This window comes from Lissotriton helveticus, chromosome 11 (assembly GCF_964261635.1).
Source record: "Lissotriton helveticus chromosome 11, aLisHel1.1, whole genome shotgun sequence".
Taxonomy (NCBI): Eukaryota; Metazoa; Chordata; class Amphibia; order Caudata; family Salamandridae; genus Lissotriton; species Lissotriton helveticus.
This window is the reverse complement of record NC_136072.1, coordinates 633,496,386-633,568,474: the sequence shown is the minus strand read 5'-3', so window position 1 is coordinate 633,568,474 and position 72,089 is coordinate 633,496,386.

The window sequence follows — 72,089 nt, the reverse complement described above, 5'->3', positions numbered from 1 at the left end:
CGCAGTCACGTTCAGAACGGGCTGTGATCAGTAGATCATCGACATACTGGAGCAGGGCAGTGTCAGTTGGCATGTGAATATTATCTAGTTGTCTCTTAAGTGCTTGACTGTAAATACTAGGACTCTCTGTGAAACCTTGAGGAGCTCGTGTAAACATATAGCTCCTTCCATTTAAACAAAATCCGAAAAGAAACTGGCTGTCTGGATGGATGGGAACACTAAAAAATGCGTTCTTGAGGTCTATGACAGTGAAGAACGTGGCTTCGGAATCAATGGCTGTCAATAGGGAAGAGATATCTGGGACAACTGGGTACTGAGGAATAATACATTTGTTAAGTTCCCGTAAATCAATCACTAATCGATATACTGGGGGTGCATTTGGATCAGTACGTTTCATAACTGGAATGATCGGAGAATTACATACATTGGAGTCAGTTTCTACAACTACTCCTTGAGCCATGAGCTCATCTATAATTTTGGATAAGGCTGCTACAGCCTCAGGTGGCAATCTATACTGCCTGATTCGTGGTAACACTACACCTGGTTTGAGAGTCACACGATGGGGTGTGATTTGCATGTAACCTACATCAGTTGGACCTTGCGCCCATAAATGCTGCGGAACCTTAGACAGTCTTGAATCAAAATCTCGTAATACATAGTGACCCTTAAAGTCACGTAGGAACAGACGTATTCCCTCTGGGGAACAACATATAACTGCACCTAACTCTTTCAATGTCTTAATGCCTAATAGGTTTTCCGGACATGACTTAGTAAGTAACAGATCAGTAGTGCGGGACAATGGACCTACTTCTAGAGTGACTGGCTTTGAAATCTCATTAACGATAGGCTTTCCTGAAAATCCAAGGGAAACATTTCTTGAGCCTGAGAGCGGAGCCCCTGGAACTTCGGCATGACTAATTGTGGTCCTACTTGCCCCTGTATCAATCAAAAACTTTCTGTCTTTCCCTAATACTTGACTGTGAACATAGGGACCTTCTTGATCTACAGGTATCTCGATGAGAGGCAAGCCTACCTCCCTCTCTAGGCTGTTTCATGAATATGGCTGGTACTCCGGATACTCAGACTGTGCATACTGGTACATCTGCGATGTAACATGCTGGGTTGCAGCAATAGGCTGCGGTGCTGTAACTGTCTGTGGTGCATTCTGTGACGGAGGAGTCTGTGAAACTTGTTCTTGTCTAGGCGGACGTGGTCTTTCTTTAGTCTTACCAGTAGCTATGTTATGTTTCAGAACTGCACACTCATTTATAAAATGACCTGGCTGTTTACAATAATTGCAGTTCCCTTTAACGGGAGCTGCAGGATGACTGGCTTGATTCTGACCCCTCTTCTGACTGTCTTGAGGAACAGATTGTGCAACTAGTACTTTCATTTTCGTGTCTTTCATACGTTTTCTCTCGTGTTCTTGCTCTTCCCTGATTCTATTCTGGTGATACTGGAGCATCTGGAGCATCTGGGACGGAGTATTTGCTTGCCAGGTGCTTTCGACTTTCAGAACTCGGTTTTTAATTGGTGGACTTGAATTCTCGACTAATTTGGTAACGAAAAGGTGAGGGTATGACTCACTACTTGTCTTGAGGCCACTGTTGATACTAAAGCATTTTTCAAACCTAGAATAAAAATCACTAATATCTTCATCTTGTTTCTGTTTACAGGCTGAGATTGCATCCCAGTCTTCTTTTCTAGTTGTTAATAATCTGGGTAGAACTTGAATTAATAATTCTGGTAATTCTTTACATTTATCTCCAAGACCAGTACCTGGTACACGTATCTTATCTTCTGCTTCTAGGACTGCCCAATCTATCTTTTTCTCTCCCACCTCCCATTCTTTTTCCTTTAGCTTTTCATACACCCCTGCGGGTAGCAGAACCTTTAACATTTTAATGATATCTGGGTAAGTGTATTCTCCCATACGGAGCATGTCTTTTAATTCTCTATGGAACCCTGCTGGATCTTTGTCATGACAGGGAATTAATTTCTTCATTTCGAGGAGTTCCATCTTTGTGATCGGAGTGTATACAAACACTCGCTGCATTTCGCCACCCGCTCCTCTGACTGGGTGGACTTCTCGTAACGGATTCTGTCTGTCTATGTAGAATGATTTACTTTCTGGGGGTGAGACATGAACAAAATGCGGGTTCAAGAATGTTCTATATTTGTGGCGTTGTTCTAGAATGACACTAATTAAATCGGTACCTAGACCTCTCCATTTGTACTGGAGTAACTCGTTCAAGATATCATGTAACGGGCCTGGATCAGAATGTTGACCCTCATACAGAGTAATGAGGTGCTGAATCATATACATACCCACCAGTCGCTGTTCGGCTGGGGGCATTTTCAGAAACATTTGTGCCACTATTTCGTCTGGAAAAGTGGTAGAATCAGTAATCCATCGGACTGCTGACCGAACTATTTCTTGTTCATGCATAGTACTTAACTCACTATAACCGATTCGTGATTTCAGAATGTGATCGGTAGCTTGAAATACTTGTTCTAGGGAACCTTGTTCTGGTGCTGGATGATGGAAAATTGGCTTGTGTTTTAGACGTAAATGGCGATCTGGAAATCTGGGTTTTCCTACATACGCTATTCTGGCGGTATTCCCATCGTCTTCCTCTTCAGGATCAGAGGTACTTTCTTTCTCGCTTACTTGTGCTGCTTTACGCTGTTCATGTATCTTTATTATCTCTCTACGGATTTTCTTGTACATACTTTCCATGGCACCAATGGTATTGTGCTTTCCTTCGGCTATATTATCACTCCATTTTGTTAGAGTTTTCATTTCTTCCGGGTCTTTAGACGGGTAATCTTGTTCTCTTATTAGACAGTTAATTAAGAACTTTAATATCATGCGCTGAATCTCGGCTTTCCTTTGAGACATGGCATCACTAATACTTTGTGGGTCATCCCCTGTACGGATGAAACGATATATCCTGTCTAGATCTTCTTTCATATTCGGCAGGGTGACTAGATACTCGGTCACTCTCCTTACGCGTACGGAATATAAAACCATATTAAACTCGCCTGGAACTGGGTCATAGACACATTCGCCAAGGGTTTGCCTGATCTCTGCAACAGACTTATTACTTTTAGGAGTACGCTGTGATGCTTGAGCATGTAATTCGAGTGCTGATAAACGCTTGTATGGCGGCGGAGTTTGAGGAAGACCTCCTCCTGCGGCCCCTAAACTAGAATCATCAACTGATGCTTTCCGTCCTGGCAGGGTCGGTAATTGTAACGTGGGCTGGACTTGTATGGCGGGCTGACCCGGGGGGGCTGTTAAGGGCACCCCGGTGTCTGGAGGAGCAGGAATTACCTGATTTACAGGGACTGGCGGAGCGCGAACAGGATTTGCATATTCTGGGACTGTGTCGTCCAGATAGGACGAAATAAAAATATCAGCTGCGGTCGGTTTGTGACATAGCTTGGTCGGAACTAACGGTGGCGGGAAATTACTGGATGCCTCCGGGGTCGCTTTTGGCAAGCCCTCAGCAAGAAGAGGATACATACCCTTAATGAGGGCATTCCTCTGTCTGTCCGATTGCTCAGTTCTAACTCGTTCACCTATCTCGATTAATTCTCTTTCTTGGGCTCGTTCTTGGGATTCTCTACTTAGTTCTGACTTTCTGATTTCTTTTTCGGTTCTTTTATGAGCTTCTTTGCGCCACAACTCGATGGCGTCTTTCTGTGATTGTCTGGCTTTCTTTTTCCATAATGCTTCTTCTACTCGCATGATGCATTCGGCATCCCATGTACCCGATACGGGCCATCTATACTTTTCTTCTAACTGTTTGGTATATTCTACCCATAAATCTAGATACAATATGGCACTTATGCCATGTTTCTGATACATAAAGTGACCTGGACTGTCCCTAGGCGGGACGGGAACTGCTGCTTCCAGCAGACCCTTTCTAGTCTTTAACTGACGTAACTTGGAAAATATAGGCATGACTGAACTGTAATCTAGACACAATACAATACACAATAAACACGATACTTATTTCCCATTCATACCACGACATTAGAATACATGAAAAACATTTAAAATAACAGTTCGGACAGAATACTACCTGGAAATACTTGAAATTTCTCGAGAACAGAACTGACTAGAACAGAAACTAGATGCACTGCTGAAACAGCACGAAACTTACCGGTCTCTTTAAAGAGACACGTCAGGACCCGTATCCACCGGAGTGAACACTTCGTTTGTGGGACTGTGTACCACCAACCCACAGACCAGAGTCAATGAAATTGACCCTGTCTAGATACCACCCCAGTAACGGTACTCACCGGGCAGCAAGAACGGAAGGCCTCGGACTGGACTGGACTGCTACGACGATGACGACGAACTTCAGTTACGGGTGGACCTCCGGATACCTCGGACCTTGGACTCTTGGCTTGGGCTCTGGTCGGGACTCGCCGCGTTCCTCCACCGTCTCGTCTGGATGCTGGACCGCCTCCTCCGTCTCCTCCGTGGGCCTGAGGGATACTTGAGCAGAAATATCTGCCACTGCGCAGAAGAGTTCCGTCACGACTGCAGAGGGTCAGGGGGTCGGCATGGCTTCACCGACGCGTGGGGAAAGGGCAAGTCCCTATTCGGGCGCCATTATGTGGTAAATAAATAAATAATACCCTATTTTTGACTAGACATATATCATAACAGATAGCTCAATAAATAAGAGTCAAGATTCGAGGTAGTAGGAGTTTTGCAGGTTTAATACAGCATAAGGACAGGAACAGGACAACCTGCATAGGAATAGGATGACAGGGCCCAGCAGCTGCTGGGGCTGGGATGAGCGCGCTGACTTTTAATAACAATACATGAGCATATATACATAGCGCAAACACATAGCATTACATTGCAGTAGGCGTAGCAGTGGGTGGAGCAGAAGGCGTGACGCGTAGCAGTCGCGAAAGATAAGAGTAAAAAGAAGGTGTAACTCAGACATGTGATGCAAACGTAACAGAATATGTCATGAATGGGCGGAAACATAGGAGGGGGCTACCTAAGGAGCCGGGACCTCTAACCTGGTGGTGCGCGCAAACTGGTAATGACGTGTTACGAGGAGAAGCTGGGGGCTATGAACTCTGTGCTAGGAGCAGAGACTAAAGTCTGGAGGGTCGGAGCGACATGTACCTAAACCCTATCTAGTATCTAATGTTTAGGGAACATGTTGATATAAACTAGAAGTTAGGAGGGGAAAAGCTAATTGACTCTAAGACTAGAGCATGCATTTATTCTACATGTAGTGCGTGATGAAGAATATTAAATGACCATTAAATACAGTATTTCTCTTAACATGGAGCCGCATAGGCTAGACAATGACGGAAACTATTGATGCAGTTCAGTAGCTTAGGAATGCAGAGAAGGAGGACTGAACTGATAACTGGAATCATAACATATTCTTGGCAGACTCAGAGGCAGAGCCAAGCTGCACCGGGCACTGCGAGGTAGGAAGTAAGTGAAGGGTCGAGGATACAGGTGGGGGCTGAATCGCTCCTCAGCAAGGGTTCAGGAGACAGGAGCTGAATCTGATGTCCGGGCCCTGTTGAGGCCTGGAAACGGGGACTTTATAATGAAATAACGTGCACACTGAGAAACGTGGCAACGTAGCTTTACATAGGCCTGATATTCGTAGTATTCACGAGGACTGGAAACTGGCATACTAGAGGAGGACACAACTATAATTGCGTCTTGAATCGGACATGGGGAATAACATATGCATATTGGTCATGCACACATAACATATGATGGATGACACGTAGTGACATAGAACATGACAAAATTTACTTTTCCACAGGAGGATGGGGTACATTTGTCCAGATATGGGATGGAGCTTTATGTCGTACAGTTGAAGGAAGCGTTGGACCGGGCGATAGGGGTGAAAAGGTATCCGAAGGTGCAGAGGGCCTAGGGGGGGGGTCGAAAGCGGTAAGGGCTTTCGAGTGGCGCTTTTCCCTAATTATAATGGGGGGGGGGTAGGATAGGAGGAAGGAGCTTTACTGGTTGAAGGGGAGGGAGTGTACATATGGCAGATGTTAAAACAGTTGAGGCAGGCGTTTGGGTAACTGATAAGGATGTTTATGATGTTGTCGGGGAACGGTTTAGGGGTGGGGGTGGGGGGATTGGCAGGTATGTGTATATTTAGTTAGGCCTAGTTTTGTACGGCAAAGGCCAAGGCTGGAGTATGTTTTCAGGATGCACCTGTTTCCAATAAAAGCGGCCTTTATCACACCTTATACCTGTGTCCGGTCGGTTCTTCCCTTCCCCGTCTCCCGATGGGCCCCAAGACTCCGAGCGGCAATTGACGAAGCAATTGACGAAGTGTATGCTCTCTAGTGCACGGGTCGAGGCGGAGCAGAGTGTTTCCCCTGGAGGTGGGGGCTGTGAGGAGACCGACAGATTCCAGGTACAGTGCAGTGTTGGGGGGGATTGAGGTTGATGGAAAGCGAGTCCCAATTACCAGCGGTACAACTACAGCTACAGCCACAGCCATACCAAGAGGTTAGCGAGAGTGGTGGAGACTGCTGGGCTAGGGGGAGTGTGGAAGTGAGGTCAGTCCTCCCCCAACTACACTCGTAATTGAGCCGGGAACCGTAGCAACTACAGAGGTGGGAGCTGAAAATACGGCTAACAACAAGACTGAAAATTTAATAAAGAGTCGATACCAGCTTCGATCGCTTCCGGAGTGCAAGAGTAAATGAAAGGGAGGTAAAGGAGGAGGTAGTAGGGCGCTGTTGGATGGTGCAGAGACTGTAGTATTTTCCCCCAAAAAGAAGACGCCAAAGTCAGGAGGAAAGCCTAGACATTGTGTGCCTGTCAAACCTGCACCCTCTTTGAGATCGTACTTTAAAATTATGGAGCATGTTGAAAGTTCACAGGTAAGGGGGAATAAGCCACAAAATAAGCTACATAATAAGCCACAAACTGCTCCACTTCCCCTGGAGAATTGATTTGCTCCGCTGGTAGAGCTTACACAGGGTGCAGAGCCACAAGCTGAAAATTTAAGTCTTGAGACAACCCCCAATTCCAGTTTTGAATCTAGCCCTGTTTGTATTGCTGGGTCATCTGCGCAGGGGGAGAGCTCCAAGTAAAGCAAGAGTACTATACGTGGAAACAGAGGTAACAGATCTAACGGAGGCAATGAAGGTGAATACTTTATCAAGAACATGTTTTTAGCCCTACATCAAGATATTCTCACAAAATTTGAGATATCGGAAATGAATCAAAAAGGGATTCGCAATAAATGCGAGGTTCTGGAGGAGAAGCTTGATGATCTCACGCTGCGCACTGATATACTAGAAAGGGAGGTTAAAGCCTTATCAGCAGTAGTGATGGGTAACTTAAAAGATTTGAGTCCTTAAGAAAACAGAATCAAGCATTGCAAGATGATTTGGAAATGCTCAAAACTCAATACCGACGTAACAACCTAAGATTCCTCAAAATACCTGAGGGGCCGAGAAAGGGGATGTTAAAGCCTTTATTTGTGGTCTCCTGAGGGAAGAGATTTTGAAGGATAGGCCTGATATTGATTGAGAGAAGGAGATCCAGAGGGCCCATAGGGATCCCTTTAGGTTAAACCCGGATCGGAAGGCCCCCAGAAAGATTTTGATACATTTTCTAACTTTTGCTGTAAAAGAGTTAGTAGTGGAGCGGGCTTTGAATGGGGGTCTTTAAATCATGATGGGTTTTCATATCAAATCAGGTCAAATCTTGGTAAGAGGACTGTCCAGAGGCAGTGGGAGCTCGGTACCAGAATCAACGAGTTATGGAGTAAGGACGCTCAGGTCCAGCTAAAATTTCCAGCTATGTTAAAAATTATGTGGTGAAACAAAATGTATAATATAAGTAACCCAGAAGAAGTGTATATATTCTTACCACAGATGTCATGATACGATAGATGATTGAGTTTTTGACCGAGTTTGTGATACTAGGGTTTGAGCCCCATAAGGAATTTCTATTACGGTATTGAAGAATGTTACAGAAAGGTTGTTTTTTCTTATTATTGTTATTGTTTTGTTGAGTCTCTTCTCTCTGGGAGGGATGGGGGCAATTGCAAAGGGCGGAGTGTATCACCCCAGGTTTGGAGAGGTGGTTTCCCGGGGGTGGTGGGATTGGGGGAACTGGGTGTTGGGAGCAGCGAGAGAAAAATACAAAAAATAGTCCTCATTTGCTTATTTATTGAAGGGGAAGAGATAAGCGGAGGTTTGATTATGGGCCGGAACCAAGATTATAGGGTAAGAATTGGCAATTTTGGTTTAGAGAATGGATAAGCTAAAAGTAGTTATTTTTTTAACTTGGAACTTGAATGGGCTAAGATCTAGGAGGAAGGTGTCCAGGATTATTGAAACTCGTAGGGAAGGCACTGCCCAAATTATATTATTACAGGAAACACATCTTGAGAGTATTGACTGTAGACAAAGCTTTGATAAGTGTAGCTGGGTTCAGGAGGTAGTATGTTCTGACCAAAGGGGGGAGTACTAGAGGAGTTGCCGTCATTATTAAAAGTAATAATGGGATACGATTAGTCGAATATGAAACTGACTGTTCAGGCAGATGGTTAGTGGTGACTCTTGTAATTCAAAACAGCCCTCTAGTGTGTGCAGTATATTATGGGCCTAATAATGATAACCCTGAGGCTTTAATCAAGATGGAATCCTGTTTATTAGAGACAACAGCACCTATTGCGATGGGAGGAGATTTTAACTTAGTTATGGATAAAGTACTAGACAGGACCTTAAAAGTAAAGTATATGAATTTGCCAAGATCATTCTCCAGGCTAAAAAGTATGATGAAGGAGCTTAATTTGATTAATATCTGGCGTACTAAGTGGAGAGAGACCAGGGAGTTTACCTTTTATAGTAAAAAAGACAGACATCACTCCTGTATTGATTATTTTTTATTAGATGAAGAGTTGTGTGGAGATGTAATTGAGGTAGTACATGCTCCCGCGATAATGTTGGATCATTCTGCTGTCGTTTTGGCACTGACGATACAACAAAAGGAGGGGCAGAGAAGATGGACTGTTGATAGGACTATTTTTCTAGATGAGGGGGTAGTTGGAGATTTAAGAGAAAAATCAGAGACATATTTCGATGCAAATATAGGCTCGTATGGATACCAAATATCTGGGACGCCTATAAGGCCTACTTAAGGGGTGTTTTAAAATCCATTAAGGTAAGGAAAAAAAAGGAGAAGAAGCGAGAGGTTGAGCATAATCTGGAAGAGATTAAGGCAAAGGAAAGAGAACTACAGAGGGCTTCAATGGAAGATACAGATAAAGTTCAAGCCCTGAGTAAAGAGCTAGAGGGGCTACAGGCAGTATTTCAAGGGAGGATAGATAAGAAAGTATCTGATAAATGGAAAACCTGTAAGCTCCAGCACTTTGCCTATGGAGAAAAGTGTAGCTACCTTCTTTGCTTGGAAGACTAAGCTGGACAGAGCTAGAAATACTATCCAAGAGCTAACCAGTAGAAACTCAGGAGAATTACTGTATACTAATGTCGATATCTGTGGAGAGGCTTGTGGTTTTATGAGAGACTTATATAAGGAGGATATCCAACCTGACCTAGAGGTTTTTACTGAGTGGTTAAGAATAATGACTCTTCCTCAGTTAACTAATGAACAACAGAAAGCCCTAGAAGGAGAAATTATGGAGGGAGAGATCAGCGCCCAGTGCAAGAGAATGGTAAAGGGGATAGCTGCAGGGCCAGATGGCCTTCCAGTGGAGGTCTTTCTATGTATTATTGATACAGTAATTCCAGTTTTAAAAGTTCTCTTCAAAGCAATTTACATTAGTGGGGAAAATTCTCCTGGGTCTTGGTCAGAGGCTATAGTGACTTTGATTTTAAAACCAAATAAAGACCCAAGGAGAGTTGACTCATACAGACCGATTTCCCTATTGAACTCGGATTCCAAGATATTTTCTGGTGGTATAGCAGCTCGGGTAGCTAAAGTAATAAAACAGGTTATCCATATCAATCAAAGAGGTATTATTCCTGGGAAACAACTTAACAATTTAACTTTTCAGCTGGTAGGAGTGGTAGACATAGCGGAGACACGGAAAGTACCTCTTACCATATTAGCGGTCGACGCAGCAAAAGCGTTCGATCAGGTGCATTGGGCATTCCTATAGGAGGGCCTGATTCACAGAACTAACTTAAGACAAAATCCTAAACTTACTACTTTTGGTATTCACAGAAGTTAGGATTTTGTCTTAAGTTTGTCTTAAGACAAACTTAAGACAGACTTAAGACAGATTTAAGACAAACTCCTAACTTAAGTCTGTCTTAAGTCTGTCTTAAGACAAATTTAAGACAAAATCCTAACTTCTGTGAATACCAAAAGTAGTAAGTTTAGGATTTTGTCCTAAGTTAGTTCTGTGAATTGGGCCCGTTGTCTTTATGTAGTTTTGGAATTTCACAGAATATAGTTATGGCAGTGCAAAAGTTGTATCATGGTCTCAAGGCTAGGGTTTTAGTGAACAGTGAGTTGTCTGACTTGTTGGACATTTTTAGGAGGACAAGGCAGGGCTGCCCCCTGTCCCAGCTTCTCTTTAACCTGTATGTAGAGTCTTTGGAGAATTTGATCAGAGCAGATACCACTATCCTTCCTTTTAAATCAAATAATTTTGAAGTCAAATCAGCTCTGTATGCAGACGATTTAATGTTGTATACAAGAAATCCGCAGGATGCAATTCCGAACCTAATGAGGAAGGCAGAGATATTTGGGGCCAGATGTAGGTAGCCTAATACCGGTCAGTAATGGCCGAAATTACCCAATTTCGGCTGTTACCGACCGGTATTAGGCTTGTGAGATGTAAGAGGCCAAATTGAAGGATTTGGTAATTTACCAAATCGATAATTTAAGGAATCGGTAAATTACAGAATCCTTAAGATACCAAATTGGTAATTTACCGAATCCTGAATGTAGGGAGCACTCAAGTGAGTAAATTCCTCATTTAAGGATTTGTTATTTACCACCAACTACAAGTTGTTGGTAAATATCAAAAACCTTAACAAAAAGCAATTTTGTGCTTTTTTAACTGTGCCATCTGGCAGACATACATACCCTTAAGGCATGTATGTGTGCCACATGTGCACACATGCACGATTCAGGGGTGAAACAGGGTATCAAAGTGACACCCTTACCCCTTGAATGTGTTCCCCCTTTTACCGAATCGGTATTTACTGATTCGGTAATTCCTATTCATTCCTATGGGCCTGGAGGCCCATAGGAATGAATGGGAATTACCAAATCAGTAAATACCAATTCGGTATTTACCAAATCTTACCGATTCGGTAAAATTTACCGAATGAATACCTACATCCCATTTACCGATTCTGAAATACCGAATTGGTAAAATTTGGTATTTTAGAATCGGTAAATCTGGATTACCTACATCTGGCCCCTGGTCAGGTATCCGGATACAAAGAAAAAATAGATAAAACCGAGATAATGGAGAGGAATCAGAACCTACACAGCCATTGGGTAAAAGCTCAAATAAGATACTTAGGTATTTTAATTCCACAGAGGATTAAGAACATCACAAAACTTAATTGGAAGAAAAATCAGTCAGAAAGTGGTAGGGCTAATGTCAAAATTGTCACATCTTCCCCTAAATATATATGGCCGGGTGAATCTGATAAAAATGATTATTCTCTCAAAAATCACTTTTCTTTTTAACTCTATCCCATTCATTTTTAAGAAAGAAAGATATAGCCAAACTTCAGGGTAAAATATGTAGCTTTATTTGGGCATCAAAGGGTTCTAGGATATCCTGGGAGAAGTTGAGGAGAAGTTTAAAGGTGGGCGGATTGGCACTTCCAGATTTCCTTGCATATAGTTATGCTTTTCTTTTGAAAAAATGTGCATATGTTGGCAAACAAGATAGACACGTCTTCTATAGGCTCACTTTTTGAGGCTATTCTGGAGGATATCCTGCATGGTCGACGACATCTTCTTTTTAAATTTGGAGAATCTAAGTTTTTTAAGAAAGTAAGATTAAAGGTTTTGAAGGCTGCACTGAATACGTGGATGTATGTGCGAAAAATATTAAAAGTTCCCTATTTTTCAAGCTATGCCCCAATATGGGATTCTCCCGGAACCCCCGAATGTCTGAGGGACCAACTTAGTCAGCCTCTGAAATCAGGAAGCATATATTATTGGGCTGATGTTAAGCAGGGATTAAATATGATAAGTTGGGAAGCCATCAATATGTTGTGTAAGGGAGAGTTAACTAGATTCAAATATTATCAATTAAGTTCTTGTTGGGCTGTTAAAACCTGAGTCGGGTCGGGGACAATCGATATTTGCCCGGCGGTATTGCCTCTGTGACCCTCTAGTTATTTAATCAATGAAGAGGCAGGCGCTGGAGACTGGAAAGCAGGAAACAAGGTTTTTATTCTCTCCGGAGGAGAACACAACGAAACGGACAGAAGGTATCGTTCTGAGGTGCTCTAGATACATTTCTGAGGCTTGGCCTCTTATACACTGGTTTACGACTTTATTGTAGGTTACACATTCATGTTAAAGCTTTGATGTATGGAAAAGACCTTCCCGGAACTCCCCTTTGGGCCCGTTCCCACACACATTTACAGTTGAAGTCCCCACCCTAGTCACAACAGGTGATGAGTATCACGCAGCTGGATATTCCGCCGATTCACGGAATGTGGGGGGTTTGATCGGATCTCATGGAGTGGGGGCTTTGATCAACCCGGGGATCCTTTGATGGGGGAAGCTTTCTATTGTACGGGGAGGGGCAAGGAATGGTATCGGCAGAGCTGGGTGTCGGCCTGGGAACGGGGAAGACAGAACGGGCCCACGGGGAAAAAGGGGGTTTGCATCTAAGGGCCGGAGATCATGAAAGGGAAGCAGGGAGGTGTCGCGCTGGGAACAGGATGAGGGCCTGGGGCAGAGCAGCGCCGAAGAGGGGTTTATGACTCAAGGCAGGTGCAAGCAGGGGGGGGTGGTCAGCGTGCAGGCTTAGTGAAGGCGAAGGGCTATGCCAGGGGCCAGCGGCATGCAAAAGGGTTCGTTCTGATCGGGGCATCTTAAAAATGGCGGGCGCGCATGACAAAAGTGTGGTATCAGGGGAAGAGGCAAGATGGCGCAGATAATGTTCACCAAAACGTACTAATTTTCAACAGTCCTCCCTTTAACATATTCAAGACATCTTGCTGGTTCATTTTCTACTCGGTTCTATTGTGGTGGGCATGAGAAAGAAAATGGTAGGAACCCTAGATGAAAAGAGTTGTAAACAATACATTTTAACATTTCTAGTTTTTAGGAGGTGGGCCTATTTGATAAACTTTGATCAATTTGTTTAGCAGGAAAGTCATAGGAATGCAATACAAAAACGATTCTGTAGCGAGAGCAGCAAGTATAGTTCATACTGGCAGGTTATTACATATATATCAGGTTCGGATTGGAGCATGATCAATACAATGGCGGCTGGGAGAGAAATGAGGTCTAGCAGAAACGGTGATTGGGGATGTCAAATGTTCGAAGTTTAACGAGTTCTCATCATTCTTTGTTGCCTTTCGTTGGCGCTGTTGAGCACCGGCGGTGGAGCTACAAGTCCAGCTCTGTTCTAAGTTCTGCGTTGCAGGGCACGACCCTTTCCTCGCGTTTCTTGTCGGAAAGGTCCTTTTCGCCCTGTGTCCTTTGAGGTGATTGTCAGAAAGTTCAGATGGAAGAAGAGCGTACAAAACAGTCCATAGGGTAGGTCAGAGGAAAAGGGGGATGGAGCAAGGCCAAATTAGGAACAAACTAGGGGAACGAGAGACTTCAAACAGGCGGGCGTGTGACCGAATTCAGAGAGCGGGGACTTGTCGACAGACACTGGACATCGAGCAGGGGCATCAGGTCGACCCTTTCTTCTCATGTTGTCGAAAACAGTGCCTCGTCCTGCAGCTCTTTTCTGTCGTGGTCTCGCCTTGGCTAATGTCGCAGGTGTTCCTTAGTCTGCAGTCAGGCCTCGTGCTCCCACATCCGGTCCTTCTCTCCTCCAACAGCAGTACCCTTAAACAAGTTTGAAAAGACAGTCTTTAGAGAATTTGCAGATGAAGATAATCAAAAAGTCTATTTCTCTCCCAGCTCCAGGCAAAGAATGAAAAATGCCCGTTATATTAGTGTTCACAACTGGCATATGAATGACCGGTGACGGGCCTGTTGGATTTACTATGACTTTCCTTTACAATTATTTATTACAGTCACGACAGTTCATCTGATGGTGACCCACCTTCGTGAGACGGACCTGGCAAAGATATGCCGTTCTCTAGAGTTTTACATTTACAAAGGGTACTGTGAGTCGTCAACATGGTACTACACAGGTATTTTGCTGAGAGACGAACATGGCTAAACATTTCCTTTCTATCGATGCATCCTGCCTTTCAACTACTACGGGGTTCATTTCGATGATTTCTTTACCTTGGACTAGTCTGTTAACCTTGTAAAACATCATTCTGGATCCTACGTAACCTTTTACAGCCCGATTACTTAATTAGGAAGGACAGGGGTTTTATGGGGAACAACCAGGGACATAGGAAACTTGTGGTAAGGGCATAAATCGACCCATCTCTCACAACCGGAAATGAGGGGTAGTTTCATAATTCCAGTTTTTGGGCGGCTGATACAGGGGAGGTAACAGGGGTGATCATTTTTCCGGTTTGGGTATTGCGACAATTCGGGGAGGGGAGGGTCGCGTATTCTGAGGTCCTTGTTTTATACCATAGGAGCCGTTGACAGGTAGTTCCCTTATTTCGGGTCAGATTAGGGAACCTCTGTCGTCTTTACCTGTCCTTTCCCTTACGGCCCAACCTCGGTTCATTGACTTCTAGCGGAAAAGGAGAGGTAATGACGCGGCTTCAGGGTGATTGTATTAAAGACAAGTTTTTGTGCAAATACTGACGGTATTTGAAGCCAATTAGGTGGTGTGCTAGGGGTGGCAATCTGCCAATTTCGGGGCTAATCACTCGGAAGAGTGGGAGTGCAAAAATAGAGGGAGAGAGAGAGAGAGAGAGAGAGAGAGAGAGAGAGAGAAGAGAGAGAGAGAGAGAGAGAGAGAGAGAGAGAGAGAGAGAGAGAGAGAGAGATGAAAAGAGAGAGAGAGAGAGAGAGAGAGAGAGAGAGAGAGAGAGAGTGCAACGGCAGGCTAAATAGTACACGTGCAACAGAGAGGGTGGCGGTGTATTCAAGAAAGGCTATTTAGTGCATTACACAGTAAAGGGCATTCACGGGTCTGCGTCAGAATCTTGTAATCATGCAGTTTGAGCATTAGACAGGGTAGAGGGGACGTGCCTTGAGAAAAAGGAAAGAAGAAAGGAGGTACCATTTTGTCGCACTTCTCGCATTCTCGGTCCTTCGACCAGTTGGGTCGACGCCTCAGTCACACACACACATTCCCTCATAGTTTCGCATCATACGTGACATGGGTTAACTCGTCCGGTCTGGTTTAAGGGTGATCACTTTTTATCAGGTTGTGCTAATTTTCCGGGTTTGTTCGATACGTGAGTAGTTTGCAGGCGTGCTTAGACACCACCTTGCGGCGCTAGTCCGCTTCGTGTATTAGACATGGCAAGGCTTCAGATCTTCGCCACACCTCGGCTGTAATCTCTGATGTAACCTGCAGAGGGAGGAAAAAGGGGGTGAGGGAGACAGCATTCGCGCATATTCAAACACATGGATTCATAAGTCCTTTACTTACCTCTTACTCGTCTTTCCTCCTCGGGGCAGGGTCCCCGGGGATATGGTTTCTGGAGTCGAGGGGGGTAGTGTGTCCATATAGGTCGTGTGCGGGGAAACGTAAAAAGGAAACCAGAGGTGCTTAGTGCGAGGTATCTAGTCAAAGGATGTATCTCACTATCGGGATCCTTAAACCTCTTTCAACGCTGTGGCGTTCTGAGGTTCTTCGGTTCTTGGGTCAGCTCCGTTCCCTGATACTTTGGAACGTTGTACTTTATCATATTTACATTATTTCATTTCACCCTCCTTTTACATTCCCTCATTTACACCGTTCGTTTTACCCATCCTTGGAAGTCAAGGTCTTCCTCTACGCGAGAGTTCATGGGTCAGTCGCGTACGTTGAAGGCGGAGTGTCGTGTTGTCGATCCGATCCGTCCTCCAGGGCTGGGCAACCATCTTCTTTTAACCTTAAAGAGAGAGCAGAGTAGGGTGCACAGAAAAGAACTTTCCCACCGATCCCACATTTTTAAAATAAAGCATGCAATACCCGTCCATAGTTTTGAAAACTTTATTTTGCAAAATCATTTCAGCATGTGGATTATGAGGGTGCGGTCGTATTCGGCCGGTCGTGGTAATGGCTAAAGTGCGTACAGTGGGGGGTGTCGTTTGCAGCAATAAAAACATCGGAAAGTTTTACTCATTCATTTGTAAGAAACTAAAACGTCTATTAATTGGCTGGGGGTTCGGGGGCATTTATTTTCATAATTTAGAAGCATAATCATAATAGTTGTAATCAGATTTCCTATATGCATACCGTACGTGTGTGTCGTAAACGAGGTTTACATCAGTTATAAAAAATATAATACATTGTACATTTGTAATCAACATTTGTAACGGGGATCCTTTCATACTGTTCGTCGAGTGAGTTCTCCTTGTCTTTTCTAGCCAAGTGTACAAAGGATCATATAAAATCTCAGAACATCAAGTTTATATTAGTGCGAAGGAACACCACGAGGTGTTCGTAAGTTCCGATTGATACCAGCGCCATTTTGAGCGGGGCCGGCTCAGTCCGGAAGCAGCATCAGGGGGAAATGTTTCCCATTACTGGCAGTTTGGACCAGAGTCCTTTTCGGCAGTTCTAGAATTCATGCTAACAGAAGGAGTGGCAATGTCATGTTTGTTTCGTGGGCGATCAAGGCAGCCGTCCCTTACCGGAAACCTGCAAAGGCCGAAGGTTCCGCCGGGGACCTTTGTAGGATCTTCAAGGCTGCGGAGATGCTGTCGGAGATGGGGGCTCGTGCTCCAGGGGGCAAATGTTCGAGTTATATTGCTGGTCAAAGTTACTCTAGTGGCCGGGGCCCGCCTTCCAGCGGACCCAGACGCCATTTTGAGGCCCTACAGGGGCCACTCTCGTCGATTTTGCAAGAGTGGGAGAGATCCTTCGGAGTGAAAGGAAGAGGTCCCTGTTGTGTGAAAGCGGGACGTTCAGCTGGGGTGCAGCTGTGATGCCCCCTCCTGGGGGGGGGGGCGAGGGAGACTCGTTCGCATCGTCTCCTTCTCCCGGTGCACTCCATGCCGCTCCTTTTCATCGCCCCGCATGAAGGTCTCTCCACATCCGGTGTTCCCCAAGTCCTGTGCTCAGTGCTGTGGGAGTATGGCCACCTGTGGCGCGCATTCGGCGCGGCACGAGTATCAGTGCAGTCATTGCAGGTTCGGTGTTCCGAAAATATGGCCACCATTGCACGTTCGGTGCTGCGCAAGTACTGGGGTGCCACCATGGTGTGTTCGGTGCTGTGGAAGTATTGGCACCATCGCCTGACTGGGGGTGTTCGGCGTCGGGCCGGGGGCTGGGAGACCTCCTATCGGTGGAGGTGGGAGAGGCTCGTCCGCGTCGCCTCTCCCTCCCAGCCCAACTTGGACAAATTGTTGTGGAGGTACGTGCAGGACATCCCGCCGTCCAGAGCTGCTGCGGCTGTTACGGAAGAGAAAAGGAAGAGGTGCCTCGTTCTTCTCTTGGACATGTGGCGGGACTACTTAAGTCTATCCAGGCCCGTTGCGGCTGGCTGAGGAGACATGTGGCGGGACTACCTACAACTGCCCCGGCTGCTGGCTCCTGCCTCTCCTCCGGCTCCCCCATACGTTAAGATTTCCTGACCAAGAGTTGGCGGCCGGGCCCGCCTTATATGGGTTGCCGTTGGTTGGGCGTAGCCGTAACCCTGCCCTACTTTGGAAGGTTCCAGAATGGGGGGGGGGGCGAATGTTCTGTTTGACTTTCATTTTCTACAGTTTACCGTTATTATTCCTTGTTTGTTGTGCTAAATTAAAAGTTCTAGTTCATTAATGGTCTACGGATTTTGTTTTACCATTTCTTTCTTTCCAGGTTGCTTTCATGCTAAGTTTCTGCTAACAGAGGTTGAGTAACACGGAAACACGTGTAGAGGGATGACGCAGATTTGTACATTACATACACACAAACTCAGACGGGGGACAGTACAAGTACGACATACAAAGACCCAAGACGAATATAAAACAGTTATTGGTCATAATTATCTCTTTCCGTCTGTGAATTTGAAACGAGGCTGGGTTCCCGTCTTGACGTTGCCCGACCTAGGAGAACTTGAGCATGCCGCTGAAATTGTCCTGGCGAAATCTGTGCCATCGGGCATAATCAAACGTGGTGGTTCTGTCTGGTCTGTCTATGTAAGTCGGGTTCTTCTTTGTCTCGCGCTTTTTCTCGTACTGCCGGTCTGTCGTTCTTGTCCGCCCTTTGCCTTTACTCACGCTCAGTAGAGTCGGGCATTGGGCTTTCCAGTGTCCGACATACCTACAAAAAGCGCATTGGTCTGGCCCTAAGTCTGGTCGTCTTTTGCATAGTGTCGGGGGATAAGTTGTGGGTAGCGGTGTCCTGGGGTTGTCCTGTCGGTATATTTCTCTACTTGGTTTGTCCTCGTCTTTTCTCTGTCGTTGCATAGCCTCTCTGCGCCACATACCGAGACTGTCGAGCATAATTGGCGTTGTCTTATTATTTCGAAGGGCTATTTCTAACGTTTCTATTTTATCAAGGTCAAAGGATCCTGCCAGTGGCCACTGTTTGTCTTGACTCTCTTCGGTATACCTGTGCCACAATTTATTATAGGCTATGGTGACTAATCCATAGTTTATGAACATGTCCTTATTAGGGGTGCCTTCTAGTGGAGCTATATGGTCCACCTCTAATACACGGTCCGGGCTAAACAGGCTATTAATCAGTGGGGAGAAGACAGACATGACGGCTCGTAACGAGGGACTAAAAAGTCAGCACTGCCTATCTTATCACTAGGTGCAAAGACTGGACAGAATATTTCTATTCAACGTTGTTTGCAGGCAGTGAATACCTCATGGATCAAAAATAACAAAAAGACCAATAAATAACAATGGGGAGAATGAGTAGGTCCGCAAAGATCTGCGTTACCTACCCTTTTCACTATCTGCAAAAAGGGTGGTCTCTTCCCTGTTTGCAGACAGGGAATCTCCAGGAAACAATAGTTTTGCGAACAACAGTTCAGTTTCAAGTAATTATTGAGTGGGGGAGAAAAAATAAGCACGGCTGCTGCCCTACCTATCCTCCACTGCTTGCAAAGAGAGAGCCCGTTGTTTCTCCGTTTGTAGACAGTGAATCTCCAAATAAATAAAGAGCAATACTAGTATTTTTAAACAATCAAACAATCAAGCAATTATTTCGCAACTTGTCGTGATTACACGACCTTACCCGGACCATGTGGACAGTTTCTTGTCTTCCGAATCCAGCGCCCGATCGTCCTCTTTTTCTCGTATTTCTCACGGCACTCCTGATGGTCCCCAGTCAGGACCGTAGATCACTCGAGAGAGGTCTGTTCGGAACTAGTGAAGTTCGGATGATCGGCTGCCAGACGAGGGTCTATTGAGCAAGAGCTCTCCCGATCGTTGCAGTCGTTCACTCTGTCGTCGGGACCTCTCCCACTGGATCCACGAGTCGCTGATGGGCCCCACGTTGGGCGCCAATTGTTAAAACCTGAGTCGGGTCGGGGACAATCGATATTTGCCCGGCGGTATTGCCTCTGTGACCCTCTAGTTATTTAATCAATGAAGAGGCAGGCGCTGGAGACTGGAAAGCAGGAAACAAGGTTTTTATCCTCTCCGGAGGAGAACACAACGAAACGGACAGAAGGTATCGTTCTGAGGTGCTCTAGATACATTTCTGAGGCTTGGCCTCTTATACACTGGTTTACGACTTTATTGTAGGTTACACATTCATGTTAAAGCTTTGATGTATGGAAAAGACCTTCCCGGAACTCCCCTTTGGGCCCGTTCCCACACACATTTACAGTTGAAGTCCCCACCCTAGTCACAACAGGTGATGAGTATCACGCAGCTGGATATTCCGCCGATTCACGGAATGTGGGGGGTTTGATCGGATCTCATGGAGTGGGGGCTTTGATCAACCCGGGGATCCTTTGATGGGGGAAGCTTTCTATTGTACGGGGAGGGGCAAGGAATGGTATCGGCAGAGCTGGGTGTCGGCCTGGGAACGGGGAAGACAGAACGGGCCCACGGGGAAAAAGGGGGTTTGCATCTAAGGGCCGGAGATCATGAAAGGGAAGCAGGGAGGTGTCGCGCTGGGAACAGGATGAGGGCCTGGGGCAGAGCAGCGCCGAAGAGGGGTTTATGACTCAAGGCAGGTGCAAGCAGGGGGGGGTGGTCAGCGTGCAGGCTTAGTGAAGGCGAAGGGCTATGCCAGGGGCCAGCGGCATGCAAAAGGGTTCGTTCTGATCGGGGCATCTTAAAAATGGCGGGCGCGCATGACAAAAGTGTGGTATCAGGGGAAGAGGCAAGATGGCGCAGATAATGTTCACCAAAACGTACTAATTTTCAACAGGGCTACACAGGATTGGGTGGAGGATGAAGAATCAAAATTCAGTCAGGTGACGAGAATTGATTAGTGTAAAGGAGAGATCTCATTCTGGTATTGGGCCTTCTTGGAAACAGAGAAGGAATTGGAAACTGAAATGACAAAACTTTGGGGTCAGGAGTTTGGAGAAGAAGATCTGATGCAAATGTGGCGGGACTCTTATGGCATTTTACGAACAGTAGTTAAACCGGCATCACTTATTCACCACTTATAGAGTGTACTGTACACCTGCAAAGTTAACTAAGATTACTAGTAACTTATACAACTGCCCTAGATGTATGCTGAAAGGGGCAGACTATATCCATCTATTCATGTCTTGTCCAAAAATATTTTCCTATTGGAACTCAGTTTGTGAATTTATCAGGGAAACAACAGGGATGCACATTAAAGTTTGTACTCGCTTACGTTTTTTGTGTTAAATATGGAGATAGATGCACAGCCTTCAGTGTGCAACAACATTTTTTTGTTTTATCTGATTCTCTTGGATCGGTGGGAGATATGCAGGCTATGGAAATCAGGAAGCCCGCCACTATTTGTAGAGGGCCTCCGAAATATAATATACACTAGTGAGTCTGATATGGCATGTGACCCTACGAGCGAGAGGAAAATTTGGGCTCCGTTGGTGAGGTGTAGAGAAAAGGAAACGGGAGTCCTATGATTAAGCCACCCTTCTCTGGGCTACTATTATTTCCTATTGGTGGTATCGGTGGGTGCAGGAGAGGGAAGGAGATACTGCAGTACGCTTGTGGATCATACTGACGATCACCTCATTGGTCACCGGTCAGGCCCCCCTCCCCCTTTTGTAAGACCTAGAGCATGGCTACTCACAAACTTTCTCTCGGGGGCCAAATTTACAGTGTGATTTGTGGCTGAGGGCCGCACCTGTGGGGGCGGGGTCAGAGGGGGAGGGGCAGGGCTAAAGCAAACAAAAATTCCTACCATGAGGTTAAACACAGGTCCCTGCAGCAGACACCTTCGTCCACTGAGCTACCAGACCCAACATACACACATCTTTCTCTCTCTCCCTCCCTCCCTCTCCCTCTGTGTCTCCCTCCCTCTCTCTCCCTCCCTCTGTGTCTCCCTCCCTCCCTCTGTGTCTCCCTCTCTCCCTCTGTAACTCCCTCCCTCCTGGTGTGTCTCCCTCCCTGTCTTCCACTCTCCCTCCCTGTCTCCCTCCCTGTCTCCCACTCTCCCTCTGTATCTCCCTCCCTGTCTCCCACTCTACCTCTGTGTATCCCTCCCAGTCTCCCTATCCCTCTGTGTCTCCCTCCCAGTCTCCCTCTCTCCCTCTGTGTCTCCCTCCCTGTCTCCCACTCTCCCTCTGTGTCTCCCTCCCTGTCTGCCACTCTCCCTCTGTGTATCCCTCCCAGTCTCGCTCTCCCTCTGTGTCTCCCTTCTAGTCTCCCACTCTCCCTCTGTGTCTCCCTCCCAGTCTCCCACTCTCCCTCTGTGTCTCCCTCCCTGTCTCCCACTCTCCCTCTGTGTCTCCCTCCCAGTCTCCCACTCTCCCTCTGTGTCTCCCTCCCTGTCTCCCACTCTCCCTCTGTGTCTCCCTCCCTTTCTCCCACTCTCCCTCTGTGTCGCCCTTCCTCTCTCCCACTCTCCCTCTGTGTCTCCTTCCCTGTCTCCCACTCTCTGTTTCCCTCCCTCCCTCTGTGTCTCCCTCCCTCCCTCTGTGTCTCCCTCCCTCCGTGTCTCCCTCCCTCCCCCTGTGTCTCCCTCCCTGTCTCCCACTCTCTGTTTCCCTCCCGCCCTCTGTGTCTCCCTCCCTGTCTCCCACTCTCCCTCTGTGTCTCCCTCCCAGTCTCTCACTCTCCCTCTGTGTCTACCTCCCAGTCTCCCTCTCCGTCTGTGTCTCCCTTCCAGTCTCCCACTCCCCCTCTGTGTCTCCCTCCCAGTCTCCCACTCTCCCTCTGTGTCTCCCTCCCTCACTCTGTGTCTCCCTCCCTCCCTCTGTGTCTCCCCCCTCCGTGTCTCCCTCCCTCCCTCTGTGTCTCCCTCCCTCCCTCTGTGTCTCCCTCCCTCCCTCTCTGTCCTCTCACCTGTGTGTGTGTGTCAGCCCTCAGCCCGGGCTCAGACAGCTTCCTCGGCCGCACGCACACAGCCGCACCAAGTACTTCATGGGTCTTTAAAAGACCATTTACATGTTAATTAGGCTTTATTGAATTTCACCTCTTAGGCCCCTGAAGCTCCCCTCTGACTATCACTAGAATCCCCCGGGCCCCCACAGAGCAGAGTCTGAGTCCGCGCTGCTGCGGCTGTATTTGCGAACACTATTTAATTTATTTAATTTTAAACACAGGTGTCTGCAATGTCCGTGGCCCGCCCAGGAAGGCTTGCCAGGCCGCCACCGGCCCGTGGGCCGTACTATGAGTACCCCTGACCTAGAGGGATCAGAGCACACCCAAACAAGAATGTAGGTAAAATGAGGAAGACATTTTTTTTTAAATAATAAAAAAACAAAACAATTATGTGCCTTTGTTTGTTGTCCACTACCATAAAAAACATCATCTTGCCAATGTGTAGGAGAAATTTCAATCACAATAAAACCTATGCATACCTAAGGTTTGAACGAGCTAGGAATATCAAACATGATTTTTAAGTCCAGGAACCTTTTGTTTTCGCCAACATCCAATGTCTTTATGCAGGAACGGAGCCCTGCCCTTATTTTTTGCAGTCTCCAAAACTTGAAAAGCATATAACAGCATTTACAAGTTGTAACCTGCATTGATGTGCAAATGTGGGCCACTATTTTACTTGTCTGATTCACTAATAGGGACTAATTTCAATGTGGTGCTTGGGCCTATTTTCTGTCCCAGTGTGACTCTGACTCGATAAGATAACATCCTGCCACAATGGCTACTAGACAGTTAAGAAGATGGTAGGAACTTGAAGACCACCCATAGGTCTTTCTGTTCATCATTTTTTGATGCCCTAATGGAGGCTATGTACTTCAGCTGGAGTAGATCCACACTGATTGGCCATTTATCCGATTGGGCATTTCCCTGAGAACTGGAGGCTTTGGAGGCTGGTTTTTGAAAGTCCCGGGCCGCAGTTGAAGCTTCTGTCATTTCCCTAAATCACTAAGCTTAATTGTAGGAGGCATAGTGTGTGATTTAAGGGAGAGAGCTGGTGTAGAAAGAGCAACAATTGAAGAGAGAAGGATAAGGAAAGAGTATGGATGGATGGAAAGAGAGAGTAATGGAGGAGAGGAAGGGAGCACTGCTAGTTTATCAATTTTTGCCAGGGCTGCTTATGTGTTCCCAGTCGGGACCTAAGCAGATCACCTTAAAGGAGTCAGAATTGGGGTGATAGAAGTTCTGTTATCTGTACAGTAATATGTAATGTTAGAAAAACAACAGTAGGATATCCTGGTAAATAAAGAAGATAGACTCTTTGTAAACAATGAAATGATAGCACATGATCCCCTCATTTCTCCTCCTCACTGGTAGCTCAGACTCTAAGTGACTAATGAACTTAAGAGTCCCCTGTGATAGATGCCATGCTGAGCCACAAATCTTGACGGGTACTTAACCTGATAACAAAACACCAACCCCACCATAGCTCATGGCACAATATTTGAGGTTCCCGTACATGCATTAGGCGGGCTATCTTGCTTAAGTAAACATCTGTTGAATGGTGAAGCCATTTCTTGGTATTTCATCAGATCAGTCCCCTCCTCCTCAGTGAAATTCCAGTAGCAGATTGGTAGTACATAGTATAATTATTTGCAATCATGTTGATACGTCATTACTCAAAAGCAACCTCCACATTCAAGCTCGTCCTAAAAATGGCTTATGGTATCCCACCCCATAGAAAATGGGATGTTGGCCCGTCTCATGCCAATGGGTAATGTCAAACAATAAAATGTGAAGCTTTGGTGTCCCTGAGACACCAGAAAGCTGGGTTGCAAGGATTGGACTTTAAGTCGGAGACATATGAGTGTAAAACTTGTAACACCTCAAACTGGCTCTCTCATTGTGGTCTCGCCAATACATTTTGCTGGAGTTTAAGGATCACATTATCAATATCCCACTATTTGTATGTGGTAATGCCACATCTGGCAAATGCTGATACAATTGGGTCAAGTGTTTATAGAATTTACTGGGTGTGGTATTATTTCTCAATTTCAAGTTTCACACCTCAGAAGCGGCAAAAATTTGATAACCAAGATGGTTACCCCTGTTATGAGTTGCAAAACTCAGAATGTGTAGTAGTCTCCCTCCAAAAATTCCACCAGCTAATATCTGGTAAAAATTAGAGCTAGGAAGAGAGTGTTGTTTTACTGCACAACGTATCTGAGCTCTAAATCTTGTTTACCCACAAATCAGGCTTACTGGAGGAATTTATGTTCTATTTTCAATGTATTGTTATTGTGTACCTTGTTATGTTTTGATTGTGTTGTTAAGTTTATTTTTCTATATTATTGTGGCAGGGGCAGTTACCCTCGTGTTACTCTACCGCCCCCCCACCCTATGCCGTCTTTCCCTTCAACTTTCATTGATCAATTTACCAACATTGCTACCTCCTCTTCCCGTACTGTCATCATTGGTGACTTTAATTATTGGTTTCAGCACGAGGACGCTGGCCCGCATGCTTCCGAATTGTTCGAGGGTCTCTCGAGCCTGAATTTTACTCAACTGGTCAGGTCTGCCACCCATAAGGGCGGCCACATCCTCGACCATATCTGGATCCATGGGGTCAAGTCCTCTCACCCGTTAATAACACCTTGTGTGTGGTCGGATCACTTTATGATCGACACCACAATATCGGTGGTTGGCCATATTAGGGTCCCCCCGCGGGAGGGCGGCATGGCTCGCAAGTGGAAGGCCGTTGATCCCCCCAAACTGCTAGTCCACTTGTCTCAAACCTATCCCTTGCTGCCTAATGATACTGGCGCCGATAAGCTTTACGGGTCGGTAGCAGACTGGCTCACGACAGCCAGCGACATCTTTGCCCCCCTAACCAAGTTCCCCCAATCCCGGCATAGCAATTCCCACAAATGGTTTACCCCTCATCTCAAATCCCTCCACCTGGAACTCCATCAACTGGAGCGCAAGTGGAGGAGAGATTACCACCCCCTCAGCAGAGATGCCTATGTGGCCGCCCGTAATAGGTACAAACTTGCCATTCTTACAGCTAAAAAAACTTACGCATCAGGAAAAATCTTATCGGCCCCATGTCAATCTAAGGAAATCTTCAAAGTCCTCAATGAATTTACCTCAGATCCCAGGACGCTCCCCACTCAGGTTGCCACACAGGAAGCATGTAATGCTCTCAGCACCTATTTTGTTGAAAAAATTGTATTGATCAAGGACACCATTCCAGCTACTCTTCCTGGCGCTGGCTCTGTCCCCTCCCCTCACAACCTTGTCTCATTCACACAATTCCCTCTCTTAGACCCCACCTCTCTGGCCACTCTTGCCACCCGCATCAAGTCTGGATCCCCTGACAACTGCTGTCCCCCGTCCATACTTCGGGCCATCTGCCACTCTCTACCCAACTGCATCCTCCCTCTGTTAAACTCTTCTCTTTCTTCTGGCACGGTGCCTGGCTCCTTCAAGGAAGCCGTTCTGGTACCCCTCCTGAAGAAGCCAGGGGCGGATCCCGCCGTTCCAGCAAATTACCGTCCCATCTCCCTCTTACCTTTCTTTTCTAAAATCCTGGAGGCCCACGTCACTACCTGTCTCTCCCAGTTTATCGAGAGTTCCAACTTTCTCGAGGCCAATCAGGCTGGCTTCAGACCTGGCCACTCTACGGAGACTGTGATCTTGGCGCTGCTGGATGCCTTGAGAGACGGGGTTGACAAGGGTACCCCCCAGGCCCTGGTACTATTAGATCTGTCTGCCGCCTTCGACACGGTGGACCATAACATCCTCTTCCACCGTGTCGAGCAGGCTGGCATCCAGGGCCTGGCGTTGGCCTGGGTCAAATCCTTTCTGACCGGCAGGTCTCAGACCCTTAGCCTGGGTACTTTCAGGGCTCCCAGGGAGCACTCGCCCTGTGGGGTTCCCCAGGGCTCTTCTCTATCCCCTCTTCTTTTCAATCTCTATCTTCGCCCCCTCCTTCTTTCCTTGAGGCAGTGGGACGTCACTGTGTTTAATTACGCGGACGACCTGCAACTCATCTTTTCTCTTAATTCCCCTTCTGCTATTCCCAACTTTCAGGCAGTCATGTCCCACATTCTCCAGTGGATGGGCCACAACCAGCTGAAATTGAACCCCGGGAAGACAGAGCTCCTCCTTCCCGGTAGGAGCGCCACCTCCTGGGGGCCACAATTCTGGCCGGTGGAACTCGGTCCCTCTCCCACCCCCGTGGCCTCGGTGAAGAGCCTAGGGGTCACAATTGACTCCGGTCTATCCCTTGGGCCACAGGTGGGGACGGTGGTCTCGTCCTGTATCTACCAGCTGCGCAGGATCAGGAAAGTGGCATCCCTCTTTACACCTGATGCCCTCCTGCAGGTCATCATGGCTCTCGTCCTCTCCCGCTTAGATTTTTCTAACGCGATCTACCACGGTCTGCCTAAAACATCGGTGGCCAGACTGCAAGTGGTGCAAAATCAAGCGGCGAGATTGGCCCTAGGGATCCCGAAGTGGCAATCCGCCAGGCCCCTCCTTGTCAAACTCCATTGGCTCCCCGTCACCGCCAGGTCGACTTTCAAGATCGGCTGTCTTATTTTCAAATCACTAACCGGGCCTTGTCCCGCGTTTGTGAAATCTCTGATTATACCCTATTGCCCGCCCCGGAATCTGAGATCCTCTCATCTTCACCTTCTCACTGTCCCCTCTTACAAGCTTTGTAGATCTGGAGGCCGGAGATTTGCATACCTGGCCCCCAAGCTTTGGAATTCTTTTCCCTCTTCTCTTAAAGTCTCTAATTCTCTGACTCTTTTTCGTAAGTCTTTAAAAACCTGGCTCTTCCCTCAATCTGGCTAGTTCTTCTGTACTCTCTATATCCATCCAGCGCCAGGAAACCCATGGTGTCAGTGCGCTCTATAAGCACCCTTTACAATACAATTTCAAATGTTTAGTTTAGACATGCCAACAAAGGCTTTTACATTATCAGCCAAAAGCAGCAAATGCCTTGAAAGTTCCTGTGACAAGCTACCATTTACCACTGTCTAAAGTGCTAAGTAGCAAAGCTTCAGTTCATAAACTACTTAACAGACCTATAAGTCCAAAATAGTGGGAGAGACCTGTCTTCGCCCGGCGCCCCCATGCAAATTATACAGGGGCACCATTAGTTGCACCATGGGAAGGAGCCAAGGTGAGGAGCCCTTTGCAAATCTTGCCGCAAAAAGAGGGTTGTGACCTCATCAAGAGGCTCCTGGGAAAGGAGCGTTTAAGCATTTAGAGGCGGGGGTTTGGACTCTTTTTCGCTTCACTGCGCCCCAGTATCCAGCATACCAGATCAAACAGCTCCTGGAGTTTTGTCACGCTTCGGGGCGCATTACCAAAGTTGAGTACTCTGGATGGAGTGGCCACGGTGGAGGGGGCTGCCATTTGCGTAGCCTCGTTGCATCTAGGCACCAAGGGGCAGATTTACAAGCCCCTTGCGCCACTTTTGCGTTACTTTTAACATCGGAAAAGTGACGCAAAGGGCTTGGAAATCTGCACCCAAATATTTACTGTGAACGAATTGAAAAGTTGTCCACATTGATATTCCGGGCCTAAGACTTTCCATGCATCTTCAGGCAGTTTTGGATACTGCCGCAACCACCTGCCGTGCTTCCCTGCCCATGAGGACAGCACCAACTTTTATTCAATAAGCTCTTCAAGGGTTCTGCTAAATCTAAATTCCTACACTAACATCCTGTTATTTACTGTGAGTCATTAACTGTCTCGATTTTCTCCAGGACTTTCAACAACATGTTTTCCGTTCCCGTTCGACAGTCATATCATGCTTAGTCAAACCCTACATTCAGCGTTTGATTTAAAACGCTGGAACTCTTTCAGCAACTGTCTGCCATACGCTATTGAATTGCCACTTCCTGACTCGAAGCTTCTCGGTTTGTGCTAAATGAGAGTCTGATATGTTTACCAATGTGCCACCTCTCATGTATGTTACTCAAGTCTGTGACCCTCGACACATGGAATACAGGGGCATATTACCAACGATTAGCGATACTTATCGCTAACGATGCTTAGCAACAAATTTTTTCACGCTACGCATCGCCGGAAATTATCGCAGAGATAACTTGCAATTAGCAAGGTTTATCTCAGAAGTGATAAAAATCCTCGCTTAACTGCCAAATGAGAGATTATCGCTGGAAAACCAACGATAATCTCTCGAAGTTTGGCGTTAGCTTGATGATAGGGGCTCACAAACTTAGCCATGATATCCACCTTCCATAGGATATCATGGCTAAGTCAGGAAAATACCAGGTGTAAAAAAAGCAGTGCTAACCGCAGTTAGCGCTGCTTTTTTTTAATCACTAACAGGGTTAGCGAAATCCTTGATAATAGGAGAAATGTCGCTTAACAACATTTCTCCTATTATTTTTCTCCGGAACACCCCCTTTGCATCTCATTAGAGATGCAAGGGGAAGTGTAGAGACAAGCATTTGCAATGCAATAGGTCTCGCATTAGGAAAGTTTGAGCTATTGGTATTGTAAATGGCAAAGTTTTTATTTATGTGTTGTTTTTGAAAATAGCAAAATTAATAGCTTTGTCATTTACAATGCCAATAGCTATAACTTTCGCAAATGTGATACCTATAGCATTTGTAATGCAATATGTTTTGTATTTACATGACTTAGATGTATTGCTATTACAAATAATAATGGCGTTTAATTTTTTTAAATAACTAATACTTAAATAAAAGTTATTGTAATTTATAATGGCAATAGCTTAAACTTTTCTAAAGAACTTTTGTGAACCAAGACCCACATTCACGCTTACCAAAACAATGACACCCCCCCAAAAAAAATTAATAAAGAAAAGAGCAACCGGACACAAGATCGGGCAGTGGTTAGAGAGGTGCCAACACAAGCAAGAGACAATAGTCTGTCAGAAGCAGATGGGCTTGTAAAAACCTGAGCTAAACTCGTGGGTCCAGTGAAAACCATACTGCAAAAATATCTTACTATGCCAGAGTCGTTTTTCCCCCTTTCGAGTACCGCCGGCCTGCGACCAGGAAGTCAGGCAGGCAGGCGCGACAACCGGAAACAGGAAGTAGGAGGGCGGGAGCCTACCCCGCCTCCCACGGAAGAGCCGCGATTGTTTGGAGCACCGGAGCAGGCAGGAGCCTACCCTGCGCCCCGGTGCCGAAGGAGGGAGGAAGAGTCCTGCTGCCGGGCCCTGCAGCTGAGAAGAGCCGCCGCACCAAGGAAGCCGGTGAGTGGGTAGCTGAACTGCGAGGGCGGGGGGCAGGGGGGGGCCTGTGTGTGCACGTGCGGCGGGGGGGCTGTGTATGTGTATGTGTGTGCATGCGTGCGTGTGTGTATGTGTCTTGGAGTGCGTGTGTGACTGTGGAGGAGGGGGTGAGCGAGTGTCTGTCTGTATGCGCGCGCATGTGCACGGCGCTGGACAGAACGTGCGTGTTCACGCACACAAATCCAGGGAAAAAGCTCGTAACACCCTCTTGTCCGTCCTTCCCCCGTAACAGACAACATTAGGTCTCCAGCTGGACACCTGCATCCTTTGGATGCAGTTTACCAGCTCGACCTAAAAAAGGGTGCTGATAGGGAGATAATGTTATCTCCGCTTTTTTGGCTTTTGAAGCCAAAAAAGCGGAAATAAATCCCTTGATAATATGCCCAACAGTGTTTGCCATATATCATGGCTGGAAGTGGGCCTGACCCTGCCAAGCTCAGCACCCGCCCCCGCAGTGAAATTGGTCTGAATTGGGCCCTATATACATGTCCTTAACTTTACAAGAAAGAACATTATTATCTTTCCAGACAATGTGTGCAAAAATCATAATAATCCAAGTCAGTAATGCAGTCCCTGTTACATTTCACAAATGTAACTTCATGTTGCACGGTATATGTGTCAGTAATTCATGGGAGTACTTCATTTTCCAAGATACATTTCTGTAGTTTTGTTTTTCCTCCAAGATATCGGAATCGTGTACCTCTTACTACAAACAGAATCGCCTGCGCCATCAGCAGGTTCCTTTGGGGGCAGGTCCTCCGTTGGAGCGGAGGAGTGTCTCCCCACTTAAATGCCCCCCAAATCCTCAAAGATGAGAAATAAAATAGCAATTTATTACCGTTTTATTTTTCATGATCCCGTCCTGAACTGAGTGTTAGGACAGGGTGGAGTCTGTTGAGCTGCCCAACGTATATTTCAGTATTTTCCAAGTTACACAATGAAAAGTCCCATACCTACGGTGCACCTTATTAGACGACACGAGTCCCAGTGTATGCCACGAGGTCGACCTGAGGGTTTTACCCCCTAAATCCCAAGTAACTCCTCTGTGAAGGAGAAGTGGCCTAACACCACTGCCACCGACATTAGAGCGGAAAAACCAGGTTCCTGTCATGGCATCGCAACAACATCCTGTGATACCGTGAAAATCACTTAATGTACCCGTGCCTTGCTATCTTACATAATAATTTTTTTAAAGTAAAATTGTCCTTGTGTAATGTGCTCTGGTGCTTATGTAAAGTGCTGTAAGGCCCTTGAGCCATGTTGCACTATATATAACTTTTAAAAAAACGTAATAACCTCATGATTTGGCAATTCATCCCCTGCATTCTCATATATTTCTTTATTTTTCTCCTTGCTTCTCTATAGGCAATAGCGGGGAGGCGCACCACACTCAGATGGCCGCAAAATGGTCTCAGGAGAATGGGCCAATATATCAGGAGGAGTGTGGCATTCCATAAAGCTCCGCTCCATGGTTTGTTTGAATTTTTCTTACTTCAGGTATATATTTGCCTTTCCTTCTGGGTGATATGGTTTACTGTTCACAGCAGACACATTATATGGCAGAGCTTCTGACCATTGGTTGGTCCTCAGCTGCAATCTCCCAATTAGAACTGAGTTGACAGTGAGTTGATGGCAGGTCCTCTTTTTAAATCACAGCACCATACCCCACCTTGCTTGAGGGATGTATAGTTGAAATGTGCTCCAAGATGCACCACTGAACACTTCTGTTCTCCCAGACCGGTCTACGGATCAGCTTTGTCTAGTCTTCTGTGCTCGCCATTTAAGTAGCACTTGGATTATTTGCTACCTTTATGGCTTTGGTGAAGTAGCATCGAGGACCAGCACCACTGGTTATCACATGAGGTAAATATGGTCTGGTGAAAAGTGTGAGGCACCTTTCACTTGGTATGTGGCAGTGCTGACTTTTACACACCAGGAGTAGGAGTATTATTCTTTCTGTTTGTTTTGTTGCCCTTGTCAATTGCTGAGGTGAAGGTTGTGATCTTTCTAATGGCTGTGGTTGTGGGTGTGAACAATAGAAATTCCTCTTTCCCACTGCTCCGATAACCTCGTGCAGACCCCACACTGCTGGATAGAGGACTCTCTTTAATCAGAAGTGTATTGCGAAGATGACAAAATCGTAAAACACAATGAACAGAAGATTGGTCTTCTCACAGTCCTCCCTTTGATACTCATCTCTCAGGCATCTGCTTATGCACAATGAGGTTCCCTCTTCTTGGAGGGGGAGTTTTTCTTGATCATGGTTTGGCTCTGTGGTGTGTCCTGCATCTCACAGCACCCTTTGCTGAATAGTTGTGCATGCCACTCAACTAAATATCTTGAGTTACCAAGTGAGACTCCTGGGACCATTTTAAAAAGATGTCTTTTCCTCTAGGGGAGAATGCAGACGCAATGGCAGCTATTGCTGGGCACACCTTTTTTTATGTGTTGCATGGAGTGCTTGGTATACTACTTAACTTCCACTTCATTGCGCTTTAAAATCCAATGGAGTGCACCGTACAAATCATATACTAGGTCTGGCCATCCTGAACTTCAGCTTCTAAAGCACTATAGGACCGATTTCGATGTCAGATAGACCAGAGTCCATCTGATATCGGTTGGGAACTGGAACCGATCGATCTCCTGTCTTTGGTTCCAGCCCAGCAAGTAGGATGCGACCGAACCCTGTCTGAACAGAATGCATTCTCTCATTGCAAGGAGCAAAGGTGCAGTACATCACTGCACCCCATGGCAGGCACCTCAAGGTGCCTACCACAGGGTGCAGGGATCAACAGGGGGGCACCGCCCGCACCTTGCACCCATGGGGGCCCTGCTGGGGGATCCCAATGTAGGATTCCCAAAGCCTTTCTGTGTCGGAAAGGTTGGCACAGAAAGGCTGTGGGAATCTTCCATCAGAATCCCGCAGCCCGAAAGAGCCGCCCGAGGGATTGATGAAGGATTTCCGAATGGCAGCTGGGCTCTCCGAGACCATCGGAGGACACTCGGAAATCCGATTCAGATTTCTTTCCGACCGACCCCATAAAAAATCGGTCGGTCGGAAAGGTATCCAAATGGGCAATTCCGAGGCGGCTGGAATGTCTCCGTCCAATGGTCGGAGCCGTTTCCAACCGCATCGGAATCGTCCCCTATCTATGCACAATGTTACCATATATAAATAGTGCTTTTTGGGTATTCCGGATTTGGATAGTACCTGCGTGAACAGGGACTGCTGGGTTACAGAGAAAGACTCTTCCCTGCAAAAGAATATTACTCAATCTTTTTAATCACATCCTCATTGTTGCGGAGAGTCTTCTGAGATGTGTGTCTGTCTCATATGCGCCTGACTGTCAGCTGGAGAGTAGATTTGTCACTCACTCACTGTGAGTTGCCTACATCTAGTGGTAACACATGCCACTCAATTGCGGTGGCTCCCCATGTTCCAGTAGAACAAGCGCCAAATAATTTCCCCTGGGAAGAGGAATATCAAGGTCTAATGACTACACCCTAGTGGTGAGCAGAGAAGTACAGGTCAGGTGCGTGCTTGGACCGCACCCGTCAAGAGTCAATAAATAATGAGGAGACGTAAAGCACTGCCGCTGCGAAAGAGACTTACTTATTGATCCTTAACAATCCAATAAGGCAGATAATTTGTCTAACAGATTTATAGTCTCAAGCTGATTCTTCTAATATTTATTTACGCAATGCTCATTCTGAGGCACGACATGCAGCAGCTGCGTGAGGACATCTCAGCTGAGCAGTTTTACACCTCTTGAACCTGTGTCTCTTTTACTTGAGATCATGATACTGGCAAGTGACCAATCTTAATTTGAAAGCCATGCATGCCTGCAAAACAAGTGTAACCTGACTTTGCAGGCTCAGCTCAGCACCACAGGAGTGTTGGCAAGCCGTTCATTTTAGAAGTGAGCTTTCTTTGTTCCGGAGGAAACCTGTTCTTCTTTTCCATCCTGCCAGATTCTCTGATGCATGCTGTCACTGGGGCAACTTAACTCACTTAAACGGAAAAGCTGAGGGTCACTGGTAACGAGGGTCCAAGATACTAAGTTCACAATAGAGAGTGGACCACATGTAAACCTATTTACTCTTTAGTATAGGTGATAGCAAGCGGCCATGGCTTTGCTCTAGATACAGTGCAATACAATACAGCCTGAATGCCAAGCCAAGAATGGGTTTTCAGCAATACTTTTAACATCTCATATATATTAAATACATCTTAAAGAATAAAAGCTAACCCAAAATAGAAGCACAATACTCGAATGTAATGGTAATGATACACTGAAATGAGAGTCTCCTTAATGAAAACAGAGATGTCATGGAGAAATTGGTACCCAGTTTATTCAGATAGTCTCAGGGAAGTGATGAAACCATGACTTGGGGTTGACTTCTTTATATAAGGTTTGTGTAGCTTCAATATGCATGAAGTTCTAGTGTTCTCCAATCTTTGTGTAGTTCAGAACACACATGCAGTGGAAAGGCACAGTACCAATGCATTGCAGTACAGGTAGGGAAACATAAGTTTCACAACTGGCTCATGCTAACAAAGCTTTAAATTAACACTGTGGCAAAATGGATGACTGCAATCTTCTAGCAAATACCCATCTCTTGGGTATTGGTTGAGGTGTGCGTCCCAAAAGGTTCGTAAATACGTGAGCAGTACACGCAAAAAAACTATAATTTGCAATGTCAAGGGGCACTTGCAACAAAGAAGATTTAGACAGTATCAGAATGTGTGCCTGTTGTCTCTATGGACACTGAAGAAGCACTTCGACACCTGGGTGCTGTTAGAATCAGAGGTCTCTGGTTGGCACAGGTATGCACTTGTGACAAACAGGGCCTCTTTCAGTCAGGGCAAGGGAACTACTCCTTCGAATAACCCCTGCTCACCCTCTAGGTAGTGTGGCGCGAGCAGAAAAGGCTAATCCTCAGGGCGATAGTTAGTTAAGCATTTATGACCGTGCACAGCAAACCCACTGACCCACCACAAATGGACACCAGTCGTAAGGTTGTATCAAAAATACGTAGACTTTATATAAAAATACTTCAGATGCAGGATTAACACAAGACCATATAACGTTTAGCGATTTGAGGTCACCAGATTTAAATAGGCAATTAGTCTTTAAATGTTCGTTGGTCAGCAAGGTACGATGACAGGGAAAACAGAACGTTGCGGACCCTGGATCCGATATGAACTCGCGACAGAGTTCAAGTGTACCTTGCTGGTGGAAGTCTGAGGCGTTTCAGGTGTGGCTACTGGTGAGGGCGGACCCGGGACGAGGCCGACGGTTCTCCAGAGGATCTCTCCGGCTTGGAGCCCCCTCATGGTGCGAGGCGGGTGAGCAGGACTGTGGAGGGTTGTGGCGATCCGGGGTCGATGCAGCTCACGGGGTGAGGCGCCGTTCAGGCCTGCGGGACGTACTACTTCTTAACACGCCAGTTCGTACTCGTGGATCTGTGAGGGGCGTCGCATTCTCGGGCAGACGGGTGCAGCACCAGGCTTCTGGTACCACAGTACGGAGAGGCCTTTCTTGAGGTGCGGCACGAGCCTTGGTATGCAGGAGGGCAAAGCGAGACAGTCGGGTACGTTACGACGTATAGCACCGTCCGAGGCTATGGAATGCGCTCCGTGCAGATTCCGGCTGGAGAAGATGAGAGGCGCACAAAGCACTCCGTTAGCAGGAAAGGTGACAGGAGAGTGGGCGGCCCGGCACTGAAGCGAAGAGCGGCTCAGGGATGAGCGGGGCTCTCTGCGGCGGGGCGACCAGGCTCCGAGCTGTCACGACCTTGGGAGGGGCGAAGGCACCCGAGTCACAACTCCAGCGAGGGAATAAGAACTAAGGCCCAACAGCAGAAGGGCACAAGCAGAGTAGAACCCAATGGTCTTGGGGTTCTGTTCAGGGGGCAAGCTCGCAATCAAGCCCTTGGAGATCGTCTTAGGCACAAGTCTACAAAGTCCTATCTGGTCTTTTCCTCTCCGTTCTCAGCAAGGCACCACTGCAGGCCAGTCTTACAGGATACAGACTGGTTTCCGTCCTTCAGCTTCTCTTGGTCCTTCTAGTCAGGCAGAGGTTTGTCGTGGTCAAAACAGGATCTGATTTGTAAGGAGAGGAGCTCCTATATTTATACTGTGTTTCTTTTGCCTTTGCAGGCCAGGGGGCCTGAGCCTTGTTCAACCCGGTTTTGGAGTACTCTGTTTACAGGAAGCTGCTGTCTTCTTTCAGGGTGCAGGGCAGGGACATCAGATGCTCCGCAGGGGGTGGAGCCAGCATTGTGGTGGTGGAGCACAACCCTATCCAGAGTCAAGGACTACTCCGCACACCCATCCTGGTGTAAGCACCCTATTCACCACCTGGAGGCCCAGACTGTCCCCGGGAATTCCCCAGCCCTGTCACTCATACAAACCAGAGAACAGATACACATCCTGGCAGAGGCGGGCTGAATAGTTAGGCGAGCAAAGGCTAACTTTCTAAAAGTAGCGTTTGCAAACACAGGATATTAAAATAAACCTTGCTAAAGGAAGTATTTTAATATTCTGAGTTCATGCATACTAAACTCGACGTGCCACTGTGTTCCCTGAGCCTGCCGGGACTATAGCGTGTAATAGTTCCGGCAGCCCATCTTGGCCTAAGAGAACAGGCGGCCCTTCAATAGTGAATAACGAAAAGGATGGTAATTCACCACTAGGACATGCCACGCACTAGGCTTGTTCTACCTTACGCTTTCAATGCACCCTGCCCGTAGGCCTACCATAGGGGTGACTGATATGAAGGTTAGGGAAGGTTTAGGTGCTGGCAAGTGTCTGCGCTTGCACAGTCAGTGTGACAGTACGAGACTGTACGCAGGGTCTGCAATGGCGGACCCGAGACACATCTTACGAGGCCGCTTCTGTGGGTGGCGCAACCAGCGCTGCAGGCCCACTAGCGGCATTTGTATCTACAAGCCCCGGCACTCCTCATGCACTTTACTGGGGACTGACAGTAAACCAAATAAGCCAATCGTGGAAATGAATAACGGATAAACTTTACATTGGGAGCACTTGCACTGCGGCACGGATTGGCCGTGGCGCTGTGCCCTGAGCATCGAATACCAGCAAAACATCTGATGCACATCAGCAAAAAGTGGAAGGGAGACTCACGCCAAGGTGCCAGGTCTAACAGGTGGTCTAACAGGGCCGCTTCTGTGGGTGGCGCAACCAGCGCTGCAGGCCCACTAGCGGCAGTTGTATCTACAAGCCCCGGCACTCCTCGTGCACTTTACTGGGGACTGACAGTAAACCAAATAAGCCAATCGTGGAAATGAATTACGGATACACTTTACATTGGGAGCACTTGCACTGCGGCACGGATTGGCCGTGGCGCAGTGCCCTGAGCATCGAATACCAGCAAAACATCTGATGCACATCAGCAAAAAGTGGAAGGGAGACTCACGCCAAGGTGCCAGGTCTAACAGGTGACAAGATGCACGCGAGGCTACAAGCACACTTGGGGCCCAGGAACCATTGGTTTGTTGGAGGAAGGGGTGTGCTCCCCCAGAAGAGTCACCACCCATCTCACAAGCACGTGTAGCAGTGGAGGTATTGTTGATCCCACCTCAGACTCTGGTAAGGGATTTGAAGAGCTCAGGGAATATGTGTGGTAATCAGTTGATGGGATGCAAGTTTCAGCAGACTAGCTCCACCCTGGGGGAGGGGTGCAAGGGAGCAAAATCACATGTGCTGGCCTGCTGTTCTGGTCTTCTTGAGCTGACTGGGGTCTCCATGAAGGCAGCTGCAGTAGCAGGACAGTCCAACAGAGATTCAGCATAATCTACAGTGTTAGTTCATCAAAAGATGTCCAGTAAGCTTCCCGGACGCTCCTGCTTGCACTTCTATAGCCAAACACTTGGGCAGGTGCCAACTGCCATTCAGTATCCAGTGAATCCTTCCTGTTCAAATGTCCTGCTACTCAGTCTGTGCTACTCTTTCCCCGACCCCTGGCAGAGTTTGGGGAAGGTAATCACCCCCTAGGTACTCTCAGCTAATGTGTGGAGGCTGAAGCAGACATTTGAGGGGCTGCTCTGGCATTATACTATGTAGGTTCCCTCTAGATCAAGAAACAAAACATCAGGAAGAAGTAGGGAATGCAGTTTGTCATCTTCATCTTGTAAATGGCATTTTTTATAAATAAATGTTTGTAGGTTTAAGGCCTCTTCTCCCTCCCCTCCCCAGTGAGGAATTCATAAGGATCCTCCTGGAGAGAGTTTAAAGGGAGTGCAGCAACAAGTCTTCAGTCATTTGTCTGGTAATTGGTGCACCCAGTGTAGTACTGGAAGCCATTTTTGGGCGAGGGTCAATTTTTAGGATAGTCCGCAGTGCTTAGTTTGTAAAAGAATAAGTGCCAGGGCTCTCGTCAGGAGGCCACTGAAGCTTGCTCCGCACATTGCCCCTTGCAGTGCTGCCAGTGATTGTAATAATACAACTAGTAATCATCGCACTCCTACAAGTGTGATAATTCTGACTATTCCAGGCACACAGAGATATAAGAATGGCTTGTACTGCAAGTAATAGTCATTAATAGCCTACATTGTATTGGTAATTGACTGTTGTTGTGTGCATCTCTATTTTAGCCAGAGAGCACCACCTTGCGGCAGACTGTCACAACCTCTGGTGTTGATAATTTAGTGCTTGTGCTGAGCACTGGAAACCACCGACAAAAATTAAGCACTGGTCATCCGCTTGTAGACGGGTGAGAGTGGGGCTTTGCTGAGGCACTACAGTAGAGAGGTAAACCTAGACCGGGAATGGAAACTGGGATTCAGTTGGAGATCTTATCTGGTTCAGTATGGTCAAGTGGTTCAAGCCACAAGGTGCTGTACCACTCAGTGCAAAGGTGAACCCAGTGAAAAAGAAACTCATTTTCGGCCGATTTATCTATATGGAGCTCAGCTATTAGTACCATTAGGCAAAAGCTGACTCTGGGTTCAAGAAGGCAGAGCGGTGTCTGGGGAGAGGGTGATATCGCCAGTGACCTTTTCGCCCTATGGGAGAATTGCTAGCAGCAGAAAAAGGTGGCTACCCAAATATTTAGCCTGATTTACCCCATGGAGGAGTGTTGATTTGTGTGGGCACTGGCCAGGCAGGATGGGGAACTAACCTTCTGGTCCTGCACCTGTCTGCCCTACTTCAGGATGCCTGGAGTTTAACATTTTGGGGGTATTTGCCTGGTGACAGGTACCCCGGCAGGGAAGGAGTGCTATGCAGTGCCCAGGTATATGTGTTGGTATGGAACTTCGGGTATTGCACATTCATCTGTGAGACAGAGGGGAAGTTGCCACTAAGGTATGCTTGCTATCCATCATCCATGCCCTTGGTTGAGGGCATGGGTGATGGATACGGAATAGGGGCCTTCTAGCACCATGCATTCTGGAGTATTGCTCCATAACGGAAATTGGTGACAATCGTCGTATTGCTTGCACAATTTTTCAGCTGTTTTGCTGATCTTATGTCCTGTATTCCCATAACTATGTCTGCTTAACTATGGTTCTCATTTCTCACTAATGCTGTGTGAATGTGTCTTTCTCACTAATGCTGTGTGAATTTGGCTAAACCATAATCAAAGTTGTCTCCCTCCTTGTGAGTTTATTCAGTGGCAGCGACTTGTACATTGTGAGCGCATTATAATTAACGCTCCCAGTGCTATGTGATACAGCCTTTAGTGTCTCTCCCTGTGTGAAATTGACTAACTGGCCGCGGAGAACTTGAACGTGGACTGACAACCCAATACAAAATAACTATATTTAAAGGTTCCGCAAGAAAAAAAACTACATATTATGTACCGGAAGCACGCTGATAAATTACTCAAAATCAGTGTTTTTCAAGGAAACCCGTTGTCCTGTCAACGTGTTAAGACTAAATTAAGGTGATAGGTCCGGCAATCAAATTACAGGTCTTCAAAAAGACTTGATACCTTTGTGAACGATAAAAATAATGGTAATAATTATATGGAACGAGGTCAGTTTAATTGCAGTTCTTGAAAATGCACAACGTATCATCTAGATTTCAATGAGAGGCTTATCATTTCTGTTTCCATTGTCATGTCTCTCTGGCTCCCATCCAGGCAGCTTGTGGTCCTTTTGTTTGAAGACGGATTGCATTCCCTCTGTGCTTGCCTATTGTGTGCTCGTCATTCATAATGAAGAGGGTCGCATGGCGTGTAGTATGTAGGGTAATGCTGGGTGTTCAGCACTAGACTGTGCAAAGTTCAACCGAATATTAACAGCAGAAACGACTCAATGTGTAAAGAAATATATATATGCAGGCATTTATCATAACTAGCCCGTAAAAAAGGAATATTGAGGTTTGCACCTGAACAATCCGTGTGAGTAAAGAGAGAGTATAGGCTTTGTTTAACAAATGTAAAATTTTGGCTGAGAATGTGCAATGTCTGGCTGCAGTACAATACACATGAAACATACTTTGAAATTCACAAAAGATGGTTTTGGAAATGTAATTAGATGTATTCATAAAAAAGATGTTTGTGTGAGTTCACATGCTCCCAGAAGGGGGCAGTGGCAGACGCACAGGCACACCCAGGCACTTTTTGTGGGCATTCACACGCATTTTATTATGTTGTTCTGACCCTGGAATGGTCAGAGATTTGAACCCCCGTCAAAGACCAGATAAAGTTATTTTCAACAATAAGAGTGGAGGAGTGCATCCTCAAAATTGGTGTCAATATAAGGTAATGGATTATTCAACGGGGAAAATGGTTTTCCCATGGAACATCTTTTTAAATCTCGAATATACTTGGCTTGTGCTCCCAGTCATACCGCTTGAGTGTTTTGAAGTTCTAACCAGCATGATTTAGTGCAAGAGGTGTCAATTTGAAAATGGCGACATATTGCTCTCTTCTATGTGTGGACGTGCTGTATTAAGTGTCAGACATTCAGTTATTCCCTTGCACTTCTTGTGACTCCTGCAAGATAACATCCCCTTACAACACTATTACATTTCCACACCTGATGTCTCTTTGGGATAATGAAAGTAATACATTGTGCACCCATCAGTTTTCAGATCTTGCATCGATACACATCTGTATTACTTTCAAAAATTCACAAATCATTCCAGAAGTACACATTGAAAGCTGCAACACTCACAGGTTTCCATAAATACTCCTAGAAAAATTTTATGAATTCCTATTTCCTACAATGCTGTGGCTTTTCCCCGCATTCATAATTGTACATGCTCTGCAGTTATGCATAGGGAAATGCCAACAGCTTTATGCAATGGCAATTTTGTTTCTGCCTGCAAAATAATTTCCCATCCTTGGAAAAACCATTTGGTCGTAAATACCCACCACTTTTGGTAGTGTTCCTATCTCGCTCCCACCCTGGAAAGGAACGGATTCCTGCCATTGACAAGAGTACATCTTTGACAATATCAAGTGTAAGAACTGATTAGGGAAAATAATGTAAATAGACACACACTTTCTAATTTGTGCTTGTTTACGAAACTTTACTGGGAATCTCCATCTTGGAATATTCACTTTCCATGCCTGGAATGTCACGATTCTATGTATTTATGCAGCCATCTGTAAAGCGAAACCTATCAAAAGGTTGTACAAAGCTGAAAAGGGTTATTGGCAAACCTACAGCCAACTAATAATTAGTAGTTGCATTCTAATACCAAAAGCAGACTGTTACTGCATTGTAATTTAATATTCTTTAAAGAATTGCTTCTTTTGCTCTTTCCTAAATTGGAGCAGGATTGGAGTAGACCTGATGAATGCCGGGATTTTGTTCCAGAGCTTAGATGCATACAGTTAGATGGTCTGTTGGCTTATTTTTCCTTTTTATTCAGGTCTTTGCCTACAGCCTGATCGTGTCCTGGCAGACGGTGTGTCAAGAGCCACCAGAGTCGGTTATCTTGCCAGCCAGATAGGCAGGATGCTGGTCATGACTGCTATGTATATGATACATGAGTGCTGTGGCATGCAGGCTGTCCTTAAAGGGGGCCAGTGTGGCGTCTGGGAGGCCATTGAACAGGGCACTACCACCATCCAGATGCAAAATACAAGAGTGCTGCAAGGTGAAAGTATTATGTGGTATAGCAGGGGTGCCTTACCATATAATACTAGCACAATACACAAAGATGGACCACGGATACTTTCTTAGTACACCTTCTCTTAGTCCTGGTATGGTGCCATAGAGCAGACAGGCTGCTTAGAGGAACATGTGTTAAGCATTTCACATCACCAACATGGACAATAAGTAATTGAGACAACTCAAGAGAAATCCAACCCCATTTTATCAAAATAGCTCTGATTTGTATATATTTTTAGACACCGAAACAAAATCAATACATACAGTATAGCCAGAGTTAGCAAAGAGCAGTAAATAAATCAGTACTGTGCAATGTGAAAACATTAATGTTATGCTCAATGGGAAAAACACATATATGCAATTGGTTACTTAGAGAGTTAGTTCAATGGAACCCACTTGGAGTTAAGGTCTTGTGAGTCCCTAGACCAGTTCAGGCCAGCTAGCACAATGTTACCTGGCTCAGGGGTGTGCGGTGCAGAGGTGCACTTTAGCTGTGAAAGGGAGCAGGCAATCAGGCTTGCGGTGTTGGAATGGTTACCTTAGCAAAAAGATATTTGCGGGTGAGTTGAGCAAAACTCTCTAGAACTTCAGCAAAGAGCTGGCCCTGGACCAGGAGTCTCCAGGAAGATCCAATCTACCTGGCTCAGGGAACTCGGTGCAGATGTGCTCTTGGCTATCAGTGGTGCTGAACTGGATCCACAGCCAGAGGAGCTTGCAGGCATGTCAAGAGAGGGTAGAAATAAATGCAAGATCTTTATGATGGAGAGACAGGAGTGGCTGGTTGTTCGTGTAGGTGAATCTCTTCTCTTGAAGCATTGAGTAAAGCAAGCTGTAGTTGGACTAACTACCAACGAGCCTTGATACCTGAAAACACTCCGGTTGAGGAAATCTTCATCCAGAGGACCAAGGGACCTATGTAGAAAGTTGAGCCTAGATGAGGGTTGGGACTACAGTTCCCAAAAGTCACCTGCCAAAGGACGTTGAGCGGCCACGCCAACAGCTCGGGGAACAGGACTTCAAGGTTGTGAACGTAGCGGTTTGTGCCTGCCGAATTCAGTTCCTCTAGCCCAAGGGAATTCTTGTGAAGTCTGGAGTTTTCAGAGGGGTTCACCTTGCTTTTGAAACCAGCCTCTTCCCTTGGTTGAGTCGAAATTCAGAGAGTGCAGGGTGGATGCCGCAGGTGCAGAGCTTATTGCCTATCTATGTGGAGTCCTGCCTTGTCGTGGACTTAGATCTCGTTTTGATATTATGTTGAATCTAATGTTCTAGTATCTGGGTTGCCCCTCAAATCCTGTATGTAGGGGGTGTTAGTACATGTGAGGATTAGTAGACAAGGGGCATCTAGTCCTACAGGTAATCGCCCCATAGTGGTGACATCCTTCATTTTTCAACCGTTCACATTTCCAAATACCCTTTGTTATTGTCTATATGGAGCTCTTTCATGCTTGTTATCTTTGCTCTTTTTGCCCTCCCATTATCTGAAATGAATAGCTGTACAAACTCTTGAAACATGTTTATTACATCTGAAGCGGACCAATTCTGAACCGGCCACACTATTGTCACAAGCGGGCCACTCCTACTAATGTAAGGATAATAAAAAAAAACATCCACCCAATTTACAGTTTGTGTGCCAAACATATGGTCTTTGGCTATTCCATGTTTTCTGATATACTTTAATTTTTTTGCCTATACAGAGCATTCTGCCAGTTCCCCAAACCTTTTTTATAAAAAAATCTCTTCCACACATTCCATATACCGTTCTGCAGGTTGTAAAGACTGAGTGGAATACCTGCAATATCTCTCTCTATAAGGTAATATTATATCTCCCCTGCCATCAAACAGCATTGTCCTACATTTTTAAACCTTTTGGCCATTTTGACAATCTAGTTTCTGTATCCCCATTTAAGAGATGCTATATATGCTGAGTATTAAGAGTCTACATCTCTACCTTTAGACATTACCTCATTTCCAACAGTATAAAACAACAAAGGTATATGCTCCAGGCATCATGTTAAATCTTCTCTAGCTACACCATTTCTTTTGGGTTTCACTTATTCACTGGAAATTAATATGTGCACTTCTTTCTCTGCACTTATCGGTGTTACTCCAGATTTACTACTTTTTTACTATCTAATAGTTCTAATATGTCATTGCTCCTTACGTATTCAACTCCCTTGTTCTACTTTGTATAATGCCAGCAGGTTATCTCTTTTAGATATATCTTTTTCTCTTTGTTGATAATCCTTTTAAGCTTACTTATGGGCAAAGAAACGGACTCTCTTTTCGTTGTTGTATTCTATCATTTTTTTTTCTATCATTACAGAATTAACTGAGGCAGATCCCTGAGGAAGGCAAAGCAGATTCGCGCGTAGTGTGTGTACATTAGACCGCCAGTTCAATGAAATGTTTATATTTGCCCTGTGTTTACGACATCAGAAAAATTTCAATATGTACTACGCTTAGATCAACTCAGTTTATATATTGTATTATTGAGAGTAATCACAACATTGACTGCATTACTTTGTCAGAATTGTCATGTATATACACAATTGTCTCTTTTTTGTAAATAATTATCTATTGATACAAAGAACTGTATTTTAAACATATACATAAAAATGCTTCTATAAAACATTTATGAATATTTTCTACAAAATAAATGATTGAACATCCAATCTTTGAATGTCACTTTTGAGTGTATGTTCACATAATTATTTCTATCTTTGGTTTCTCTGCCCATACTAGCTAATGCCCACCGCCTCGCCTTAGGCTTCTCTTTTCAAATTGTAATCCTGTAGGTGTATGTCACTAAAACTAGTCAGAACCTGATTTCTAGCCTAAATTCAAGATGGCCAAAGCCATCCTCGACTGTACTCCTCAGCTCCAACATCCTAGAGTTGTGGTAATCCTTATGGAGGTGGACTCCTCTGCATAGCTAATTTCCCACCTGCCAGTGATAAACAGTGCCTGGGGCAGGGGAAGGCTTTGTCCTCGAGTGGGGTGCAAGTTCCTTTGTCCAGTTATGCCAGTGAAGACATTGAAGCTCACCGTATCACTAGCCATCCTGTGTGGGTGGACGTGTTACCTCCTGCTCACACAGGTCTTTGTCTCTGGCCTCTGGGAGTGGCACACACTCCCCAGCATGAGGTAAGACTTCTGTCTTGGGACAAACCTTTAAAAAAGCCCACCAAAGGACGAGAACACTGGGTTAACTTGATGGACACTCTATGCAGTACCAGGTAGGTACATGTTGGTTAAACCTTGACACCACCATTGTGTTGGGGGTTAAAATGCACGGTGTTTGACTTGACACCAAACACAAAAGAAATCGGCTGGACCATTATGGAGTTGGACATATGGGTAATGCCCATTTGCTAGCCCATGTTATGCAATGGACCGCTGGTCACTTTGCGGTAGAATTACGTTTAGAATGCTACAACTAAGCAATACATGTGTGCACATATATTCCAACACATGTAATATAATGCACCCTGCCAACCGGGCTGTAGGAATCCTGCCTTAGGTGTGACTGACATATATTAGATGCAGTGAGGTGACCCTGTCACACATGATGTGTGCAGGGTCGAACTCATGAAGGTAAGCTGCTCATGCAGGGCTGACATGGCAGAGCTGCAGACTTCAGTTTTAATCGAGTCACTCAAGGTAGCACAACAAGTGATGAAGCCCTGGTGCCCCTTTTACATCCCTGCCATGCGTGCCGCTGGTACCATATAAAAGGACCTTACGGGGTGTAAAAGCACTTGTCCATTGGGTGAGCCAATACACATTTACAGTTTTAAGGGAAAGAGCACTGATGCTGGGGCCTGGGTAGTAGTACCAGAACACTTTCAGATCAATTACCACAGCATCTAGCTGCAACAAGTTGGAGGCATCTTCAAAAAGTACTACGAAGGGATTGGTAATTGTTCTGAAATTGCTTTTGGGAAGGAATGGTTTCACTTCTTTTTAGTAGAGAGGGCTGATAGTAGGGCCTTCTTTGTTTTCTATGTAATGTGTTCTTTGGTGGTGAGGTTTGTGGCTAGGGTCAATCTAAGTTACTTGTCATTAGGTGAAAGTTGGTTTACAATGCCATTTAGGGTGATGTCTTTGAGCCCGATTTGGACTAGTTATTGATGATTATTCTTAGCAAATAACAGGCATTCTGACTTGGGTGGGCTGAGTTTCAGGTAGCCGCTGAACATCAAAGTCTAGATGTGGTGTAAGCTGTGTGTGTGGTGATGGATGTCTAGAGCAAAGGAGGCTTTCAAGTACAGTTATGTATTTTCTTCACATCCCTTAATTTTGATGCTATTATCAGTGAATAGAGCTCCAAAGGACACCATGTAGAGGTTCAAGATAACATCACACAAGGTGGAACCTCGGGGAATCCGCAACTGATTGGAGTCTTCCGGTACTAGGAGGTGCCCATGTGAATGACTTATGTTGGTTGCCAAGGTAGGGGAGAACCAGAAGAAATTGCTATTAAATTCCATTCAAAACTTCAGGATGTGGATGGAGGGTGCAATTGTCACTGGTGTCAAAGAAAGCTGAGAAATCAATCAAAATCTGAAGGCATGGGTCATCTTCATCTGTGGTCAGGAAGACACCATCTATGATGTGTAAGGTAACTGTCTCTTTGCTGCAGCATTATCTAAAGCCAGTTTTATAGATGTGCAAGAGAAATTTAGCATTGATGTGATCTTGGAGTTGAGCATAGATCGTTTTTTACCAAGGCTGATATTTATAGATCTTTAGTAGATACGTTCAAATCCCTTGTGCTTGTTTCACACTTAAAGAGGAGTAAACCTAGTTTTATCTCCAAGCATATGGTATTATTTGACATTAAGTCTTTATTTAAAAAACAGGTTTGAAATATACAGAATAAACCTGCAAGTTTCTCTTGGTACTCTCCAACCTGCAAGATCGCCAAAGGGAATTTAATAACGGATATTAAGAAAGGGACCACAAGAGATACAATACCTGCAAGGTGGGCATATAAAACCTTTCTGCTTAAGGTTAAAAGGAATTGGCAGGAGTCCTAATGGGCACTGATGCTGGAAGCGCTTGGGAGACATGACTTTAGAAACTTCTGGAAGATTGTGGAGGTGGGTAATGAGCATGGAAGCCTTGTCTCTGACATCTTTGTCTCAGTTGACTCCTTGGTCAAATACTTTAAAACCTTATATAGTAAGAGAGGAATTGCTTGCCCAGCCCCCCACCTAAACGAGACTCTCACAACATTTTATCCGTACAGAGGAACATCCATTAGTATTTTCTTTGAAGGAAACTAAAATCACCCTCGCTCCCTTGACAAAGATGAAGCCCCTGGCCCTGACAGCATCCCAGGGGATTTATTCCACCCAGACCCTTCCCCTTTTTGAACATTCTAACCAATGCCATTTGTGATGGGGAGTTAATTCCAGACTTTTGACGAGATAAAGCAATTGCGTCCATTCATAAAAAGGGAGCTAAAGATATTCCTAGAAATTATAGGCCGATAAGTCTAATAGATAGCACCCAGAAGATCTTTTGTCGACAAGTCCTAACCCCCATACAGGAGTGGATGGACAAGAGTAAAATATTATCACACTTTCATGTGAGTTTTTGAGAGAATATAGGAACAGTAGATCAGATATTCTGTTTCATGATCTCAAGAAAGAGAATCTCTATGTGGCATTTATGGACATGAGGACAGCATTCAATCTAGTTCCAAGACATACGCTTTGGGAGGAGCTGGATCGGATGGGGCTGCCTCATGATCTTTTTCATCCTTTAGTTAGCCTACCTATCCTCATTGGGGGATTCATATCCCCAGGTGAGGTGGAACGCCTTGGGTAGATTATTTCCTTGGATCCCCGTTGAGCAGGGTATACAGCAGGGGTGTTTGCTGGCCCCCACTCTTTTTTCTTTGTTTATGAATGGAATGGCTCTCCAGGGACAAAACAAAACCTCACAATGAGTACATTCTGAAAATCTTCACATTTGGTAGGTGGAAAGTGTGGCATCTGTCCCATTGGCACTCATGGGTCTTTATTGAATTCAGAGGGGTCTTATAAACAAGCAAGAGCATTGCCAATAGATCTGGCTTATGAATGCATCATCAAACTAGACCTAAATATCCATGTAGGTAAATTATTGGCCTCCTCTCCTCTGTACTGCTTCCAGAGAAAACCAGCATCAATTATCTAGCTATCTAAGGTACTTTAATAACATTACAATGTAATGTGTGTATTCCTGAAAGTTCAACCTCAGGGAGCTGGATACATAAACAGAATGAACACAGCTGTGTGTAGGGTGATCCTTTTTTTGTGGAAGCACACAACTTTTGCCCAATCAAAACATGTACCTCTTGTTCTCAACATGTGGGCTGGGCCAACGTCTCATTCTAGTGGTGTTCTGATCATTTTCTGATGACAGCTGCACTGTCAAGCCAGACCGTAACAAAGTGCCTGCTGATGACAATATAAATAAAAGTAGCGCACTTTTTTTGTAAATAGGCACCATATATGACTGGCTGTGTCCATAGGTATAACCTTTGAACAAAAGGCGAGAAAACCTGCATTCTTTTGAGGGAGAATAAATAGCATCACAGATTCAAAATGTGTAGTTCAAAAAGCTAAGAAAATGCATGGAGTCCTCGGGTTGATGATACATTTTCCATTAAATGTGGTAAATTAGAATTATCCACTTTCATTTTATAAAGCGTTGACCCAACCTGAGATGGTTTATTATTTGAACACCTTCTCTGGATATGTTTTTGTGAGCATCACGTTGCAAGCATAAATCACGGTTTTGGGAGTCATGTCTGGTAAGTATTTAATATTTATTTACGGAGCACAGAAACAACATGCACCTCGCCAGCTGACCAGACCTTAACTGTCAAGCCTGGAATCCAGCTTGGCTGAGGTAAGACACTAGAATGTACAAGGGTTCTGAATAGCTACTTAAAGGGCAAGACATAATAAGGCTTAATGCTGAAGACAATTTTCACTAATAACTAATTTACAACACACCTCCTTCCCTTAAGGTAATAAACATTTTGGTAAAAACATTTAACGTATGTAATTGTTTAAATATACTGGAAGTCTACGAGAACGTGAATATCTGGCACTACGTGAAGTTGATACATTTTGCAAAACATCACTTTGAGAAAGTCTAGTACTATCAAGATTTGTCTGTGCACCAACCTGGTCAAAAGCATCACCACCACGTTCCTCCCTACGATTCAATGCACTTGAACTTGAAGGTGTATTCATTTCTTCTGGAATGGAAATCATGAAACCACTATTATACACTGAGTCATGAATTTCTTGACTGATGTTTTCAGAAGATGTAGATTTCTGATACAGAGCTACTCTTCGAATATTCCACTTTTCATCATTGTCTAGGACTACATAGTGTGGAAAAACTGTTTTAACATAATATGGACCTCTAAATTTGGAAAGACCTTTAGTTATTCTACCTGGCTTAACTTTCACCAAATCACCCACAGAAATTGTACTCATGCAGTATCTCGGGATGATGAAGATATATTTTTAACCAGACTATTCCTAAGCCATGAGGGTGTAAGTTTTGTGCTAGCACGTCCTCCACGCATGAGTTCAAAAGGACATTTTCAATTTTTTTCATGGGCCGTGGCACGATAAGACCACACCATCTATTGTACTATGTCATTTGAAAAAGAGCCTGAAGAACATGTCATTTGTATTATGCCTTTTACAACTCTGTTGGCCCTCTCACAGAGACCATTTTCTTGAGGATTATAAAGAGTGGTGCGATGATGTGACACCCCACAGCTAGATAAAAACGACCGCATTTTATTGGAAGTAAGTTGCGTACCATTATCCGTAATGAGTACAAATGGGAACCCTTCATCTAAAAATAACTTTCTAAGAAAGTATATAGTGCAATCAATGATTATTTCTTTCACAAAATCAACAATAAGCCACTTTGAGAACACATCAATTGCAACAATTGCAAAGCGATGAGAGGATGGTATTTCATCAATGGGACCAATAAAGTATAGAAAAACACTATAACAAGCTTTGCTCGGAGACGAAATGTGCCCCATATTAGACTTACAAGCAACTTTCAGTCTATTTTCCCCCTCCTTACAACAAGAACAATTTTCAACCCAAGATGCTGTTTGAGTATCAATACCCGGCCCTCAAAAATTTGCTTTAATTCTGTGGTGATTAAAAGTCTGACCTAAGTGTCCCTCATGTGCAAGTTTCTATCAATGTTGATCTCAATTCAAAAGGTGGAATAAATCTATCACCCCTCAAAAGAATATTGTCACCATAAATCGAAAGCTCATCCAATATTTTGATAAAAGGTCGTACTAAAGTTACAACACAACTCTCATGCCTAGCTCCCAATTTAACAAGCTCTAAAACTTCCTTCAAAACTATGTCTATTTTCATAGCTGAAAGCCACTCCTCTTTGGTGAAAGTGCCTTCTCCTAACCTAACAATGTCATGAATAAAAGCGACTGCACTCTCTTCTTGACTCTCAAATAAATCACTTTTGGAACCTGAACACTCCACTGGTAGCCTAGAAAGACAATCAGCTTGTACGTTGCACCAACCTTGAATGCAGGTGATGTCATATTGGTATTCTTGTAGTCTTGAGGCAAGTCTTGCTAATCTGGGAGAACCTTTACCTGCCCCACCTAGTGACAAAACACTAACTAAAGGCTTGTGATCTGTTTTGATCTGAAACTTTGTTCCCCACAAATACGTTCTAAAATAATGTACTACCCATGCAGCAACTAGAGCCTCTTTTTCTATAACTGAGTAATTTTTTTCAGTGGTTGTAAGGGGACGAGAAGCAAAGGCAATTGTTTTCTCTCCTTGTAAATGTTTTTGTAGTAGAACTGCACCCAAACCTATACTGCCCACATCAACCATCGAAATAGACTTAGATTTATTGTCCAAAGGGGCTAAAACACTTGCTTCACACAATTCTTTCTTTATGGCATTAAAACAGCTAGTGTGTGAATCATCCCATGTGAACTTTACTCCTTTTTTGAGACTGTCTTATCAGAAACGTTTTTAACAAATTTAGCGTAAAACTCCATTAGTCCCATAAAGGAATGTAGTTGATCCTTGTTAGATGGACACGGGCTAGTTGTATGGCCTCTAGAAGATGTTTCTTTACTTGACCCTTCAGATGATATTTCATACCCTAAGTATTCTAATTGTTGTACTAGAAACAAAAATTTTTTTTGCATAAGGTCAATCCAGCATCACCTATTCTATGTAAAACAGATTGTAATACCTGATTATGTTCTGAAATAGTGTCACCAAAAATCAAAATATCATCCTGAAAAAATACCGCTTTGTTGATGCCCTTAAATATCTCAGTTACCATCCGCTGAAATACACTGGGAGCTGAAATTAGTCCAAAGGGAAGTCTAGTGAACTGGAAAGCACCCTCACTCGTTATGTACGCTGTTAAATGCTTAGACTCATCATGAAGGCGAATTTGACGGTACGCGCTCTTCAAGTCTAACTTAGTGAAGAAATTTGCACCTTTTAGTGTGGAAACTAATTCACCAATATTGGGGAGGGGAAAGACATCTGCAACAACATTTTTATTCAGAGATCTCAAATCCACACAGAATCTGATTTCTTTATCCGCTTTTTGCGTGATCACAACTGGAGACACCCATGATGAGGCTTCTATAGGTTCAATAATGCCACCCTGTAACATTTCATTTCACACCTTTTACCTCTTCCTTCACAGCAAGTGGTACCCTTCTCACTTTGTGTTTCATCTGAATTTTATGAACATAACTTTTAAATTCACCCAATTCTTCTCTAAATATACACTTTTCATAATGAAGAATGTCTTCAATTGGATATTCATCTACAACCATGACCTGCACAGGAGCTCTAGGATTGACTATTATATGCAAATCAGACTGGTGGATCCATCCTAGAATTGGTGGACCATCAACTGAAACATACACTCTGCCATAGGTATATCTGTTCTTAAAAATTATATTGGATTCAAAACATCCTATCAAATCAATGGTTTCACCTTGATATCCTGTGGGACATAGGTCGCTATTATTGAGTGAAATATCACCCCATTCACTCCTGAACATTGATTCAGGTATAATAGTATACCTTGAACCTATATCCACCATAAGGCTTACAGTATGGCCATCAATCACAAAATCCGCTTTAGGTCTATTCTCTCTCATTTCATTACAGGTGATAATGTCTGGATTAGAACTATCTATTATTAATATCTTGTTTTTATCCCTCTTGATTTCTGGAGAATTATCTTCAATTACAGCATTTTTCTTCAATTACAGCATTTTTGATTTATTTTTATTTCGACACATTCTTGAGAAATGACCTAACCTACCACAACTGAGACATTCTTTGTTGTGGGCATAACAAAATCTTGCTTCTGAAGTATGTGTATTGCTTCCACATCTCGTGCAAACTTAGTTTGCTTGGATACATTTTCTTTTGCAAACTCTTTCCCTTAGTTTTAACTACTGCTACATTGTTATCCTCACCAGGTTCACTCTCATCCCTCAACTTCTCAGACACTTCAGATATTTGACTTTGAAAACTACATTTTTGCAATTCTTTCATACACCTCTCTGATTCTTCTACAACTTTGGCTAGATCTATAGCCAATTTTAAGGAACAATTTTTAGCTGCCCATAACCTTTCTTGTATTTTCCTGTTATTACATTGTACAATAAGCTGATCTCGTATCAGCTCATCCGCCATCTGTCCAAAATTACATTTGACAGAAAGTTCACGAACACGTGCAACAAAATCATCTATTGATTCCTCACTCCGCTGTTTGTTAATGTAGAACTTATATCTGTTCATCACTAAGTTTTCTTCCTGGGCAAACCTTACTTCAAGTCTTGCGACTGCTTCTTTGTATTCATCCACTGAAGACTGTCCTGATTGTAGAACTTGGGGAAGATATTGAAAAATGCTTTGACCCTCCTTTCCCAAGGCACTCAACAATAAAGCTTTTTTTCGCTTCGCCGAAAAGTCTTGTCCATCAAGAGCCTCAATGTAATTTTCAAACATTTTTATCCAATCTTCCAATGAAATGGATGGTGTGCCAGGCTCATCAAGAAATTGTGGAGGTAAAGCCACAACTACTTGTTGAGACATGATTGATTAAACACCACTAAATGGTCAAATGTACTTGTATACACTCTGTCTCAGACTCTATTGAATATTATAAATTAATACAGATGGACTGCTACTAGTTTCAAATATAATAATGTTGAATATAGGTTATAATAATTGGTCTAAGAAGGGGGTTCTAAATCGGTTATTTTAGAACATGTGTTTACATAGATAAATATTTTCAGAATCTTGAAGGTGAATATTTGGTAACTGTGACTCACCTAACAGTTAATCTGAAAGCTCTACCCATAATGAACACTGATAGTGGAAGTTGATGAGCATATCCCCGATATTACACTCGAAGAAAACTTTTAAAAATGTCAAATCTGTCACTTACTACGATATACCATGTGAACTCTAGATGAAACGCTTTTGAATGACAGTCTTTGATGAGCGTATCATCGAGTACACACTCGTAGATGAGGATTTTGTTGTTTTTTAAATAAATATAGCCGCTAACCTCTTGATGTGTCTCTGCGTTCGTAGAATGACACTGTGCGCACTGAAGAAATGCTATGAAGCTTCTTTTTGCGTCGCACTACGTCCGCCTGCACACTGATATTAGCTTGTAAATGAGGGTCTGTATCCTGGCAACGGCGTGTCACAGAGACAAGACACAGTTGCTTGGCAGCACTTCTCTAAGCGTAACGTCACCGTCACGTAACGCATGTGCTCGAGACTCACTTACAGTTTCAGAGGATGACATACATTTCCACTATATTTTCAGACTGTTCCTCTTTTCTTCAGTTAAAGTCTTCAAAGAAATCGTTTTACACTGTACAACGTGGATTCTTTTTGGGCAAGATGTATTTCGTTTTTTTCTCCAGTCTTCCGCTCACGTTCTTTCCGTGCTCCCCGCCATCTGGTCAGCCTTCAGGATCGTCGCCAATTGTTGCAAGCATAAATCACGGTTCTGGGAGTCACGTCTGATAAGTATTTAATATTTATTTACGGAGCAGAGAAACAACATGCACCTCGCCAGCTGACCAAACCTTAACTGTCAAGCCTGGAATCCAGCTTGGCTGAGGTAAGACACTAGAACGTACAAAGGTTCTGAATAGCTACTTAATGGGCAAGAAATAATAAGGCTTAATGCTAAAGAAAATTTTGACTAATAACTAATTTACAACACATCACAAAGTGATCGTTGTGGCTGTAGAATACCTTCCATCATTAGTAATATTCTGCCACGGTATGTTTGAAACTTTAGCTAACTTATATTGTATTTGTGCTGATCAGCAGCTTCATGCTAACAATGTTAAACTAGAACTTCAAGCGCAAGCAAATTGATAATACCATTTTTCACATCAAGTGCAAAAAAAAATCCAAATGTGTCCTCTGCAAAATGTAATCCATTTTGCAATTTGTCAACCTGAGGTGTTTTTTTCTGTTCTACTTTACTTACCGCTGCATTGCTGAAATATTTTTTTATGAACAGATGGAATCCAATAGTATTCATAATAGATAACCATTGCTGCATGGTTACATTTTGTTTTATTGTTTCACAGGGTGAAACAGTTCAAGTCTGATGTGCTAAAGTTGGTGAACATTGTATTCTACACCTCATTTTTCAATGCTCCTATATTTTAATCATTGTATCTCTTTTGCTAACTCCTTACTTTAAAATGTGACTGAGTATGGGATGTTCAGATGTTTTTGCAATACGAAGACCGTAACATTGTGTTGTCAAGTGTATGTGATGTTAAGGCATTGACTGAATGAGATTTTCATCTAACTGTTAATGATATTTTTGAAGATAGTGGTCTAAGTGTCCATGATCTGCACATCACATCATAATATGGTATTAACTGGTGTATTCACCCCACACTCTCACTAAAGGACATAGAGAGACAAAAAAGACATACATTCACAATATTTGTTCTATGATCTTGCATAGAAGTACAGTCACAGCTTTGTGGAAAACTGTTGCGCCCTTCTCAGCTTTCTAGATGTATTACTGTTAAAGCAATGTGGCTTCACTTTTGCTTTGGGGTTGTCATGGCCAAATTCCACATTGCGGAAAACCAGAGCCATAACATGGCCCACTCACAGTTCCACCAAACCCACGGCTCCACCACACCAAGTAAAGGTGGGGGACCCACAGAGTTTTTGATGGCAAAAGCTCATCTGGCTTCGGGAGCCGAAACCTTTGCCCTAACAGCCCCTCCCCCACAAAGCCATCTGGACACACTGAAGCCTGTTACTTACTATTTAGGCAGGGTGCAGTGGCGGCTGGTATTAAGGGGCGTAGGGGGCGTTGTCCTACCTACCAGCGTCAGGGAAAACTGAAGGGAGAGAGTAAACACCATGGAGCAGTTTTTGCTTGGTGCTCCCCCGTGAGACTATGTGTAATTCTTTTTTTTTTTGCTTGTCGTCTCGAAGAGTCTTTCTGCTGCGCATGTGCAAAGCTGGGCGAGGAATAGTCCTCGCCCTCGAGGCACAAGTGAGGATGCAGGTGAGTGCTGGTGACATGAGCCTTGAGGGAGTGGCTGCATAAAGCGGCAGTAAATGGATTACAAATGGGGTGCTAAGTAATTGGCCCAGGGCGCGGTCAGTGGAGCGCCATTCACGATAATGGGAAGGGGCAGGGCTGGTAACAATTGAAGCAAGCCTTTCGCCTCTGTGAATTAGGCTTCCTAATTGGTTAAGGTTGAGGGGACGTAAGGGGAGTGGCTGGCTATGCATTAGTTTGGCAGCTCTATCCTGGAACACACAACACAGTTGCTGGAATTGGAAAAAGAAAGGCACCTGCAGCCGTTTACTTTCAAATGAGCGCGCAGCAGGTTAGTGTACTTTTAGCATAAGCAAGATATCGAGAGCTGGATTGGGGCTCGGGGGCTGCCATTAATTATACCAAAAATGTATGGAGTCTTCCTGTTGATTATTTGCGATGTGATTTGGGTAGTGTTTTGTTGTTGTGTGAGAGGGAAAAGAGTGGTGCTCTTGTCCTGTCCTGTATCATAGCGCTTAACCATATGTTGGTGTAATGTAAATGAGATCACAAGCCAGGGCTAGCAAAGTTTGCAAGGCACAAGAAGGAATATAAAAAAAGGTTGTTACGCAAACTATCAGAATAATGCCTTTGTTTCCCCCAGTAATGAGGTTACAACTTTCCCGCCCCCGCCTTTAGCGTCCCACATTTACCCAAATAGGGAATCTTTGCAGCTCCCCACTCGAGCTAGATGTTCTGGAACCCAGCACAAAGACTGATTGCCTCCCTCCCCGAGCTGGATATTTTATTTTCTATGTCCCTGGTGCAGCCGCAGCCCGTGGAGGTTGTTTCGGTGGGGCAGGGAGGCGGGGTGGGGGGAGAGGCAGAGTGGGGGGTGCTAAAAACCGGAGTATGGATAATTGAAGGTAAGTAAACAATTCAATTAATAAAACGAATTTCGTAGCGTACCCTGCATTGCAAAATGTGATGCAGGGTGCGCTACGAAATTCGTTTTATTTATTAAATTGTTTACTTACCTTCAATTATCCATACTCCGGTTTTTAGCACCCCCAACCCTGCCCCTCCCCCGCCCCGCCTCTCCGCCCCACCGAATCTCCCTCCATGGGCCGTGGCTGCCCTGGAGTAACATTGTCCATAAGAAGAAGACGAGGGCCAGGGCGAGGTGGCGGCATGACTGAGATAGAGTAACTTAATCTACTCTCTGCAGCATTACACAAGAAGAAATCGTGCTACTCATTTTGGCATAGCTGTACATTTGCGTTTAAACTGCATTTCTGCCCATGCAGCCAATCGAGGATGTGAGCGAATGAGGTGAAATAGTAAAGTGTTGAACTCCAGTCAGGCAGAGAGCTGTGAAGTATTTTTACAAGCAGAGTCTGGGATCTGATTGTCAGATGTCAGAGGCTTAGCCTGACCTGAGTCGAGGGGTGTGTGCGGGCGTTGGTAAGACTGGCAGTAATCACTGTGAGGGAAGGGCAGTACGGGCCTCTGTGGGGCTGGGTGTGGGGCAGGAGGAGATTTGAAGGGCTGAGTGGGCAGTGCTTAATTTATAAAAACAAAAATAAGTTGCAGGCACTCATCAGTAGGCCACTGCAGCTAGCTTCACACATTGCCCCTGCCAGCGCTGCCAATGACCCTATCAACACAGCTACAAGTATCCCCCCTCCGTGTGTTAACTGGAAAATGCAACCCCTGCACTTTACGAAGACTACACACTATGCACAGCCACAGTGCATTATATTTTAGCCTTGAAATATGAATTCTCAGTTCCAATCTCGTTGTCATATGACAATCACTGAAATAACATCAGCTTGTGTGTTCTGTCAGAGCATCTGGTATAGGGAGATGAAGTGCCCTCTGCAGTGAGAACACAAAATATTAAAATATTAAAAACGAATCACCCCCACTCGTTGTAGTCATATTTACATGGTGCAAAACGAAAACACTGCAGCGCGGTGCCAGTTTTGCTGCCTATAAAAAATAATGGGGTTTTTGTACCCCTATCAATATGTGTACAAAGTTAAATTAAGCACATCTTTTCCCACTTTGCAGCAAACTTTGAAATATAGTCAGTGCAGCTTGTGGTGATTAGTGTGATAGGTGTAAATCCAAATTTGTAAAACAAAAAAACTAAATATTTACGTTGAAATATGCAGTCTTCAAACAAGGTGGACCCCAGACTCTTTTCAAACAAATTTCTAAACTTGAGGTATAGCGACGCGTATTGGCAATCCGATTTTAACATCGCTTTATTGTGAGCATAAATCCCAGTCTTCTGCACTCCAACTATGTTCCCTCACAACAGCCTAAATTAGAACATTGTTGGCACACTCTTGGTGTATACGCTCGCTCGCCGCAGTACCGAAATTGTTTTAAGCCCTACCACTTTCAAATGTCACCAGGCGCCACTGGCAGGGTGATAGTCATGTGTTTTTCCTACCCGAGACCACCATGTCGCACATGGGAGTCCTGGCTAAGGAAATGAAACAATGGGTCAATGTGCAGGGAGATAACTCTCTGCATGTCAAGTCCTTTGTTTTGATCTGAAAGAACAGACACCTGCTTTTCGGGGGTTGTTTTTGTTGAACAATTTACTTTGCTGAGCAGGTGCATCAAACATTTTGCTGGCGTGGCAAAATTCACTGTCCTCATTGAAACCATCACACCTTGGCTCCGCAAAAGATGCAGAGATCCCTTTCTGCTTGGCAGGCACCTCTAAATTTGGCAGGCAATCCTATACCAGGGCAGCAGAGGCCATGGACTCCACTGACCTGCTGAGCAGATAGGCTATCCACCCAGGTCTAAATGCACCTGTACATTTTAAACCACATTTGATAAGCTACGTTCGGATATGAGAGGATAACATTTTCTGCCTCGTTCTGAATGACAGATTTGATTCAGGTGTAAAAAGCGAGAGAAATGTATCATTTTTTATTTTTTTGACCTTTTTTCCATGTTTTGTGTTTGTCAATGGGGAAAGAATCTGTAAAAATGGTCCTAGCAACACGCATTTCCAAATGGTATGTCTTTACTGTATTGTTTACAAATGACATTTCCTCTTGGGGGTAACTAGTGAAAATTCTGAATGCAAAAATCTCTGGACTGTAAGACATTTGCTCAATAAATGTTATTGCAGTACCCGATTGTACAGTTATTGGTGCATGCACAATGAGGCTGCAACTCTCCCAAACACGAGATTGGTTTTCAATTTGAATCCTGAATCAAACATCCATAAGGTTGATTTGCATAACCTTTTCTGATTGAAATGTCATATACGCTTGGAAAGTGGGAATTATGTATGTATAGTTTACTCCTGATTCCCAAAGCATGAAGAAGTGTTTTGCATGTGTTCTCTGCATGCAGGGTTTATGTTTTAATTCACCCCCCATATTCTAATACTTTCGAGCTTAATTTGGACAGTAGATATGTGCCAGGCAATGTCAGAGAAATTACCAGAAAAATCCCAGGCAAATACACTGACCTATACATTATTAATTTTGTTTGTATTCAACAAATGTTGGCCCTTATTGCAGCACACACAGTCATCTTGGTAGGTGAAACCACTGAGGGAAATACTAACACTACATGTTTCATTTTTTTCCTAGCACATATTTTGAGTTCTGCTATCTGAAATAGGAGGTTATGTCCTAATAACATCTGTTTTCCCAGTTACAAGAAGGAAAACTCAGGGTCCCATTTACAAGAATTGCACCATTGCTGCGTTGCAGTAACGATGCATTAAAATGACTTGCGATTCACTACGCCATTTTTTATAAACGCCATGGAAGCCGAGTATTCTTAGTATGGCGCACCATGGCATAAGTTATTGGCTGCGTCAAAAGAATTTGATGCTTCCATGGACGTAATGTTGCTGCGGAAACTAAGACATTGGGAACCAAAGTGACATAAGTCTGGTTAGCAGCACTCAAAGCAATGCTGACAATCTTAGCTGCACTTTTCAGTGCATAAAGTGACAAAAAACATATTTAAAAAATGGCACTTTGGAGAAAAAAAGGGGCACACTTCACAGAAGGCAGCCATGGAGTGGGGAGAAGAGAGAAGCATCCAGGACAACGACCCTAAGAACCTCAGCACCAGCCATAATATCCAGACTCCCGGGGGAAGAGGAAGTTCAATTTCAGAGAGGAGAAAAACGACATCTTGATCACTAAGGTGACAGAGCACCAACATCTGCTCTTTGTCACCTCAAATTTGCTATTAGGCAAGAAAGAGGTCAGTTCGCAGTCCATAGTGGCAAAGATCAACAGCATGGGAAGAGTGAAGAGGACAATCACTAACTGTAAAAAAAAAGTTGGCATGGCTATAGGTGCAAGATGAAGGAGAAACTGGCTAACAAACAAAAGGCAGCCATGCAGACAGGAGGAGGAAGCAGAGCACCCCAAGAGGAGCTTGATGGCTTGGAGGAGCAGGTGGAAGCTGTCATCCCAAAGGAGTTAGTAGCTGGAGTTCTGGGCTAGGACAGTGCTGGCCACGAGGAACAACAAGACCTACAGGGTAAGTCACAACAGGGGACAGTGTGGGGAAAATGTCATGTAGTACAGTGCAACTAGCTATGTCCCAGAGCTCCACTGCGCTATGAGCAGAGCAAAGGTCAGGAATCTGGGTAATGTACCGTTAAACATGACATAAATATAAGCCACACTGCCCATTTACATGTGGCACAGCTCAATTCAGTACCGTCAAGTTTCTCCCTTTAATGTGTGAACTGCAGTACTAGTCCAGGTTCACCTTTGTATACTTACACTTGTAGTGGATTGCACAACATGACTCTCCAGATCTACAAGTCCTACAATGCAAAGCAGAAACATGGACTAGAACAGCACAACATGCAAGGATATATTAACCCTGCCCAACCTGACTGTGACAATGCAGGACACCTTGCACCATGAGGCCACTGTGTCTACGCACACAAATGTGGACTGTAAAGCAATGGAATGGAATGGACTTGTCAGAGGAGAAACAGCTCACCTGAAAGGGAGGGTCAGGTGTGTGGCATGTGAAGTATCAACATATTGGAACATGCCATGAGCTTTGTTTATAGTAAACTGCATGAAGCTACATAGCATGCGGCTGCCCCGACATGTGGGGCAAGAGCACACAGGTGTCATCTGCCATGGTAGGGACCTGCTAAATTCTTGTCATGTACTAAATCAGACTCAGTATTGGGGTGAAAGCAAGTGATGCACACCAGAGGACCATGTGTGCTGAAACAAAAGATGGTGTGTGGCCCTGATGGGCCCCTGTTAGTGCAGTGTATTGTAGAAGCTGGCTGAGCACATTGAATTGCCTGAATGGGAAGACATTGCATAGCAAGGAGGTGAGACGGGATGTTTGTACTGCAAGATAGCCTGACCAAGACACATGCTCTGCTGTGTCTGACAGTGTCATACTTGTGTTGCATCGCAGCTGGGAAAGGACAACCGAGAAGAGCCTATTGTGGTACTACATTCTACATGTGATGTGGCCCTCAGTGAAGAAGAAGCACATGGCAGGCTAGAGTCTGAAGGAAAATTGTCTCACCATGCCACATATGTCAAAGTCGGAGGATGTCAAACAGGGATCTGACAAAGTATAGGATGAACTAGTTTGCCACCACAAAGGTCAGGAGTCAGGGTTGGTTGGAGGCTGAGGTGGATGGACCCAGTTTCCCGGGAAACCTGAGCTGGTACATATCACCAATTCCTGCATTACTACCACGTGGGCTGCAGGTTGACCCCTAGCCTTCAGAAACAGTCGATTGGATAGGGTCATGCATATTGTTGGTGTTGTAGACACAACGGAGTCAATGTATTATCTGGGTTCAATCAGTGTGTGGCAGTCAGATGAGTCCCTGGCACAAAATCAGGATTGCCATAGGAGGCATGTACATGTACAAGTGTGGGGCCCTGATTCAAACGATGTGTGATACTCTGCAGATAACCAATTCTGGCAATGATGAAATAGGGTGAGCATCAGTGCTAGCAATCTACCTAGTTTGGCTGGGCCCATCCCTTCAGAGTTGATACACAGTGCCTATGGTCCACAAATATGGAAGCAACTGTGTGTGCAATTAAATCACATGACTACACATAAATAAGAAACTCACTCATGGTAAGTACATCCCCTCACACATTCCTACAGTGTAGCAAGGTCAGAAGCTGTGTAGAGGTGCGTAGGATATGTGTGAAAAACAGAACCCTTGGCCACATGAAAGCACATTGTTCATGCAAGATAGCACAACAATGCAGAGTGCCATGGTGTATTGTCTGACTGTAGACTGCAGGATCATAACTAATTCATGACAAAACACACATCATCTTCACAGGAGCTGCGGATTGAGTACAGGACACAGGAAATGCAGGGGCCCTGGGGACTAGGTGCAATATGCACAGTAGTGGTGTCAATATGCCAGAGCACAATCAGTATAGGCATTGTGAAAAAGAAAGCAAATCACCAAGGAGATGTGATCGTTACTTCATATCACATGTGAAGGAATGGCAGGCCCAGCAAGCTGTGTAACTGTGTTGCAATATGTGTCATGACACGACAAGTCAGCCTTGTCACACAGTGGTTGTGTGAGCAATGCGCAGTTACCAAGACGTGTGCCCCTTTCTCGCTGTGCCACTGAATTCAGCCTGGCTGATGAGGAGTGATACCCCAAAACCAGCCCCAGTGTACTTGTTTTTGGACCAGGAAGGACCTAGACTGGCAGTTCGTGCTGGACTGTTCCCAAGGGGAGCATGGTTACAACTGATTTGCATGTGACTGGGTCCAAACTGGGGTGGCATGGTGAACAAAGGAACAATTGATTTAACCAAGATCTCTTGACTGGTGGTGAGTGTTTGAAAAGTTCCAGCACTCCGTCCACCATCTTGCTGTGTTTGCTATGTTCACCCTAAGTGGCCAAGGGTATGCCCAGACACGGTTCCCTTGCTCGCTGTGCCACTGGGTTCAAGCTAACCTGGATAATGAGGGGTGATACCCTGAAACTGGTCCCAGGATGCTTGTTTCTGGTCCAGGGGGGACCTGGCCTGGCAGTTTGTGCTGGACTGTTCCTATGGGGGGGCCAGGGTCAAGAATGATTTGCATATGGCTGGGTCCAAACTGGGTTGGCATGTTAAGCAAAAGAACAATGGATTTAACTCAGATCTGTTGACTTGGGATGAGTGTTTGAAAAATGTCAGCACTCCGTTAATCATCTTGTTGTGTTTGCTATGTTCTCGCTAAGTGCCCAGGGGTATGCCCAGACGTGGGTCCCTTGCTCACCTTGCCACTGGATTCAAGCTAGTCTGGCAAATGAGAGATGTTACCCCAAAACCGGTCCCAGGATTCTTGTTTTCGGTGAATGGAAGACATGGATTGGCAGTTTGGGCAGGACTGTTCCCATGAGGAATAAAGTCAAGGCTGATTTGCATATGGCTGGTTCTGAACTGGGCTGGCGAAGTGAGCTAAAGAACGAAAATGGATTCAACCCAGATCTGTGACTGGGGGTGAGTGTCTGAAAAGTTTCAGCAATCTGTCCATCATCTCCTTGTGTTTGCATTGTGCACCCTAATTTGGCAGGGTATGACCAGACATGGGTCCCTGGCTCACTTTGCTACTGGATTCAAGCTAGCATGGCTGATGAGGAGTGTGACCCCGAAACCGGCCCCAAGATGCTTGCTACCGGGCCAGGGAAGACCTGGCTTGGCAGTTTGGTCTGGACTGTTCCCATGAGGAACAAAGTCAAGAAAGATTTGCATATGGCTTGGTCTGAACTGGGGTGGCAAAGTGAGCAAAAGAACAATGATGGATTCAACACAGATCTAATAGTTATTGGGGGTGGCTGTCTGAAAAGTTTCAGCGCTCAGTCCATCATGCTCCTTGATTTTGCTTGTTCGCCCTAAGTTGGCAGGATATGCCCAGATGTGGGTCCCTTGCTCACTTTGCCACTGGATTCAAGCCAGCCTGGCTGATGAGGGGTGATATCCTAAAACCGGGCCAAGGATGCTTGTTACCTGTCCAGGGAGATCCTGGCCTAGCAGTTCCGCTGGACTGTTCCCATGGGGAGCAGGGTCAAGACTGATTTGCATATGGCTGGGTTCCAATTGAGGTGGCTTGGTGAGCAAAATAACACTGGATTTAACCAAGATCTCTTGACTGGCGGGGAGAGTTTGAAAAGTTTCAGCAATTCGTCCATCATCTTGTTGCGTTTGCTATGTTTCCCCTAAGTGGCCTGTAAGAGACACCTACCCTCTGCTCCATGGCGTGGATCAGTCCCAGGTTGATATCGCTGGTGTCATGAGGCAGAGGCATGAGCAAATGCAAAGTGGCACCAGTGAGGTTGCCAACCAGCTGGGGTGAATCACAATATCCCAGAGTCCATGGAGTAAAAGCAGGACTCTTACACCACAAAGTTGTTGCTGTGCTGGCAGACCAGCAGGTCCTTCTTAGTGCTGTTCCGCCTTACTTGTTGGCACAGATAATTGCGGCTGGGGACAGGTGATCCACATCTTCAGGCCCTGATGCATGTGTGCCTCCATCGCCCCCGGCACTGAAAACACCTCTCTAACAGGAGGCACCACACACATCAGAGGATGAAGATGTGGACTTCACCTCTTTCCACCGAAAACATGGCCAGTTTCTCTTTTGCCCTGTACTTATGGCCATGCCATTGTACTTCTCAACTGGTACTGTCCTCTATTTGCTTTTCCACCTGTTGATCTCACTTATTTGTGGACTGTCGATGTGGCCTATCTTCCCTAATGGCAATTCGATCCTCCTCCTAACTGGAAAACCCCTCTACTCCACATGTCCCATGACATGTACCCCTCATGAACTGTGTCACAAACTATATTGGGGTTGTTGCTGCAAGAACTACCACTTGCTCCTTGGTTCCCCTTTCAATAACATCACTTAGCGGAACCAGTGTGTTGCATGTCTGTTCATGACATATTACATTACACATCTCACTGCAACCAACTGATGATAACACACACAATCCTTACAGATAATAGAAAAATCAGGTGACACTCCCTGGTAGCATTGGGAAATCTTAAGCTCTCCACCTTACAACAGGTGTATTGGTCAGATCCAGCTACAAGATAAAAAGATGATACATTGCTGTGTGAATGGTATTGTCTGTACGTTGGACTTGTATCATAAGGAACAGTTGGATTGCTCTAATTATGGACATATGTAAGCCATGTTGCAGTGTATTCAGATAACACCAGGCACATCACTCATCAGGTGCACAGAGGGCAGACAAGGTGCAAGAGCAGCCCAGGATGCTACATGGTACAAGGGTGCCTTCATTTGATGGCTATGTGAACAATCCAATTTGACTGACCACACTCTGCATTGTATGATAATGATGGGGCCTCCCTAAGCCAATACATGTTCTTTACAATGCTACACACATCAGACAGTACCCATGCTTGTTCGTCTTCTTCACTTAGCTCCTTACATGTGACCAGTGCACTGTAAATGAGCAATGATCGTTCAAGGACTGTACAGGCTCATAAAGGAATTATTACAGTCTTTCGTAATATACATGTATATGTGACTATTTGGGTGTAACCCACTCACCCCGTCCAACCTGTTGCCTGATGACACGTGAGTACACTCCCCGACAACATATATGGTGGGTGGACCCCACAGTTTGGAGTCAGTAATACACTAGCACGCTGGTTGACATTACTCCCTCCACTATGCCGGATGGCTCCCACAGCAGCCATGGGTCTCTCCTGCACTGCATGGAATGTTTTGGCTATTGCAATGTCCCTGTGTGCAAGCATCTATGGCTGGTTCTGTTTATTTATTTGAATTAGTCCTTATAAGGCAATAGTATCCTGTATACATATCTGGGCCTTCCTGAAGAAAAAACGTGTAAAGATGTGTGCAAAAGCCACACAGCTACAAGCTCCTGGAATATAGGGACTTACAGGTAGGCCCACCAACCTCAATCCCTAGGTGATCCGGGAGATCTGCTTCCTGGCTGACATCTGCCCATCAGTGCTTAAGATGGTGTATTTTCCACTGGACATTGAAGAGCTGACTCATTTGTAAATGCACCTTCTACCAATGCTCCCACCTCTTATGTGTAGGGTAACCTTGGCTCACCCTACCTCCACTGCCAATCATGTTTGGCAGGTATCGCACCAATAGGCACAGCAGGCAAGCAAACCCCTTCTCTGATGGGTTCTTGGATCTGGCCCTGCCCAACATCTCCCTACCTACACTAGCCACCCTAAATCCAAAAACACAAAAACTATCCCTTCCCACTACGCCTAAAACTACAATCCCCTAAATGGACAAACACCCGACAATACAGTGGACATAACTTTACAAAATAAAATTACAAAACACAAATGACAGTTTACTTACACAACAAGGACAGCAGAGACCCCAACAAGACCAAATAAAACACCAAATTGCAGAGCACACAGCAAACACCTTCAACAGCCAGCACAGACTAAAAGACGATAAGTAAATGGAGCTTCACACTTCCAGGCTTGAAGCATGGCTGCGCCATTGCATCATTTCCTGGCTGGATGCATCATGTTTCCTACTAAATCACCCCATGTCATACTCAAGCATCATCTTAACTACTAAACTGTCACATTTCCTACTAAAGCCTCACGTTTCCTACTAAAGCGTCACCTTTACTATTAAAGCTTGGCATTTCCTTAAGCGTCACTTTTACCACTAAAGCATCACCTTTACTACTAAAGCATCACGTTTCCTACTGAACTGTCTTTTTAATACTAAAGAATCTTGTTTCCTAAAGCATCACCTTTACTACTTAAGCATCATGTTTCCTACTAAAGAGTCAAATTTCCTATTACAGTATCATGCTTCCTACTAAAGCATCACAATTCCCACTAAGGAATCTTTTTTCCTAAAGCTTCACCTTTACGACTAAAGCATCTTGTTTCCTAAAACGTCACCTTTACTACTAAAGCGTCAACTTTACTACTAAAGCATCTTGTCTCCTAAAACTTCACCTTTACTACTAAAGCTCCTCGTTTCCTAAAGCGTCATCTTTCCTACTAAAGCGTCATTTTTCCTAAAGCATCACCATTATTACTGAAGTATCTTATTTCCTAAAGCATCACATTTCCTAATAAAGCGTAGCATTTCCTACTAAAGCATCATGTTTCCTACTCAAGCGTCACCTTTACTACTAAAGCACATCATGTCCAGAAGCGTCACCTTTACTACTAAGGCATCTCATTTCCTAAAGTATCATTTTTACTACTAAAGTGTCACCTTTACTACTAAAGTGTCTTGTTTCCTAAAGCATCATGTTTCCTAATAAAGCATTGCATTTCCTACTAAAGCTCCTTGTTTCCTAAAGTGCCATCTTTCCTACTAAAGCATCATGTTTCCAAAAGCTTCATCATTACTACTGAAGTATCTTATTTCCTAAAGCATCACGTTTCCTAAATAAGGCGTAGCATTTCCTACTAAAGCAACATGTTTGCTACTCAAGCATCACCTTTACTACTAAAGCACATCATGTCCTGAAGCGTCACCTTTACTACTAAGGCCTCTCATTTCCTAAAGCGTCATTTTTACTACTAAAGTGTCACCTTTACTACTAAAATGTCTTGTTTCCTAATGTGTAACCATTACTGCTAAAAGGTCTTGTTTCCTAAAGCATCACCTTTACTACTTGAGCGTCCCGTTTCCTAAAGAGACACGATTCCTACTAAAAAGTCACATTTCCTACTAAAGCTTCACATTTCCTACTAAAGCGTCTTGTTTCCTAAATCGTCACCTTTATTACTAAAGCATAACCTTTACTACTAAAGTGTCTTGTTTCCTGAAGGGTCACATTCGCTACTAAAGTGTCACCTTAACTACTAAAGCATCTAGTTTTCTAAACCATCACCTTTACTACCAAAGCTACATGGCTTATATTTTAATGCTCTCCAAAATTTAGAAATACAACCATGTATAGGGTCGGACCATTACATAATCATGTTTGCAATAGGCAATATCTACACACCCAGAACAACACCTTCTCAAAACATCCTATTGAGAAACTGGCATCACATTAACTTGGAAGCATTATATGACACCTTAAAACAGAAACCTCCTATAAGTAAGGATAATGTAGATAACCTGGAGCGAGAAATTGCAGATTGGCAAAGGAAGGCTATAAACTCTTATGCTCCCCTAAAAACTCAAACCTTACGCATTAGGGGACACAACGCACCTAAGTGGATTAAGGAAGAGTTAAGATCAGCCTAACTCCAAATACGTCAGGCAGAGCGGAAATGGCGTAACTCCTACTCACCTGAATCCAAAGAACACTATAAAACTAACATCAGGAAATACAAACACACCATAATGGAGGCAAAAAAATTATTCTTCACCAACAAGGTGTTGAACTCAACTAATAAAACCAAAGATATCTTCAACATAGTAAGGGAATTATCTAGCCTGATCACATTACCCCACCAATCCTCGCTACACAGAAACTCTGCAATGACCTAAGCTATTTCTTCATTGAAAAAATAGAGAAAATTCAGGAATCCGTAGATACCAAGCATCAGGAGGTGGAAAATTGTCTGAACATACCAACATTGACATCCTGACCACCTTCCCATGCATAGGCCAAGACCAACTCTTGGAGTACCTAAACATAAGAAAATCAGGCTCCCCAAACAATGTCTGTCCACCTGAAGTACAAAAATCCATCTTCAAAGCATTTCCAAAGATCATTCTCTCTCATCTGAACCTATCCATTAATCAAGGGACAGTTCCACAAGCTTTCAAAGAAGCAGTGATTGTTCCACTTCAGAAAAAACAAGGAATTTATCTTCAGAGGCTGGATAATTATAGGCTAATATCCCTCCTCCCTTTCTCGGCTAAGGTGCTGATGACACACGTAGCAAAGACTCTCAGCTCCTATATAGAAAAAAAACTTCTTAGACCCACATCAGGCAGGTTTCCACGCAACGCATTCCACGGAGTCCATTATTCTATCTGTAATGGAAGATCTAAAGGGGAAGGCAGATGTAGACAGCACTCAAGCATTAATCCTCCTGGACCTGCCTGCAGCCTTTGATACCGTCAACCACGACATCTTGGTGGACCGGCTGTCTGCAGCAGGTCTCAGTAGCACAGCCCTGAAATTGTTTCAATCATTTCTTGCAGATGGAAAAACAGCCAGTTTGGCTCTCCCAGTACAAACTGGGCACAGTAAACTTTAAATGTGGAGTACCAAAGGGCTCATACCTATCCCTGCATCTTTTCAAAATATATATTCGCCCTCTTATTGTCGCGTTACGGCAGATGGGAGTGCATAGCTACAACTATGTTGATGATATGCAGCTAGTTTTCCCCATAAATTATTCTACTGATTCTCAGGAATTTCTCAAAAAATCCATGCTCTTCATCATGAAATAGATGAACAACAATCCAACTAAAACTCAATGCAGAAAAAACAGAAATCATTATTCCCAACAATAAACTTCAGCATTGGTCCCCCGCCCACTGGCCCACCGAGTTAGGCCCGCCTCCTGCACTACAAAACTTGATAAAAAGCCTAGGCATACACATTGACTCAGACCTAAACATGGACACGCAGATTGGAGCTTGCTTCTTCCAGCTACAGAAACTGAGGAAATCAGGAGATTTTTCAGCAGAGAGGAATGTATCCAAATTTTCATCTCCTTGAGTCTGTCAAAAATTCATTATGCTAACTCTATATACCTAGGTCTTCAGCGCAATCAGATACATCGTCTGCAGCTAATACAAAATCAGGCAGCCAGAATTATATATCAACAAGGCAGACACTGTCACATCAAGCCACTGCTGAAAGAGTAGCACTGGCTTCCAGGGGAGCAACGCTCCAAGTTTAAAGCCGGGTACGGGACTGGCCCATAGTAACTCTCATCAAAAATCCATAAGTTCATCCCCCACTGTACTTTAAGATCTATGCACATGAACTACTTAGAGGTCCCAGATTTTTGATGCAAAAGAACAGGAGGCTCACGCTTCTCAATATTAGGACCTAAATTCTGGAATGCTCTTCCGTCCCCAGTGAGACTTTAGTCAGACCTCTTTCGCTTTAGGAACATCTTAAAGACCCGGCTCTTCACCTAAGCTTACAGCTAGACTTGGACTATCCTTATGGGTAACTCCTTTTGGAAAATAACTCCTCCAGCGCCAAGAATCCTGCTGGTGAACGAGCGCTATAAAAGTTCCTATTAACATAACATAACATGCACGTTCTATTTCAAAGCATGCCTCGGAGCTCTGGGATCTCTTAAATACAACCCAACCAGGCTTATGTTTCATCACTAAAACTTGGCTATACTCTTCTGCCTCCTCATCTATTGCAGTAGCATTCCATGAAGATTATAATTTAACTATTCTTGAGAGGTAGCTGGGAAAAGGGGGAGGATTGGCAATTACTGCACAAACTCCTGCTCCACTCCCTCACTGGAAATGATAATATTTCAATTAGAAACACCTCCAATTTAAACTGGAAGGGGGCTTTGGTTTATCTCCCACCTGGTGAAAAGAAAGATTTCAGCTTGAAGCTTATGGAATGGTTAGCCCCACATATCTTAGCAGCAGACAATAATTTGCTCTTGGGGGATCTTAACTACCACATGGATAATCAATGTGACTCTGATTCTATTTGTCTTCTCGCAGATTTAGATTCCCTTGGCCTCTACCAAAAGGTAGTGGGCCCCACCAACATAGCTGAGCATACCATGGATGTAGTTTTCACCAATGCCCCTAACTTGGTGGTTGATGTCCCAGTTGTCCTGGTGTGGACTGATCACTTCCCCCTAAATTTTCTCTTAGACATTCAGAAACCTAATGCTGTCCACCACTATGTCTTGCAACCTACTAGACCTTGGCAGAAGGATGTCTCCTCCACTTTCTTCCGTGTGTTTACTCCTCCTGTTTTGAGAGACTATGAATACATAGATCTTGCATTAAAGGCTTTTGAGGAATCATTTACACAGGCTTTAGATACCATTGCCCTTCTGATAGCAAGCAAAATTAAAACAAAAAATCCTCCCATTCCCTGATATACTGAATCCCTAAAAAAGGAAAAGTCTATATGTAGGAAACATGAGCGTAAATGGAGAAAATCTGAATCAGATCAGGAAAAACTAATCTACCAAACACATTAATGAAATACTTAAAACACTGGAATACCACAAGGAGGACCCACATAGTTGACAGACTTCATTTTGCAAAGAATTCCTCAAAAGAGCTTTTTAACATTTTAAAATAATTTACTAATCTGACTACTTCTAGATCTACGATTCCTGCATCCCAGACGCTCTGTGATGATCTTGCAGTGCATTTTTAACAAAAGATGAATAATATCTACCACTCTCTCTCAAATAACACGGTTGCGATATAACTAACTTCTTATGAAGTCAGTGCTAACTCCTAGTCCCCCACCTTGGAACTTTTTAATTTTGCTACCCCATATCAAGTACTGGATCAGCTAAGTAAGGTTAAATCTGGATCCCCGGTGGACCTCGCCCCCCCTTATATCTTCATCACTTTGGCTCCCATCCTTCTTGCCCCCATCACAGATTTATGCAATCTTTCATTACAGCTCACAACTCTCCGATCTAAATCGAAGACAGCACGGATTAGACCCATTCTTAAAAAACCTATGGCTGATCCTATGATATGCAAATTTATAGACCTATATCACGTCTCCCTCTCATTTCCAATGTTACAGAGTCACTGGTGAATCACCAATTGGTGCCTTTTCTGGAATCCAACTGTTTGTTGGACCCCTCTCAGTCAGGCTTCTCTGCCTCCTATAGCACGAAGTCAGCATTAATGGAGGTCACTGGTGCAATCAGGCTCGTTTTAGATAAGGGGATTTCAGGGACGCTGATTCTCCTTGATCTATCAGCGGCTTTTGATACCATCTCGCATCAAATTCTAGTTCAAAGATTGGAAGAGATTGGTATCAGTGGCAAAGCTCTGAAATGGGTGGAACTTTTTTTATCAGAACGCACCGATTCAGTACATATGGATCCCTACCTTTCAAAATCCACAGTCCTGGACAAAGAGGTACCACAGGGAACATTTTTGAGCACCACTCTTTTTAAAATATATCTGACTCTCCTGGATAAGCGTTTCAGGTCGTGTGGTTTTGAAACTATCTCATATGCTGATGACACACAACTTGTCATCACCATGGATTCTAACACAGAACTCACCAAAGTCAAATTCAAACACTGTCTGTAAAAATTGCATCATGGATGACTGCTAACTGGTCAGCTGATTGGTTTGGCATCTGAACTTGGGTCTCCCTGACACCAAAACCATTTGTTAGAAATCTGGATGTCTTTTTGGACAAGAATCTTTCTATGAATTAACATGATA